General features: G+C 45.4%; 2 protein-coding genes across 2 annotated transcripts; both read left to right on the top strand.

The window, feature by feature from the left end:
* Positions 1 to 21,074: 21,074 nt before the first annotated feature.
* On the top strand, positions 21,075 to 24,319 carry NKX2-6 (NK2 homeobox 6; the record flags this gene model as incomplete). The annotated part of the gene is made up of 2 exons (XM_079140461.1): positions 21,075 to 21,351; positions 23,715 to 24,319. 2 exons carry the CDS (start codon positions 21,075 to 21,077, stop codon positions 24,317 to 24,319), a joined length of 882 nt encoding a protein of 293 aa, XP_078996587.1.
* A 20,863-nt stretch (positions 24,320 to 45,182) lies between these two features.
* Positions 45,183 to 48,687, top strand: NKX3-1 (NK3 homeobox 1). Its single transcript, XM_079142515.1, has 2 exons — positions 45,183 to 45,527; positions 46,355 to 48,687. Exons 1-2 carry the CDS (start codon positions 45,215 to 45,217, stop codon positions 46,771 to 46,773), a joined length of 732 nt encoding a protein of 243 aa, XP_078998641.1. The 5' UTR covers positions 45,183 to 45,214; the 3' UTR covers positions 46,774 to 48,687.
* The last annotated feature ends 23,402 nt before the right edge of the window (positions 48,688 to 72,089 follow it).

The following is a 72,089-nucleotide window of genomic DNA, read 5'->3' on the forward strand; positions in this document are numbered from 1 at the left end:
TCAAATGCCAGCCTTTTAAAATATAGTGTGAAGTAGGCAAAGACTTTTAGATACAACGCCAAAAACACAATCCATGAAAGAAAAAACAAAGAGGAATTTCATTAAATGAAAAACCACTCTGTGAAATTTATTGTTAAGAAAAGGAAAAGACAAGCTACAGACTGGGAGAAAATACTTGCAAGATAATTCCTGATTAAAAAAAATATATATCAAATTATTCAAAGTACTGTTCATTCTCAATAAGAAAACAAAATCTAATTCAAAAATGTAGAAAAGATCTAGACAAACACTTCACTAAAGAAGATATACAGATGACAAACAAGCAAATAAAAAGGTGCTCAAGTCATTTGCCATTAGTGAATCACACATTAAACTGATAATGAGCTACCACTAGAATGGCCAAAATCCAGAACGCCAACACCACCAAGTGCTGGCAAGACTGTGGAGCAACAGGAACTCTCACTCACAGATGGTGGGACTGCAGAAAGATACAGCCCATGCCTCTGGAAGGCAGCTGGACAGGGTCTTACAGATCTAAACACCCTCTCTCCACACAATCCGGCAATTGCACTCTTAAGCATTTATCCAGATGCACCGAAGTCCTGTTTACACATAAAACTCATATGCTCACATTTATAACCACTTTATTCATGATTGTCAAAGACTGGAAGCAACTAGGATGACCTTCAATTGGTAGGTTGACAAGCTGTCATTAGGAAAGAATCAAAAATGCACATTGCTAAGTGAACAAAGCTGATCTGAAAAGGCTACCTACCATGAACCAGCCACAGGCAAAACTAGAGGCAGAAAAAAATTGGTGGTTTCCAGGAACTCAGGGGAAGGAGGGAAGAAAGGATATATGTAGCACAGAGCATTTTTAGAACAGTGAAACTATTCTGCATGATACTGTGACTGTCAATTCATGTCATTATGCATTTGTCAAAACCCATAAAATGTACAGCTCCAAGCATGAACCCTAATAAAGTGTCAGCATAAGTGTGTCATTATAACAAGTGTGCCACACTACTGTGCGTGAGGTTGACAAGGAAATGGGTGTGTGGGACCTGTCAGTACTTTCTGCTTAATTTTTCTGTAAATCTGAAACAGCTCTAAAAAAAAAAAAAAAAAAAAAAAAGTCTATTATTAAAAAAAAAAGCCCACCCTCTCTGCAGGACCAGTCAACTCTCGTTTAAGAGAAAGGAAAAAATTATTAGCATGCACACAAGAAAAAGAAACAGAGGTAATGAGTGACAGTCTGGCAGTGAGTTAATGGATGAGTCAAGACTAGAATGTAAAGTTCCCACCCAATTCCAAGTTCTTGTCGACGAGTCTTGCTGTGACTTTAGCGTTCTCGCCCTAAGGACCGGCTCAGCTCAAACCGTCTCTGTTCTGCGTGAGCTGTATGTACAGGGGGAAAGTCCACTGAAGACCAAAATGGTCATCACTCAAGACAAGCTGGTGCAAGTCTTAAGAAAGCATCAAACGCGGCAGCCAGTATGATCAGAAAGCCTTGTGACGGCCAGATCCACAGAGTTCCCTCTGCCTGGAGCCAGCACCCCAGCAACAGTCCCCTGAAAACGGATGTAACGGATGCAGCTCACGGTGTCCAACAGAACAGTCATTTTCCCCTGTGCTTTTCCTTAAGAATCTTGGTTTAACTCTCAAAAATAAACCATATTCTGAACCATATTCTTTCAGAGAAGTTATAACTTCAGCTTTTTAATAGAATAGCTCTGTGTGAATGTGAATGTATTTAATGTCCCTTTTATTTAGTTGTTTTATTTAGGTATTTTGTTTTATTTATCAATACATCATTTGAGAAATTACTGCAAACCTATGGAGAACAGAATATTAAACCTTTGCATGTGGCTGCTGTGGTTTGGATGCTGTTTGTCCTCCAAGGGTTTATGCGCTGGAAAGTAACAGTGTGTCAATGTAGGGAAGTGGTGTGACCCTTTAAGAGGTGGGGCGGAGGAGGCTGACCAGAGGTCACTGGGGGCTCTGCCTTTGGAAGGGATTAAGGTAGTTCTCTAGGGACCCTGAGTTAGTGCTCTCCAGAGCCAGTTGTTAAGAGTGAGTCCAACCCCTGACTCTCTCTGGCTCCTGTCTGGTAATGGCATCTCTCACTCCTGCATAGACACCCACACTGTACACCATCTGCCAGGAGGTTCTCATCAGAGCCACACTGATATCCCTGAATGTCCAGAACTGTGAGCTAAATTAATATCTTTTCTTTATAAAGTTACCCAGCTCCAGCTGTTTTGTTATAGTAACAATAACAAACAAAACAACAACAAAAACAGTAATACAGTGGTTAATTCTTTACACCTTGAAAAAGTACATTCATGTGGGGTTTTCCCCATAATCTTCCCATAAATCCAGTGATAAAAGTTACTATTTTACAGATGAAGAAAGAAATTCTGAGAAGTTTTGCAACTTAGACAAATCCATGTAGTACTACTATAAACAAAACTTGATCTTCAAAACTACTGCTCTTCCTCACATAGTCACTGACTTTCCAACCAGGAGGGAGATATTGTAAACAGAGGGATGTGGACAGGAGCAACTGCCTCAAATTTTCTGCCCCTTGAGCCAGCCCAAAACTGAATTTTTTAGATCCTCCTTATTCCGTGGTGTCCTGAGGAACAGCAGCCTGTGGGAAATGCAGAACCTCAGGCCTGCACTACTAAATGAGAATATGCACTTCCATAAGGTCACATGTAATCCAAAGGCACATTAAACTCTGAGAAGTCCTGGTGTAGATGCTCTGCCCTTTGGGGTAAGACAGAGCTGCCCCTCATTGAGAATTGCCCTTCATCAAGAGGACTTGAGAAGCAGATTGAGCCAGATGGCCAATGCCATCTAATTTGCTTGTTAGGCTGCTTTGTGAAGGGTCATGTGTCAGGAAGTCTCAGTGGGGAGATAAGGCTGGGTACATCATGACGTTCCAGCAGGGTGACTCTAGGGAACACAAAGTGGGAAAGCCCCTGACTGGCTCTAGGGTTGCCCTGGGGTGACTGTCAACAGACAGGGCCTCCTAAATTTATCTACAATACTTTACATGTGGTCTTGCTTGCGCAGGATATGGCAGGCGAAGAATCCCCTCCCTCTCCCCTCCGGTCCCAGTCTGGTGGAGCAGAGTTGCTCTGTCTGAGAGCCCCTGGACTCGGAAGCCAGCTCATGTGACAAACTTCTGCAGGATCAGACTATCCCAGCGCCTAGGATGGAAGCAGGAAAAGCGCTCATGGCCTGGTGTAGGGCAGGTGCGCCCTGGCTAGGCCACGGCAATGTACCTTCCTCATCTGTAAAATGCAGGGGACCGGGACGCGGTTGAAAGAAGATAGACCAAGCTCCCCAGCGCGCTGTCGGGTCTCAGGTGGAGCGAAAGACCATGAGACAGGACGGATCGACCCTGCCTTCAGTTACGCACAGGCATCGTGGAGACAGTAAGTACGGATAACCCGCCAGGCCTGCGCTGCGAAGCACGCTGCTATACGGACTTAAATTGTCTCCTTTCCAGCAAGTGCGTCAAATCAACATGGACCATTAAGTAATAGTAGTACGGAGGGAAGTGGATCCGGGAAGAAAGCAGCAGGTCCAGGAAGAATGAACTTGACCGAGACGGGCGCCCCTTAGTTGTCCAGGGAGATCGCGCGGTAAACGCCACCTTCGCGCCTTCCTGAGTCGGAAAGGTGGCAAAGGGCACGGAGTCTCTTTGTTGGCTGAGTCTCCACTCGGAGAGGTGACGTCCTCCGGGAAGCTCGCCGCGGGCTCCACGCGTCGCCCCTCCCCGGCCGGGGCCGCCGCCTCTCGGCTCCCCGCGGGTCCCTCTGGCCCGCGCTGCCTCGGCGACCTCCCTGGCGCCGGCGGCCCGGCTCCGTCAACAGCGCGAGGTGTCAGGTTGCGGCTGTTGTTTGGGCCACACTGGGAGGCCGAGTGAATGACAATGACGGCCCGAGGCCAAAGGAAAACAACCCCACCCCCTGCGGCGCCACTGGGTGCGGAGCGGAGTGAGTGGCAGCAGAGGCCCGCGCGGCGCAGGGACCCCGACCTCGACCCCGCGGGTGCCACAGCCCCGCCCTTGTAAGAAACGCCTGCCGAGCGAAGTGGCCAAGGTTTCAAAGTCGCCCTTAAATTTGTTTTGTGCATCATTACAGGTAGTGTCGCTATCGGTAGCCCTATGACATCACGCAATGGCCACCGCCCCTCTGTAATTAATTATAAGGCCCACACCTGGGCCACCCTAAATTTCCGGTGTCTCTCACTTCTAGAAATCTGTGGCGTCCCAGATGCAGCCGGGATCCTGGTTGTTGTAAGTGGTGTCCTGTGGTGTCAAGAACAGCCTCCGAAACTTGCCGCCTGCCTTCTAATCCGCTAGGGACTTAGGTTCCAGGGGCCTTAGTTTGCGCTCTGTAACGTGGGGTTCTCAGCTTAAGCCGTTGGGGTGAGGCTGAAATGCATTCGCTTCTGCAAGGGACTCAAGAATGGCTCCTGGCACCGCGTAGACACTAAAAGTTCGCTAAAATTTGAAAGGGAAAAGGTTGTTTTTCTACGAAGTAGTTGTGCATTTTTCAATGTAAATATAAGGTGTTTATTTCAAAATGTAGACTTAAGTGTATGACCTTCCTATTAAAATAATAAACCTATCGCATGTGAAAATGCAAACTGTAAGTTTTACACAAATAACTTGAGCTGGAACAACCAGTCATTGCTTATCACCTTACACTTCAAAATGCCAGTCACCCAGCAAGTTCCGCCTTCCTCCTGAACACATCTTCTACATTTCCTAATTTCCTGTGCCTCCCTAATTTTGCTACAGGATTATTTCCCCTGCTGGTCTCTAAGTTCCCAGTAATGTGTGTAGCAGCAAGCAGCTCCCTTCTGGGAGAGGAAAGGGAAAGAGGACAGCTGGGGAACTTCCACCTCAGGGTTCCACAGCGTTCTTCTACAGGGTCAGAGCTGGAAGCCTGATTAGGGAGAGGGACTCATTTGAAGTGTCTTTTACTCCTCTGAGAAAAGTTTTGCTAAGAAAACAAACAAAGGAAATAAGTCCCTAGACACTGGGTCACCTGCAGGGATTAACCTATGAAGTCAATGAAAAGGGACTGATTAGCATACTTAATCAGTGAAGCAATTGTCATAAATCAGAGCACTGTTTCAGGCTAAGCCTTGATACTTCCACTACAGGCAAGTAAATCAAAATTCACACTCTTCTGCTGCAGAGTGAATAATCTCTCCTAGACAATAATATGATGTCCACAATTTTTAGCATAGTTCATTTTATTGTGTATAGTGAAAACTGAAAACAGCAAAGCTTTATCCTTCTACCCCTCCATCCTTTCATCAGAAAACAAATCATCCTAACACTTTTTTTAATTGGGTAGGGGTATCAAATACAGCAGACACCCCCCCCCAAATGTGTATAAAATATAAATGCTAAAAAGGGAACTGTAGTAAAACAAACATTGGGATAACACCCAAGCAGGACAGGACAACCCAGAAACTCACAAACTACTGCAGGAATATAAAGCTCTCTCCTTCTTCCTCAATACTCCATAGTAATCGTCGCTCTTATTTTTAATGTATTCATTTCTCTGATAATTTTCTTGTTTGTTGTTTAATAGTTACATTACCTAGGCACCCCTAAAATAATTACAGTAGTTCAATTTTGCCTGTTTTAAAACTCGATACAAAAGAAATCATTAGTATGTGTTCTACTGTATCTGGCTTAGTTTGTGTGACATTGTGCAATCATTAAGATTCATCCCTGCTGTATTTATCTGTATTCCTTTATTTTTACTGTTGTGCAGTATTTCATACTTCTCAGTTAATTACTGCTCCATGCGGATCTTTTTCCTACGTCATCGGACACTGTAGTGACCATACAGTTTGTTCTATCCTATTTTGCTGTTGGTGAACATTTGAATTGTTTCAGCTTCTGAGCTATTGCAAATAATGCTGCTCTGAACATTGGTGTTAGAGCATCTGTCCACACACTTCAGTCGCTTTTAGGATTCATGTGGGACTGCTGGGCCACAGAATAATTGGATCTCCAACTTTAGTAGATAGGGTCATACAGATTTCCAGTTTTCACTCTCAGGAGCAACGTATCAAGATTCCCCACCTCCTGCAACCTAGCCACACTCCTGTAGTCAGGCTTCAAAATTTCAGCCAATTTAACCTGCCAAGGTGGAGCTTCCTTTCTCACGCTTATTGTCCACTTAAATTTCTCCTGTGTAAAAAGAACCTAATTTGGGGCTGGGGTTGTAGCTCATTTGCCCATTTTTCTGTTTACCCATTTGCCCATTTTTCTATGTTTATATTGACTTAGAAAAGTTTGGCCCATGTTTTGAATACCAGCCTTTAGCCCTGATGTGCTGCAAAAAGTCTCCCACTTTAGTGAGCCTCTTTGCTTGAGAGATTGATTACCTTTGACTCTTTATAAAGATGTTTTTATTTAATTGACAGCAATCGCGTTACATATGTATGGATTACATTGTGACAATGTATAATGATCGGATGAGTGTAAGCAGCACATCTGTCACCTCAGACATTTATCATTTGTGTTGGGAACATTCACAATCCTCCCTACCAGCAATCTTGAAAAATTCAATTAATTGATGTAACCATGTTTTGATGACCAAGATATAGCCGGCTAACGGATCTTTTTCTTTATAGATGGTGCCTAGTGTAAGAAATTCCTCCCCGCCCCCAGTTCATGAAAATATATTTTTATTTTTGTAAGTGTTACGCTTTGTACCTGCTACTTTTTATTTTTGTAAGAGTTACGTTATTTTTGTAAGTGTTACGTTTTGCTTTTCACATTTAGGGATAACAGCGAGGCTCTGAGTCGGTACGAGATCTTCTGCGGTGCAAAGCAATACCACGGGATTGCGGGGCGGCCTCTCTAATGCCGCCTTCTCCAGATTGATTTCTCTAGATCAAGCCAGAGGCAGCCGGAGTGGAGGAAGCCCTAGGCAACCCAGGACAATTTCATTTTCCGAGCTGCTGCTTTGCAACCAAGCCGAGCTCTGCTCTCAAAGCCAAAAGGCGCAGGCGAGCTCCTAGTTTGCCTCTGAGGTTCCCCGAGGCAGTTAGCAAAAGGGCAGGAAGCGGGGGGCGGGTGCGCCCGCGGTCTCTGCAGCAGCTGCGGGCGGTGCCCCGCAGTCTGTCGCTGGACGGAAGTCCTTCTCAGGTTCCAGCAGACATCCCTGGCCTGGGAGCTTCTACCAGAAACGCAGTCCATCGGTGACTTTATCTCTCCCGGCAGATCTGTAAGACCAGGACAGACAGATCACTGGTGGGAAGGAGCGGCTGGTGGTCGGCCTCCTTGGCTGGGCTCCGGGCTCGGTGCGGAGGGCGCAGGCGTCTACCTGAGAATCTGGGAGTGATTTCTTCTTCTCCTCCCCACCCCCCGCTCCTTTTTTTCCTAAGCCGGTTCTGCCAGCACTCCTTTCCGCAAAAAAACCGAATGCCTTTCTCCCTCTCTTCTCCTCCCTCCACCCTTCGAGGAAACAATCTGAGAAGCAAGGGAAATATTACCTATAGGAAAGTGAACAGCAGTGTTACAAATACAAATGAAAATTGGGAAGAAATCTAAATATCTTTGATATTTAGAAAGAGAAAGTAACTTTGAAAATAATACATATGCGGGACTAGGGATATAGCCCGCAGCGCTTGCCTATTATGCATAAGGCCCTGGGCTCAATCTCCAAAATCGAAAAAAAGAAAATGTACCCATGAATAGGAGAAAATATTATGTCCAGAGCTGGGGGCGGGGGCGGGGCGCTCAGTGGAAAAACGTTTTTCAGCATGCGGTGAGACCCAGGGACTCCCAAGTAGTGTTACAGAAGAAGGATAATATGCAAAAAAAAAAAAAAAAAAAAAAAAAAAAAAAAAAAATATATATATATATATATATATATATATATATATATATATATAATAAAACCTTAGGGAGGAAAGCAGGCTAGAAAGTCATATATCCAATGTTTATTTCCTTTTCTTTTTCTAATTTTTTTTTTTTTTTTTTTTTTTTTGTACCAGGGATTGAACCCAGGTTTGCTTAAACACTGAGACACATCCCCAGCCCTTTTTATGTTTTAGTTAGAGACAGGGTCTCACTAAGTTGCTTAGGGCATCGTTACATTACTGAGGCTGACTTTGAACCTGTGATCCTCCTGCCTCAACCTCCCCAGCTGCTGAGATTACAGGTGTGTGCCACCACCCCCAGCCTCCAATAAGCCTCCATGTGCTTATTCCTTTTAAAAGATTTAATTATACATACATATAAATAAACAGACATCAAAACATTTTCTCTAGGCTGTGGAATTAGAACATTTTAAATTTTTTTGTTTTTTCTCTATTCACCCGCCCCCATGAAAATAGGATGCTTTTTAAGAATCTAGTTTACTTCTGAAGAAAGGAGAATGAGAGAAGGACCGAGATTGATTCAAGATGTTTCTCAAACTCCTGCCATTTGTTGGGTTGAGGACGGATCTGTCATCAAGGCTGGTTCCTGTGCAATCAACTCTGAGGTCAGAACTGCATCCCTAGAAAACTCAGAGCCAAGGCGCCTACAGGGATAATTCAAGCAACATACCTTCGGGGCAGGGGTGTAGGATGAGGCGGGGAAGAAAAGAAAGGAGAAAATTTCTACTACTTCCTGCTTTGGGAAGACCAGAATTTGCTTTTCTAATCCTAATTGGTGTTACTCAGAGCAGTCAAATCAAAGGGACAAAATAAATATACTCTTTATCCTAGGTATCTCTTTTCCCAGGCTCGTCCATCTCCATTTGAATAAATCCACTTTCAGCAAAATGAAAGGCAACCCATGGTGTGTACTGTATCAAAGGTTGTTGGACTACCTAGGCACTGTGAGAGACAGTCAGTGTGTGCTGGCCAGCTGCAGAGCTGGGGATGCTGGCTCCCGGTCCTCTCCTGTCCCAGTACATCCACCCAGTTCGCTTGCCATAAAACACCCCTCATGAAGATGAGCAAACACACACACACACACACACACACACACACAGTCATGCACAGCTGCACACTGTTCCTGGGTCCTGGAAGCTAATCTCTGAGCAACATGCCCATCCTCTGGGTTTAGCCAGCAAAAGGACTGTGGCACCACCATGACCAAGCCCTGCCAAGGTCACCACTGACTTCATTTCTCAGTACTGGACCTCCCAGTGGCATTTCACATCATTTTTATTCTCTCCTGCATTATATGCTTCCTTCACCTGGTTTCCAAGTCCCTCTCTGGTCTTTCTACTCCTCTCTAGTCTCCCTTATTGATTCCTCCTCCTCGCTCAAGTCTTTTGTCCCACTGATCTACTTTGAAATTTTTCAAATGGAAAAAAAAGAAATAGCAGCATGATGAATGCCCTCGTACCCTCCCTCTAACTTCACGTGGCCACTCAGCAGCTGTTGCCATTCCCACGGGCATTCTCTCTCCACACATATTTGTTGAACCATTTGAAAGTCACAAACATCATGCCCTCTGGGTCCCCAAACATATCCAACAAGACATTTACCGAAATTAACATTAATGATGCTATGTCAGCTAATACTTATTCAAACTTAGATTTCCCCAATTGTTCCAAAAATTTCTTTTGTAGCTCCTTTTTTTAAAAGCAATTAGTCAATCCAAGTTCACAAAATTAGTTTAGGGGCAATGTTCCCTTGCTTTCTTTAAATCTACAACAAACCCAGAACATTTTTTTTTGAAATGACATAGACTTTTTTGTAGAGTTCAAACCAGTTGGCCTGTGAATATCACATCCTGAATTCCTGACCTCTTAACTTTGGGGTTGCCTGAGATTCGATTTTGGACTTCTTTTCTTCCCTACTCACCAGCTTGTCCTGGGGTAGATTTTTTTCTTCCCCCCAACCCTCTGCCCTATCCCAGGCATGCCCAGGCCCCTTGGCCAGAGGCCCACTCCAACCCTGCTCCAAGTGTGCATCCAGGCCCTGGAGGGGAACACAAACAACAGCAGAGACCACAGATGTGCTGCCAGTGGAGGCTGGATGGTAGGCTCTCTGGCACTGGGAGGGCCTGTGGACCTTATTCTCCTATATAAAGTGACTCTGCTTAGCCAAGTGAGCCTTCCTTGGCTGGCCACCTCTTAAATGGCCATCCCACTCCAACACGTCTACCCAGCGTCAGACTGTCTGGGGAGTAGGTGAAAGGAGAAATGTACTTGATTATCAGGATAATTTATCTACATGGCACCAAATACCAACAGCTGTGCCTGCCTGAGCTATCTTTGTTGGTGTGGGCTGCCCACCCCCAACCTGCCATTGCTATAAGTGGCCACTGGGGGCAGAGTAATGAACTGTGTTGCAGCATCACCCTAAGCCCTGGACTCTCCCCAGTGCACTAACCCACCTGCCCTTCTCCCTGTGTTCTGAGGGAAGTGTCCACAAGTTTCTGGGGGGATCTCAGAAGGATCTCCACTTAACCTCAGGGAAGCCTGATACTGTATACAAATTAATTTCCTTATATGCAAAGCGGCCTCCAGGGATGGGTGAACCACCTATGACTGTGGACATGGTTGTTGTCTTAGGGGCAGAACATAGAAACCGAATGCCTTAGGACCTATTGAGGCTGTGTAGAGGCAAATCATTCTTCATGACGGCCTGCTACCCATTCACCTTCCGTTCTGACAGAAGCCACAGAATCTGGAATGAGTGCTGCTTAAGTAGGAAGCTCAAATTGCCCCAAACTCTTACTACACCTGCTTCCAATCCAGTACGACCCACATCACCTTAGCATGTTTCTAGTTTTTGGAAGAGCCATGCTTAAATTGTCTTTAAAAGGGCTGGGGTTGTGGCTCAGTGGTAGTGTGCTGGCCTAGCAAGGGAGAGGCCCAGGGTTGGATCCTCAGCACCACATAGAAATAAAATAAAGATATTGTGTGCACCCACAGCTAAAAACTATATTTTAAAAGTTGTCTTTAGAAAATGAAACTCACAAAGCACAATTGATTTATCTATACATTTTTAAAGTTTTAAATAAGAAAAACTGATTCAGAAGCCTGCATTTTCTCTAGCAGGCAATAGATGGCCCCTAGATGGCGAGTTCTGGAACAATCCTTAGACAATTTAAATTACTAAATCAAAGAGGTTTTTGGTGTTTTGCCCAGGTGATTTGTTTTTTGAGGGGTAGGAAGATTTTATTTAAAAAATCACCTACCCCACACACCACACAATATACAGCCATTTTAGAGATGACCCTATATTCAGTCTGTGCATAGAGAGGTGGCGACATCTTTCACATTCTCAGAGAGCCTTTACAGAAATGTGCAGGTGGGTACCCTCTTAAGGAGGTGCGACCTGGATGGATGGACTCAGTCCTGGCAGGAGAGCGCCACACCTGGCGTTCCCCTCTCACTAGGCCTGTGATTGAAACAAGTTATCGGACCCCTCTGCGCCTCCACATCTCACCCCCAGAATAGAGATAATGACGTCTACCCTGCTTATCTCCCTGGGACATCGGTGAGATCATGAAAGCGCAAAGTACGCGGTATACCAGACACTAAAAACATCCAGAAAGGATCTGTCTGACCTTGAGGGTCAGACAGTACGTGTGAAACGCCTCTCACGGGCTCTGGGGACACAGCGATGGACTTGATCGCATCCCAGGCTTTGAGGATTCTCAGGGGCTCCGCAAGACCAGGCATGGCCCGCGTCTGTCCTGCCGCAGTTCCGCGGAGCGCGGCGCTCCTCCTTGGCGACCCGACTCTACCTTACAGAGGTGGGCGAGGGTAGCGGAGCCGCCACCCTCTGCACCGCGCGGCGCCCGAGGCGGCGCTGATCATTCTATCTTGGTCTCTGCGAGACACACACACACACACACACACACACACACACACACATACACACAGCCACTGATCCTAGAGTTTGTTTTTCCAGGGGTTGGGACTCTGCAGCCGCGGGTTGGTGGCCGGGCACTGTCGTTCTCCGCGAGGCGGCGGGCGCTGGAATGTTAATTGAGGTGGAGCTGCGGAGCCTGGGCAGATAAGCGTCGCGGAGCAGCGTCCTCGCCTGCCCCAGCCTGCGGCCTTCGAATCCCCATCCGGGCAGGCCCCGCACCGGGGAGCCTGGGCCGATCACAAGCCTCTGATGACTTCCTTTTTCACGCCAGAAGTCTTGAGTATTCGCCGGAGGCGGCTGCGGGCGCCCGCGCAAGGGCCAGGGTCGCAAGTCAGGCCCCGGCCTCTGCCTAGCAGAGCAGCGCAGCCAGGAAGCGGGTGGTGGGGAGGTGACGCGGGGAAATTGGGATGCTCGCCAAGTAGTAAAGAACGAGATTAAAAAAAAAAAAAAATGTTGTGCCGCTATTTTAAATAATTAATAAAAGAATCTCCTCCCGTTCCGCTCCACCCACATCCCTCCCTAGATCCCAGATTTCACAGTGATTTTCAGGAGTTCACAGCGCCTCTGAAAGTGACTGTAGGCAAACCGTTAAAATGGTCCCAGCAAGCCATTTACAAAACGTTAATATTAAATCCTTAATTCACAGCATACACTCGAATACACTAGTGTGTAAATAACAAAACCATACATGCTGTAAAAATATAAGTGGATTCCTCTTTATTTTCGGTGTAAGGAAAGGTTTTCTCACCAAGATCCAAATCGTAGAAAATAATAATGTGACTACATTTAAAAACAGGCAAAAAACTGTATAGAAGTCAAAAGATAAACAGGAAGAAAATATTTGCAATTTATATCACAGATAGTCAAAATCACTGATTTTGAGTAAGCTTAAAAATTGATCAAATAATAGATGAAGAATACAATTTATGTGCATATACATGTCTATGTATATGCCATTCACATATATCTTACATACACATATGTTCTCTCAAATGTATATACAAAGGTGTCTACCTCAGTCATAGAGAAATGCAAGTTAAGGCACTGAGATACCATTTCTGGATCACCACATTGGTGGGAGTGAGGAGGAACGGTCATGCATTCTGTTGCCCAGGATGTCATACAATGCTGGTGGAATGCAAACCTGGTAAATTTCCCACAGGGGAAATACCCAAAAGAATTCATATATGATTTACTTTTGACCCACATCCCACTTCTAAGAGTCTCCTCTGAAGATACACTTCTTTTTTTTTTAATAATTTTTTTATTGTAAACAAATGGGATACATGTTGTTTCTCTGTTTGTACAGGGAGTAAAGGCATACCATTTGTGTAATCATAAATTTACATAGGGTAATGTTTGATTCAGTCTGGTTTTTTTTTTTCCCCCTTCCTCCCACCCCTCCCTGAAGATACACTTCTAACAATACAAAGGTACAAACAATCTCATTGTTTGTAATTTTGAAATAATGAGAATATCAAATGCTCATTCACAGGACAGTAGCTGGGCTGGGGATGTCACTCAGTGGTAGAGCACTTGCCTAGCCTGTGTAAGGCCCTGGATTTGATCTCCTTGTACCACAAAAACAAAACAAAAACACTTTGTAAGAGTATAGTTGTCTGTACTGTGGTACACTCACACAATAGAATATTTATTAGGCAATTGTAGAAAAGAATAAGGAAACTCTTTATGGTGTGATTTCCAGGATATATTGTTAAGTGAAAAAAGCAAATTGCAAAAGAATATTATATAAATGAATGGGTGCTGGGAGCAACCTGTGCTAATGGCAGAATTTCACCTGAGGACAGGTGACCTACCTGCCTTGAGGGGCAGAAAAAAGGATGCATCAATGACTAACCAGTCCATATGATAATCAGATTCACACCATAGGTTTTAATAATGAAAGTGTCACTACAGATATAAATGTTATCCTTCATTACATGAGTGAAATCCAGTGAATAAAGGTTTGCTGGCAACATGCCACAATATAAGTCCATAGATTGGATAGTCCTGGAGAGTCTTGGAATTTGTGCTATTTATTTTTCTGTCCTGAGGGCTTTGCAAAATGTTTTAAATATAGGGTAACCACATGAAAACTTATTCACCATTTTAAGCAAATTAGTCAAACTCAGCTAATTTGTAACATATATCTTGATGCATATATAAAAAAGAATTCAGATCCTTTTTGGGAACAAGATATTCATGAATGAATGAGAAACTTCTTGTATTCATACAAATTAGGTTACTAAAAGGTGTTAGTAGTCCATCACATGGATATGGCATTAGTGTTTAGGATTAAACATTGTTCTCATTTTACAGAGTAAGTAATGTGTATAATGGGTTTAAAAAAATATCCTCAGTATTCTTGGATTGTTTATTTGCAAATTTACCTACATGGTAACATTTATGTGTAACTGCAAAATCGACATTTGATAGCAATGGAGGTTATGACATATAAGAAAGAAGAGAAACAGAAGCACGATAGAACCAAAAAGAGGAGCCCCTTACTCTTTATAATGACCCTCCAAAACCTTTTATTAATAAAGTTTAACATTGCGCCAAGTAACAGAAAAAAAAAAATGTTCAGAGAGCTGAGTTTCATTATTGCACTGCAAGCAATGTCACATGGGTATAAACTTGTGATTCAACTAATTGATATCTATCACATTTCAATTACATGAAATGTCTTTTAAAAGTTATAACAAGTGTATCATTGCAAATATCTTTCCATACCTAGAACCCTGTCTTTTGCACTTTTACTTTAATATTGACTTCATCCTGATTATTGTACAGGTACCTTCAGATTCTGTTGAATTATAATATTGACCATCATATCAGAAAGATTGCTTGCCAAAACTTAGAGCCATTACAATTATATTCTGTATTTTAAATATGAGAATTTTTTTTCATAGAATACTATTTGCATTTCAGTACCAAACTTTACATGAAATTTATAATACTGTAATAGACTACAATGTATTCAATTAAGAAATAAATTTACACATTGTAGTAAGGTTAAGAAAAATATTGTAAATATCTGTGTGTGCGTTCATGTATGTAGCAGTGTCTCTCTCGTGCTGAATATGACAATAAATTCTATTGTTGCAAATTAAATTCAACTATTCCTTTAAGAAATAAATTATACAGTGCTAAAAAAATATATGGGGTGGTCATATATTCTCATTTGCCTGGATTATTTGCAGTTTATGCCCAATGTTCCGCCCAATTAGTGTTTCCTTTCCTCTTAAAAGTGTCCCAGTTCATGGGGTGTGGTGTCACAGACCTATATCCCCAGATTCTCAGCAAGAGAATTGCAAGTTCAAGACCAGCCTAGGCAACTTAGTGGTATCCTGTCTCACAATAAAAGGACTGTGGTAAGGCTCACTGCCAGACCAGAGCATTTGCCTAACATGCGATAGGCCCCGGGTTTGATCCCCAGTACTGAAAAATAAAAGAAGGAAGGAAGAAAAGAAGGAAGGTGTGTATCTCAGTTTGCACGTTGGATTATATATGATTATCTTTTCCATATAGAACAGAGTCAGGAAATATCTACTGGAAAGAATAGAATAATCTGGAACATATTGACTTACAAGTTTCATGGAAATTTAATGATATTTAGTGAATATTTGAACAAGGATACTAAGATGTACTAAGTAAAAAGGTAGGAGGAAGCAAGATGATCACTGAACAATTGCCTTAATCTCCGTCTGTGAAAGAGCACCATTCTAGAAATGAGGAGGCAGTTGTGGTCCATCCAGGTTTCCTTGATCTTTGTCTTGGTTTCCTCACTTATTAGCCACAGATCTCTCTGAGTTATTTTGAGAACTAGGAGAGATGAGATGTAAATGTGCATTAAAATTTTTAAAAGAGAGCTGGGGATGTTAGCTCAGCAGTGTGCTTGCTTCAAATGCAAGAGGCCCTGGGTTTATCACCAGCAGTGGCAGCAGCTGCATAAAACAGTCCAGATCTGCTTGCCAAATTCCAGGTACTTTTCAAATTTTTCTTTTCATCTCCAAGGGAACTGATATGGGATTGGGGACCACAAAGGTGAAGAGTGATGGCTTTGTGTTGGCAACTCAAAGGGCTGTGGTAAAAAGAGCAGGTAATGAGAAAAGCTGGTTTCTGATTTTTCTCCACTTCTGTGTTCTTTACCTACAAAATAGGATAAGCCATAGCCATCTCTCAGCCATCACCACATTGTTCTAGGATGATTTACTTGTGGATTATAATATGCACTGTGAATAACAGGATAGGCAATGAGCCCAGATTAAGATCTTTTGTTTTGTTTTTGTTTTTGTTTTACTGTAAAGGTAACTCTATGAAGTTAACATGTAGAAACATTCCAAACATTCCAACTAACCTTTGTCCTGGGATGGGGGTGGGGGTTGTGTCAGGACAGAACTGAGTGAAGGCTACAGACTCAAAGGTTAACCAATAGTTAACACTTTTCCAATACCTGTTTAGTATAGATTTTGACCAATAGCCTTGGTAATTTTCTGAAACCTGATTAGCGTTAACATTGACCAATGCCCTTACACAGTCGCTATATAAACCCTTAGACTAATACACTTAAATGGCAGCACCTATAGGATCCCCCCCTTACTCTGTAGGAGCGCCTTCTCTTTTCTTCTCACTTGGATAAATCCTGTTCTTTTACTCTCACTCTTTCTCATCCCAGGATTTCATCCTTCAAATTCAGGAGACAAGAACCAGGAAAGAAGTCACTGCAGGTAGCTGGGATCTGCTGTGGGAGTGGGGAGGGAGCAGGTAGGGCATGGTCTGCCATTGACAGCTGCAACACTCCACTAGGCAGCAGTGGAGAAGAATCCAGCTTTGCCAGCTGTGACCTTTACAGATGATACCAGCAGGCATTCCCCGGCTCTGATAAAGCTAACACCAAAACAGGCTTTCTGGGCTTCAGAGGCTGCCAACTGCCAGCAGAAGCCAAAAATCTGGATTCAACCAAACTTAAGCTTCATAAGGTTATGAAAATCTGTACCAGCAGTCACCAGGTATGGGAACTTCTCTGTGTCCTGAGTCACTTCAGACATGAGTAGTTTACTGCAAAGGAGAGGCAGGTGCAGAGCTCACAGGCATCGTGCTTCAGCTGACATCCTCTGTGTTATCAGCCAGAAGCTTGAGATCCACACAAAAACCACTATCAATGGCACTGCTTCACAACAAGAGATCCATGTTAAGTCACCCTGCCATGTAAAAAGGAGAAATAGGAACATATGCACGTATCTGTCCCTTTGTTTCTGCTTTTAACATGCATCTGTCCATTTGTTTAAAAGTAAACAAGCACAGAAAGGATAAAATAATGAGATTGGGAATGTGTACTCACCCAGGAAAAAAGGGAGATGGAAATAGGAACAGGAAGGATAAAAGCGCCAGACTCAGTGGCTCAGGCCTAAGGGGGGAGGATAGCAAGTTCAAAGCCAGCCTCAGCAACCAGCAATGGCTAGATGCTAAGCAACTCAGTCAGACCCTGTCTCCAAATAAAATACAAAATAGGGCTGGGGGTATGGCTCAGTGGCCCAGTGGCCCTGAGTTTAATCCCTGGTATCCCGCCCCCACCCCCACCCCCACCCCCCCAAAAAAAAAGAAAAGAAAAAAGAAAAGGATGTAGCTCAGTGGTAGAGTGGGTGTTAGCCCTGGCCAATCTCTGGGTTCAGTTCCCAGTCACAACCCCCCATCCCCTGACCGCACATTATAGATGGAATGCAATAGGAGATAAGGATTTTTGTTATAAGAAGGGATTCAATAAATTTCGGGTACAAATCCAATATAATTGTGTAAGGTATAACACTGCATGGGACTCCAAATTCTGTCTTCTGTGCAAGAGTGCAAGTTCAGATGAAAGACCTTCCACTTGGTCCTCGGTAGGTGCTCAAAACAGCTGTGGACCTAAACATTGGTTTAAGCATTATGTTGTGTGACCTGAGTGGTTTTGTTGTTGTTGTTTTCTTTTTTGTTTGTTTGCTTTTATAGACTGCATTTTGATTCATTGTACACGAATGGGGTACAACTTTTCCGTTTCTATTGTACACATGACCTGGATCACAGAGATGACCACGTCTCCACTCATGAGCAAGACACACACACACACACACACACTTCAAGCTGTACTACATTATCGGGGTTGCACGGGCCTGCACCTAAAAGCCCAGAACTCAATGGTTTTTCTGGTCTTGAGGCCCCATGAATTTTGCTCCTGGCCGCTGGCGTGCTGGGCAACCGCTAAAGCGACCCTAATTGACTCAGAATACGCGAGAAAAAGGTTTTGGTTTCTTGCCAGGTGCTCTCTGGGCGCACGGGTGCTGTAGGAGAAGGGCTGGACGCAAGAACCCCAGGCCACAGGAGGTGACTTCGGGAGGACAAAACCCTGAAAACCAGGAGCTCAAGAAGCTGAGCTGCAGTACCGGGGTTGCAAGCTTGCAAGCTCCTGCCCCACGCCACGACCGAGACACCGGAGACACCATCTCTCTCCCCACCAGGGTTTAGCAGGTAAGGTAGGGACAACTCTCCCGAGGTTTGCGCCAGGTGCACCTCGATCATTCCATAACAGAGTTCGTATTTGCACAGCTTGAGAAGGGCTAGAAAGCTTTTGAACGTCCCATATCTCATAGATCTGCACGGTAAACCAGGAAGGCAGGGCTGGGAACTTAAGACTAGAATTCGAACTCAGTTTTTGACGTCAAGTCCCCCCGCCCACGACGTCCTTTTTTTCTAGAACTTGACAGTTGGCAGCGAGAATTCCAAGCGATAGGGCTCTGGCAGGTTTCGGTTTTAGGTTTTTATCTGAGCTGGCCCCGCCCCCGCCCCTGGCCCCCCAGCCCTTCTTGTCTGGTGTCCAGTGGGTGAAGAGGGGTCGAGCGCCTGCGCAGAGTCTTCAACCCGGGTATTCCAAGTCCTCGGCATCTCTGTGGTGTCGGTTGGTTGGTTTATGTAAATAACCCTTCAACCAGACAGTAGCCAGCACCTCTTGGGGGAGGGTAGGAAAGCGGAATTGATCTAGGAAGCCTCGGGATAATATGTTTTAATGAGCTATAAAGTACTTGATTCATTAATGTTCTACATGTGTATCCCGAGGAAATAATTTAAAAGATGCACGGATATAAAGGGACAAAGATTAAAGGCACAAACACGAAGGCACAAAAATAAAACCTTATTTACAGCAGCAAAAAACAACCCCAAATATTGTCTAAAAGTATAAACAGTGATACATCCATAAAGTAGAATATTAGATTATTACTTTAAATAGTACTTGAAAAAACTAATGAAGTACTGGACTTGTTTATGATGTCAATTTAAACATATACAAACTCAAACATACCCTGTGAGCTTATACATGCAAATGTACTGAAAAAAAGTGTGCTAAAATGTTATCTTTGCATGGATTTTATTATATTTTCAACTTTTATCTATAAAGATCAGGCACAGTTGAAAATAATGGAAAATAACCAGAAAATACGCTAGGATTTAAAAAGCCCTGTGAGTCATCACAAAATTTCAAGATCTCTTAGGACAAAAAATATCTATTAAGAGAGAAAGAGGAAGAAAAGGAAGGAAGGAGAAGGAAGAAAAAGAAAAGGTTTACTGTTAGGTGACAGTTTCCTTCCTATAAAGAGCAGGGCATCTCAGGAGCCACCTCCCCCCCCCCCCCCCCCCCCCACACACACACACACTTCTCACTGATTTCTACTCCTCATGGGGAGAAAAAAAAATCAGGGAACATTCAGAACACAGCTTCGAGATAAATAATACATGATATCATGTAATTTTGCACACACGATCAAATTTGCTGAAATTCCGTATGAGTTTTTTTTTATGAAATTTTGCACCCAGTAGCTGGAGGGGAGGTGGTCAGTTTATCTGTATTTTAGGAAATAATATCCGAACTGCTCTTGTAACACTGAATTTGCATAAGAAGGTTTAAGAAACATCAACTCGAAATCCCGAAAAGCACTCTAGTGAGATCCCAGAGCCCTTCAGTAAACACCCCTGAGACTGCGGACCCCACGTCACGTTCACTTAGCACAGGGAAGCAGCAGGAGGACATCTCATTAAATTCTCCCAGACGTCTCCATTTTTATTTTTTAAATGAAGACGAAGCTGAAAGAGGTTCGTTCTTTGCCCAGAATCCACAGTTGTGTTCCAGATCAAGGACTGGCACTGTCCCCGTGTTCCTAACAACGGTCCCACACTGCCTACCTTAACTCAGTGCCCGCGTGTCCAAAGAGCTTTTCTGGGAAGGTAATGCCGCCACTGAGGCGGGTGCCGCCTTGATACCACACGCAGGGAGCCACCAGCCTTAGGGAGGAGAGAGAGGAGGAGGGAGAGACGAAACCCGGCCGCGAGAGGCGAGGTGAACTCCTCTTCCGAGCCTTCTCACGGGCGGGTGGGAACTACTCGCCGAGTCCTCAGAGAGGACCGGGTCTCCCCCAGTTGTAGACCCCACACTCCTTTCACGCTCCCGGAGAAAAGGCGTGTCTGAGCTCAGCTAAGCCAGACGATCCCAACTCGGTTCACGCCCGGGCGGGTCAAGGCGCACGCCCCCTCTGCGCTCTGGGGGGCAACCCGCCGCGGGCCCCCAGCCTTGCTGGGGCGAAGGCCCCATCGCGCACCTCCAATCCCGCAGGTGCCTCGCGTTCTTTACCTCACTTTTCCACTGCCATCAGAGGAAGACTGGAGGACTGAGCTAAGGCCAAGGCCGACTGGCCCGCTCCGTTGCACGGAAAGAACGCCACCTCCCACTCCTGGACCCTCCGGGGGAGGCTCCCTTCGCACCCTGGGCTGACTTCGGAAGCCTCGGCTTGGAACGTGTTGACCGAGACCTGAACTGTGCGCAGCACCGTCTCCCCGGGTTTTTTGCTTTTGAGAATCATCTAAACCCCCCAAGACGGGCGGCTGGGGTGGGGGAGGTTTAGAAGGGCGCAGAAACACTGCGCTTAAGGAGGAAAGGTGCAGGACTAACCACGTGGTTTCGGCGGGAACCAATGGGGGGCCGCAGTCTTCTCACTCGGTCCTGGTTCCCCAGCCTCCAGAGATGGCCCAGAGGCAGGCGCAGTGTGGAACACAGGGTGTGTGTCCCAGAGCGTGGGTCGGTCTCCGGGGTCTGCTGCCACAAAACGAGAAGCTTAGGGTGCAGTGCCCCGCGGGACCCGGAAATATTCGACTCCACCCCCTCGGCCTTTGGGATGCTGCTGGGCCGGGTCACCTCCACCCCCTTCTTCGTCAATGACATCCTGCGGCTGGAGCGTGAGCAGAGTGATCCCGAGACTTTGCCACAATGGGGGATGCCGAGGAGCCCAGAAAACTCTCACTACCTGGGGATGGACTCGGAACCGCGAGGGTCAGAGGTTAACAACGCTGGTGATGGGGGTGGCTGCGATAAAGAGCGAGGAGGATCGGAACCTTCTGGGGGACCGTGTGAGGCAGTCGTGCAGAAGGACACGGAACGAGTCGGGGAGCCACGTGAGTAAGCGCTCGGATCTTCTAGAACCCGGTAATACTGAGGGAGGGCTTCGTTACCCATCCGGGAAAACGCATCTCCTATCTCGTGGGTCCTAGAATCTCACCCCATTTTCCTTCATTTGAGGAGTCCAAAAGACAGGCTCCTCAGTCTCGGCTCCTACTTCCTCCGGACACCATTGTGTTTCACAAATCCTATGAAATTAGGCCCTGAGTATTAAGGATGACCACAGCCGCCCCCAATAGTTCCCACAAAGGTATCACCCACATAGCCACAGTTCCCAGAACGTTCAGCTCCTGGTCACCAGGTGAAACCCTCTACTCCACCACCACCCTCCCTGTCTGTCCTACATCGTCAGAGAAGAACAAACAAACAAAAACCCTCTAGCAGTGGGACCTCCTTAGCTCTGAGGCCAACCCTGCCCAGTTCTCAAGGCTTGCTGATGGCCTGGCCAGTTCCAGTTCTTCCACACGGAAAAGGAGAGGTGAAGACTAGGTGGTGTCTGCTGCCAACGAAATGCAAGGTCCTAAGGGCTCTGGTGCTGGGTCCTCTGCATCAGGGAGCGTGTTGAGAGCAGCGGGGTCTTTAACTGTCCTGGGAGAAGGCTCCTGCCTGCCCAGTCCTGGCGCTTGGTCCCTGAAAGTGCAGCCGCCCCGCTGGCAGAGAGGAGCGGGCGCCTGCAAACCGCTAGCAGGACCCGAAGGAGCAGGCGAATAGGGTTGCCGTGGCTTCAGCGACCCAGGAGACTTAGGCAGCAATGAAAAAGCCTCCTCGCCAAGCCTGTGTACCTCGGTCGGCTTTCCCTCCGCAGGTCTGCGAAGCGGAGTGGCGCCTGGCGGGCCGGCCACAGCTGTCACGGTGGGAAACAGCAAAACTAGCCAAATACAATAAAGAGGCTGGTGCGGAGCAGGCTGGTTATTCACTGACTACCGGATCCTGGAACACATTAGACTTTGTTGTCGAATTGGAGAATCTGGTGGTTTTTCTGCTGTGGACTCTAAATACTGAACTCCCTCTGTGCTGCTCTGCCAATTTTCACTTCCGCTTGGCTGGGAAAAGATCAAGCTACTGCGACTACCACTGTGTTCTTCCAGCTGCGGGTTCACACCATGCAGTTCCTTAACAGAAAACCTCAGTCCGAGGGCCTGGAACTGAGTCTGGGGCTCCCAGCCTATTCCTGCTAGGGAAGGGACTGTCCTGATGGGCTTCACGACCTCATGCTTCCACACTAGAGTCATCTAATCTTCAGAGAAGGAGGACAGGAGAGACTCCAGATTGCAACCAGGTGGGCTAAGGGTGTGGCATGTGCCTGGGGTGCTGGCAGCGCCTCAACTTGTGTAGTCAGCAACTTTTAAAGGGGGTCTTGTTGGCTCTATAGCATCACCGAAGGTCAATTGCGTTTGATTTGTTAAGGGAAAAAATATTCTCCATCCTATTCTTCTTTCGATGTCCTCAGTTTTTCTGAGCACAGGATCTCTGAAGGACATTTTTCTTTCCCCAAACTTTTAAGTACCAAACAACCCTATCCCCACAAGATGCAGTATATTTGGGAATTGAAAGCCGAATTCCAACCCGCCTGGCTCTGATTAGGCATGTACCACCAGCCTCCCACGAACTTAAACGCCCTCCATGACCCCTAATTTCTCCTGGCTGAGTTTCCGTGGGTGAGTTTATACCCATCCTTGGGTGAGACAGCAATTAAACCAAGACAGGAGAGAGGTGGGAAGAAGGGAAGAAAAGGCTGCATCTTGGTGGGGCTGAGCATAGAGTCACTGTCTGGAGTCGCTTCAGGAACTAGGACCTCACGGTAAGACCAGTGCCACCCACCTGCAAGGAAGACCCCAAAGGAGGAAGCTGGTGCTTCTTGAAGAAGTTAAATGTGGATCTCAGCTGCATATTTCCCTTAAAGGAAACTTCTGTTTCCAATCCAAGGGTCAGATGCTAAGATACATTTCGTTTCATTTTGTCAAATTGGATTAGAGCATTGCTTTCACCGGACGAGTCCCCTGGCGACAGCCAAATGCTTCATGACCAAAGCCAGCGCCCACTTGATCCTCGAAGCAAACGTTTCCTCAAACCCGACCACCATACGCATCTTGAGAAAATGGTCTCAATCGAGTTTACCTTCTAGAAAATGATATGTACACCAGGGACCATGGAGGGTCACATTTATTTATGTTCCAGCGGGTTAAAAAATGACAAAGCTCAGAGGAGCGGGACCTTCAGACTGGCCCGGGAGGGGATGGCGGGGAAAAAGGGATGCACAGTGAGGGCTGCCAGGGAGAGGGCGTCTCCAGAAGACGCTGTGCGAAGCGCTGGGAGGCCTGAGTCTGGCCGCTGATGGTGTCCTTCCTCTGCTTTTTAGAGCCGGGCCTGGGCGCAGCCTCATCCCTCCGAGGCGGGAAAAGAATGCTGGAGCGCGGCGTCGGGACCTGCGGTGGCGGCACGCAACAGCCCAAGGCGCGACAGCGGCGGAAGCCACGTGTCCTGTTTTCACAGGCACAGGTGCTGGCCCTGGAGCGGCGCTTCAAGCAGCAGCGGTACCTGTCGGCGCCCGAACGCGATCACCTCGCCAGCGCGCTGCAGCTCACGTCCACGCAGGTCAAGATCTGGTTCCAGAACCGGCGCTACAAGTGCAAGAGGCAGCGCCAGGACAGGTCACTGGAGCTGGCTGGCCACCCACTAGCGCCCCGCAGAGTGGCAGTACCGGTGCTGGTGCGCGATGGCAAGCCCTGCCTGGGCCAGGGCCAGCCGCCCTTCTCCGGCCCCTACGCCACGGCCACGGCGCCCTACTCCTGCTACGGCGGCTACGCTAGCGCCCCCTACAGCGCAGGCTATGGCGTCGGCTACGCCAGCGCAGGACCCGTGGCGCCCGCGCCACTGGCCAACTCGGGTTTCAGCCCGGGCGGCCCCAGCGCCACACCTCAGGGCCATCTGCCCTCCGCGATGCAGGGCGTCAGGGCCTGGTGAGGCTCCTCTGCTCCACAGTCCCCACCAGGGCCAGCTGCTCGGTCCCCTCCTCTCCCTGCTGAGGGTCGCGCCAGGTTGAGGGGCCACAGGCGTGGAGGGAAGGGGCCCTACTCCTGGGATCGACCTCTGGTATTGTGAACTGCCCCAGACGAGCCACCGCGCTGGGGCGCTGGAAAAGTTTTTCCAAAAGAGACGTAACGCCAGGCTTTCTTCGGCCGCCAGCGAAGCAGCACCGAGAGGACAGAAAACCAAGGAGGTCGGCAGTTGCAGGCGTTGAAGCAGTCCAGGCAGGTGACTTTTAGGGTCTCGATTCCTGGCAGTCCAAGATGATCTCTGATTTGTGTGCGACAGCCTGGAGGCATGGGAGACAAAGGGGACTCCATCCTCCAATTAAAGGAACCAGGTGTGTTGCGGGGTGGGGGGGGGGGGGGGACTGAGAAGAGCGCGGGAAGGGAATGTAGATCAGGTAAGAGGAGGACCCAGGAGGTTCCAGAAAACGGACTTTCGCCGCAGGTCATGTCCTCCTGAGGGTTTGAACACTCGGATCTGGGACGCTAGTAATCCAGGGGAGAGCACTCTGGCCGCGCCTGCGGTCCACAAGGAGCCTCTTCTCTCTTCGCAGTCACTACATTTTGTCTCACGTCCAGCACAGTGCCCGGAGTGACCTTACCGCATACACTTGTTGTGTTTGCATAATTGTTTGTAGACATTAGAACCCCTTGTTTTGGTCATCTTCTGAACAACTTTGAATCAAAGTAGTTCTAGGGAGACAAAAACTGATTCTGGAGGTAGGTTATCTGATGTGTTCTCTTGGGTTCCCATTTCCCTCCTGACGGAATTTCTTTTGAAATGTAATCAGTTCCTGAATTCTGAATCCAAATAGGAGGGCCCCCACAGGGGACTTACCCTCTAAAAAGGTGAAAACCTAAATTTAGGCTCCCTAAAATTATAAAAATTCTACATCCACTCCCCCTGCATATTCTGAGGTCATACAAACTGAAGACTGGAAACAAATTCTGTTTCTGAAGGAGGATCAAATAGGAAATTGTTGGGCTGGGAATGTAGCTCTGTGGCAGAACCCAGCACGAATAAGGCCTCCGCTTCAATTCCCAGAACCACAAATAAGAAATTTTCTTTGGCAGAACCAATTTAGAAGGAAATTTAGTAGATAAATCTGACTTGGATTACATTTTTAGACGATGGAAATTCTGGTTCTCTATCTCCCTTGGTTCACTAACTTAACAAAAGTTAAATTCTATAATTTAATAAATTCTCATGTTTCATTAAAGTGTACCCGCCCTGCATTTTTTCCTTAATACCAAATGGAAGTTGCTTGCTTCTATGAAAATGGTACTTGACTGTCAATGGCTTATAGCCCTTAAAGTTTATATGCTTAAACCAAAAGAAAAGACAGTGATTAATTGTTCATTATTTTTTTCTTCCTACCGCTTCATGACATTGTCTCTCCTCTTTGTTTTGATCATTCCTTGCTCTTATTTCTCCACTTTCACTGCTAATAAAAGTGTATTTGGAAACACACCACAATGTCTTTCAATTAGTATTGAGTCCCTAGGATTACAGAGTGCAGGACGTAGAAACTAAGAAAACTAAGGGAAAAAAGAGATCACACTTAAAATCTCCATAATGTGAGAATCACCTTACAGTGTTACCCCCTCCTCTTTCACCTTTGGGCTATTTCTCAGAAGAGAAGAAGTTATCCTTGGACACCAAACTTAGATCCACGACACTGGGGTCTCAGTCCAGTGTTGTCTCTGAATTGTGATCTGTCAGGTCTTCAGTTGTTAAATAAATTGTATGTGATTTTTCTAAGATCAGATTTGCAAATTCTATGTTCATTAAAAAATTTCTTTGGGTAAGGTCCATGCCCGCAAATACAGGGCATCAGGGTGTGGATCCTTGGCACAGAGCAGGAAATTAACAAATTGATCCTCTTCATCCTCCAGCTTCCTTCTAACGTAGATAAGTAACAGAACCAGTTAACAGACTGCTCTGAATAGGTCTTGGCTGCTGAATTAGGGTGACAAAAGATGTCCAAGCCCTCTCCTCGCCTTTGTCTCCTACCTGTGGGAAAACTTGAGAATAAAAACCCTGGGCAAGGCTCTGGGGGAGGAAGGAGGTCCAGGCCGGTCTCCAGTAACCGCCATCGCCGCTGAACATTCCTGCCAGGGACAGGAGAGAAAATAAGATTCTACTGACACCTTTAAGGAATGTATTCGCTAAGTCGGGTAGCAAAGACCAATGAGAGAAAGGTATTTAAAAATACAGGGTGGTACATTTTGAAAGTCAAATAGGACAGAGAGGATGAGCCTTCTCTAGAGAAAGAAAACTGGGTGGGAGCTGGCGTGCTTGGGGGGCTGTGCAGAAGAAGAGGGGCCTGAGCCTGACCAGTGGGGGTCACCCTAGCAGCACTATGCACTGGGAGAGGTTCCGGAGAGGCCCGGGACTTTGGGATGGAGACTGTAAAGGGGCCCTAGTTGTTTGAGACCCAAATCAAAGCCAGTACTGGTGAATCTGCGAACTGCACTCAGGTGACCGGAGGGCTATGGCGTGAGGGCACTGCTTACATCTACACCCCAGATCCTGACCCAAGATCCAGTGGTCTGCCTCACTTTTTTTTCACACCACTGGGGCAAAATGGCAGAGTCACAACCTGGCTCCGGGGAGACACCCCTCTCACAGTTAGTGGTGACTCAGTCCTCAGGCTCAGGGACCCCAGCATGAGCCCACATTTTCCGTTCTCCTCCCCAGATTGCTGTCACATCTGTATTTGGCTGGTCTTAAAAACAAAAACAAAACTATTAACAGAAAAACCTACTCTTCTGCAGCGGATGTGACTTTCAAACCAGGAAGTTTGAGCTTCCCGAGACCCCAGAGATTCCTGAAGGGGAGTGAAGGAAAACTCTCTTCTCCCATCTCTCCTCTCTGCCTGGCAGGATCATTTCAAAACAAGTCTCTCCCCAGCCCATCTCCTCCACCCCCAGCCGCCAGCCTTCCGTCTCTGTAATCTCTCCTCCGCACTGAAAGCTGTCCCTTTTTGTGTGCGTCTTACCGACAACTGCTTATCCTCCCAGGGCTTTTACCAGGGAGCCGCTCTGTAAGCAATCAGCCTCTTATCTGCATCTTCCTTCAGCCCTATCACTCCAGTCACCTCTTAATGTTCACAAGTTCCCCAAATGGGAAGTAATTGACCTCTAAACAAAACAAAAAAGCTCTCAGAGAGATAGCAGAGGTTCCTTTCCTGACTGTCCCAGGGCTGGGGTCTCACCTAGGCCAGGTGGATAAGTCAATAAATCTGCAGACTTCCTGGCTCCCTGTCCTTCCTCTCTGGTCCCATCCCCCTCAAATCAGGTCCTCTGATCCCATCTGCAAATCGGGTGGAGTCTACCCAGATCACAGACTTGCTTGAAGTTTGGGGTATTTCTTTTATAATGTTATCATTATTATGATGATCAACATTATGATTTAGGGAGTGTATTCAAATCTTTTAGAACTTCCATTTGAAAATAATTTATGATGCTTGGCGTTTATGCCAACTCTTTAATTTATCAGCTCCTCTAACTAGTCATTTTTCGTTTTTACAAAACAAGAGAACTCCAAGGCATAAAGGCTGTGTTCCTTCCTCCTCTTCCCCTGAAGAAGTCTTACAAAAGAGATGAGGGAGGCAGGTTCAGAGTTGTCTCATTCTGGTCCCAGTTCAACAAGAAACATGCTCTGTGACCTTTAATCAGGCTCCTAAACTCTCTGGGCTTGCCTCCACATCTACAAAATTGAGGATCTTTGAGACTATTATTCTGATTTGAGGTGGCTCCCTCTTGATGTCACATGTCTTTAATTTTTAAAATTTGGGAGATAAATCACATATGCAAAAGAGTACACAAAACCATTGATCTACAGTTTAATAACTGTAAAGTGAACACAGATGAATTTTCATGCAAAGTTAGAAACCCCTTTCCTTTTCCTTTCCCAGAGGAGGTGTCAGCTGTTCTGACTTCTGAGATGATCGTTTTCAGTCTTTATAGATGTACTCCTACCGACACATGCTTCGCTACATGCTTTAATTTTACCTGGTCTCAATGTTACATTAATAGCATCGTCCTCCTGGCTGGGGCTGTGGCTCAGTGGTGGAGCACTCGCCTAGCATGTGTGAGGCACTGGGTTCCATCCTCAGCACCGCATATAAATAAAAATAAAGGTTCATCAACTAAAAAAAAAAAAAAAAAAATTAAGGGCTGGGGAGATAGCTCAGTCGGTAGAGTGCTTGCCTTGCAAGCACAAGGCCCTGGGTTCCATCCTCAGCACTGCAAAAAAAAAAAAAAAAAAAAAAGCATCATCCTGTATGTATTCTTCTGTGATTTGCTTCCTTGATGTTTGTGGGATTTCTTCAAACTCTTGTGCCTCTTTAGTTTGCTGGTTTTCATTGCTGATTCTATGGCATGAAATACATGTACTTCCATGTATGTATTAGCTGAAAAATGCAGTCAGTACCCTTTCTCACAGGCGCAGCTGAATGCCACAGCTGGGATTTGTCCTGGTCCCTCTTGCCTTTTGTGCGGTCTTCCAGTGGTATACCTTTGCAACGACTGTCCAATTTCGCTTTGGACTCGCCACATCCATCTGGGGTACAGTAGTTGGCCTTCTGTATTGGGGATCCAGTCAACTTTGGATAAAAAAATTATTTAAAAAAATTCAGAAAGTACCTAAAAGCAAAACTTGAATTCCTTGCCTTGGGTCCTCTGCTGAATCCAGGAGAATGACGGGCTGTGTTCAGTATGTCAAGTCATCAGAGAGGAGTTCAAGCAAGTGGGAAGATGTGCATAAGTCAAGCGCTCCAGCCCCTGGGATTGAGCATCGCTGCGTCCTGTAGGAGGTGGGCAGATGTCCTGCAATCAATGCCCTGAGGATACCGGGACCCTCAAGATGCCTCCCATCCACAGAGGAAGCATTCAAGGGCCAAACTTAGACGGCTGCACTGTGAGTTAGTGGTGGAACTGGAACTAACCCCCTGACCCTCTTCTGTCCTCTAGCCCTGGGTTATGTCCCCTGAATACTTGGCAGAGTTTAAGTTCTTACACAAATCAGGCAATTATGAAGTACCTTTGTTTTCTTTATGCGTTGAGTGAAAGTACCTAAGAGGGGTAGAACGCTTTGGGAAAGATGAAGAGGGATAAATAGGGGCTGCAGTGCAGCTGGGTAGTAGGGTGCATGCTTAGCATGGGGGTTCTCTCCCAGCACCCAAACAAAAAAGAGGGGTAAACTCAGAGCAGGAGCAGGAGGGAGGAGCAGTGGCTTGCACCTGCCCCCTCCTGTGCCCTGGGCACACTGTACCTAAGGGCTCTGTCTTCCTGTCCCCGTTTCCATTTCTCTCCACATTTTCTGCTGCACTTTGAATCTCCAGGGACTGACTCAGGGTGGCCAGCCCTTGAGAGGGGGGCCCATTCAGCCCTGAGCTGTTTCTTCTCCTCAGCTCCAACCCCCCCCGCCACCCCACACACACAGTGAGAGAGCTTCCTGGAAGCCCTCTGCCTTCCTCTCAGACTGTTTAGACTCCTCCAAACCCCTGCCCCCATTTCAACCAGAGAGAAAGATGTGGTCTTAGTGACACAGTCCAGATTCCACCATAAGAAAAGCAAAGATATGCCCAACGCCCCCCACCACGAACCTCAGAGCGCTTTCTAAGTCCCCTTGGGGCCTGGCTCATAAGCTGGCTTCAGTCAAACCTGTCTCCTCCCCATCTCAGCCTCCTTGACTTCTGCCTCCCGCTGTCACCAGCCCAGCTTAATCCTCTGAAACCCATGGGCCCAGGAAATTGGAATCCTAAGTGAAGACTTGAGTGGGCCAGAGGGACCTTTCCTTTCATGGCCCCTGTCTTGCCTTCCTCTGCTGGGTCTGGACACTCTCCGTGGGAAGCCTGGTGCCCAGATTGGATGGGACCCCTGACCCTGGAGTACCTTGGTGGTCCCCATCCCATGCACTGACCCCTCAGGCCTGCTGTCCTCTCTGAACAAGCAGCCTCATGCTTTGTGTGCTTCTGACAGACCCTGTGGGCTCATGCCATTGGTCGATGGATCACATGATCAAACAAGAGAATGGTTCCTGTTTGGTTCCCCTGAACAGCTCCACAGTGTCTGAGGTAAAGACCCAGGCTCTAGGCTTGGCAGCCAGAATCTTCTGGAAGAAACCCCTTCCTTGTGTGGATAGGTACTGGCTCCTGGCAGGGGTTGTCTGAGCCTCAATAACAGGAACCACAGCCCTGGTGCTGTCCAGGTTCCCACACAAGTTGGGTAACTAGTAAGGTCCTTATGCATTTTTCACTCAAGGCATAAAGAAAACAAGAGAAAGAAATCCCCTTGCTTTTCAACTTAAATTAGCAAGTATTAAGAACATTTGACTGAGCAGAGCAGGAGAACATAAGACCAGTATCATCAAAAAATATTCACAAAGGAACTTCTACTAAGTGTAAAGCCATTTCCCCTTCACTGAGAAAGCGGGCAGAGGGTAAACCAGAGAGACACATGGATGCATAGAACAGAGCTCCCGCTATTAAGAGCATAATGTGGCCAGGAGAAAGAGGGCATCGTAACACCACGTGGGAGCATGCACAGGGAGCCAAGATTCTGAGTAAGTCCTTCATCCCAGTAGTGGAACACCTACACTGTGGCTTCTATCTGGAGATTTACAATGGGAGGACGTAACAGAGATGTCCAACTGTCACCTCACACCCCTTTCCTTAGTAATTCAACCCCAAGGCTCAGTTAAGCACAAGGCCTCCCATCAGAAGACTGTGTTTCCCAGGCTCCTTTGCAGCTGGGAGTAGTTAAGTAATGAAGTTCTGGGACATAGTCCTCAGTGGGAGGGACCCTCTTGCCACTTCCCTTCTCTTCCTGCTGCTGACTGGAAGACAGAAGAAATGGTGGGAGCAGTAGTAACTATTTTAGATGATGAAAGCAACAAGATGGAAGAAGCCTAGCTCCTCAGCACCATGAGAACATCACATGGATTTTGTTCTGCTTATATTCCAACTAGATGAAAGACAGTTAACTTTTTCTGTTTTTAAGCCACTGTTATCTTGGCCTTTGTTACAGCAGCTAAACCTGTATCTGAACTAACAAAGAACACAGGCAGGTAGTTAGAAGAGCAATGATAGATGTTGGCAAGTCAGAGTGGTCCAGGAGAGTGCCATCAAAGAAAAGGGACTTGAGACAAACCCCTTGGAAGGAATATACTTTGGATGGGTGGAGGGGAAGGACAGGAAGTGTACATAAAGGGACACAGAGGAGAACAAAGAGCACAAAGTGCATGGGAACCAACGACTTGGGGGAGGTAGCATTAGCTTCCAAATTAGCAGACGGAGGCTCCTGGTGATTAAAACAGTTAGCCCAAATCAACGCCACTAAGGGGCCAGGTAGAAGGTGAGCCTCCAAATTCCACTGCTCTCCATTACACCTGTTGCCTTTTAGTACCTGTTGCAAAGTGCTGCTTCTTACTGTTACGAAACCACCTAAACTTGCCACTGGCCTTGCCAATTTGCACCCAACACCTGCATTCTAACTAAAAGTGATGTCTTTCTGATCTTGCGGTTTTCATCCAAGGTTCACAGAGAGTAGATCAGAGTGAAAGGAACCCCTTCAGATGTTTGAGATGTATAAGATCTAAAGATGTCCCTGGGACTCAGTTTTGAAGAAGTTACCTTTGTGTTGGAGACAATGGACACTGCTTGCAGAACTTAAGCTGCCCACCAGGGGACGCCATCGCCTCCAGTTTCCTGGAGAAAGGGAATGCTCCACAATCTCTGGGCCTCCACCCAAAGCCTCTGCATTTGGCTCCAGGTAATGTTTCAGGTTTCTACTTCAGGTCAAGCCCTCTGCCTTCCTGTCTGGATACTGACAGTTGGGCATGAACGGGAGATAAGGTCTCTGTAGACGCCAGCTGTTGTGGGCAATGGTTTTAATGTGGAGGTGCTGGTGGCTATGCAATCAGTGGGGTGCTTTACAATGGACAAATGTCTTCCACAACACTGGCTCATTTAATTGCCAAATGAGAAAGTCCTCTTCTCACGCCATTGGTGAAATTGGGGAAATCAAGGGACCTATCCAAGATCCCCCAGCTTGTAAATCAGTCAGAATATAAATGCCACTAATCTTGTTCTCAGGTCCTCTGTCCAGGGTTGACCTTGTGTGTCTAAAATTTAACTGTGTTTAGAAACGAACTCTGGAGGATTCGTAAAGCAAATATTGCTAATAGCTTCTCCTTCAACAGCTGTCCAGGCTTTAAGACCTTGCAGGGAAAGTGATCTGTATGATCATTGAACTATCCTCAACTCAGAGCAGAGGTCCCTAACCTTCCTGAATTGAAGACAGCTTGCAGAATTGATGTCACTGAATCTACTGGGCTCTGGTTTAGCTCTGCTACTAACCACCTTTGTAATGGCTGGTTTTCCTCTTGGATAAAACAGAATAACGTTAAACCAGCTATGATCAAGAAGACTCTTTAAGTGACAGAGACCCAACTCACACTCGCATGAGCAAAAAACTCAAGGCAATTTGTTGGCCCACAGAGCTGAAGGGCAAGAAGGTTGAGCTGGACCTAGGGGTGACTGGCACCAGCCTTAGTCCCGAGCGCCTCCCCATCCACCTCTCACCTCCACCTCGGCACGGGCGGCTTCAGCATCACAGGCTGGCTGAACCGGCTGCCAGACACACAGCTACTGGCAGCTCAGGGCTCAGCCTTACAGCTCCAGTCCCTTGCCACCTCGAGTGGAGCATGAGTCAGCTCCCCGTCACCCTGGGGACAAAATAACAAAGGAAGGTGAGGGTGTTTTTGATAAGTCAACCTCAGTGGCTGGAAACCTCCCATCCTTCTTCCCCAGGGTTATGCTGACCAGGACAATGGACTCACTTGTAAATCTCAAATGCGTGGCCTCCACCGTTGCTTACAAAGGCAGGGTTCACATGAGGGAGGGGCGGGGCTGCAGTGCCACGTGGCCATACCTGGCCTTCCAGGGAGGGAGCAGTGCCTCCACCTGTCCAACAGTCCACAAATCCAAAGGAAGTGAGCCAGCAGCATACTCCCCTGGGATGGATGTCACTCTGCATCCTCTCTTCCTGTCTCTGAGGTTCACATTATCATCTCTGAGGCAACAAATGGAAAATGGGACCAGCCTGGTAGCCTAAGGCCCACCGGTGACGTCACCCTTGTGCATTCTTATCTATGCAAATTATTGCTTCTTGAGGGCTTTGTACCTGCGGTTGCACGTACTTCGCCTTCTGCAGCTTGAGTGATCTTGGAGACATGGGACAAAGGCTGTTCTTCCCTAACTCCTGTGCCCAGGTCGAACTGCAAGCTCCCGGAGGGCAGACAGCATGACCATCCTGACATCCCATTTCCCAAACTTAAGTCACATAAATCCAGGGACAATCCCCACTCATTTCTACTCATCCCTTCAATATGCAACATTTCCTCCTCTAGGCGTCCATGACCACTGCCTGTCAAACCTGCTACATCCCGAGCCAGAGGGTGTGCATATGGGCTCTACCTTTTATTAGCTGAGTGCCACCGAAGTTAGCCAGTTTCTTCCTGCCTCTGCTTCCAGGGGGTGTAACGGTGCTCCTGCATGGGGTGCAGTGAGGGCTGAGTTCATGTAAGCACAGGGCTTTGAACAGCAGGTTCTAAGCATTAGTTAAGAATTGCTACTATTGTTTTAGTGGCAAGCCAAAGATTTCTGTATTGCTGAATTTCACCAGTTTAGAAAGGGTTTAGAAAATGCTTTCTCATGGAGTCTGCACGCAAACCTTGGTGGCCCGCCTGTGAAATGGACCAGCCTCCCCGCCTCGCACTGAATTTTCAGGGCAGCAATGGCTGCCTTCCGTCAGCAGCAAGTGCCTACCTGGCCTTCTCCTCTCCTCTGCTCCGGGTTTTCACCTCTCCAGCTCTCTTCCAACACTTTTCCTCCTGCCCAGATCTCAGATGGCACCAAACAGCTTTTACCTCTGCGTAAGGGAGATAGCTATCAGGAAGGACTGGGGCCACCATGCCCATGAGCCATGTTTCTTGAGGCCTCAAGCAAAGCTCATCAATCAGAGTCACCAAGATTTTCTCAGTAATTAGATCCTCCCAGCCGTCTTGTCCTACCCTCTGCTCCCCTGATGCTTCCTTTAGTTGGCCTTGACTCTCTCCAGAGGCCTCTGAGGGAATGTCTGCATGACCTGGTCTGTCAGTGTTTCTATTTATCAATCAGTTACCTGCTGGCTTTGACAGGAGGACACAGGAATGGGTTCTTACTGAAAGACCTTTACTTTTCTGTTAGCATGAGTATTAGTCCATTTTCCATTTCCGTAACAAAATACCTGAGGCTAGAAACTGTATAAAGAAAAGAAGCTTATTGAGTTTACAGTTTTGTAGACTAAAAATCCAAAATCAGGGAAGCCCCATTTCTTCAGACTCACCAGAGTCTGAAGAAATGGCCACATTTCTTTGGCCACATTGGCCATGTCAGTGGCCACGTTGAACATTGACAGTGGCTGACAATGTTTGCAAAGTTGACAACCATGTTGACAATATTGATAGTGGTCACAATGGCTGACGGCATTGTGGTGGGAGTCTCTGCAAGAGGTAAAGATCACATGGCGGGACAGGAAGCCAGAGAGGGATGTGCTGCTCCATAGCAGTCCCCTCTTTAGCTCCTTCTGAGGGCACAGCCCAGTGACCTAACTGCCACTAAATGTCCTGCCTCTTAAGGGTTCACCACCTCCCATGAGCTTCCAACACGTGAACCCTCAGGGAACAAGCCCTAACTATATCCTAACGAGGGCAACTTGTCATGGAACTGCAACCCTAGCAGAGGGCTTCAGCTGTGACCGTGACAGTTCCCTTCTTTTCACAAAATTCATAAAACAAATCAAGTGATAGCAATTATCTCTGCCTTTTTTCTTTTCCCTTTCTGTTTAAAATATTTGATAGTAAAAAAAAAAAAAAAAAAAAAATCACAGGTTTCAGGAAATAGAAATAAAACCAGCCTACACATTGAGAGGCACAGATCAATTTCCACTTGGTCACTAATGTGTAATTTTGGGTGAGTCAATTAAATGCTCTGAACTTTTGAAATGATGCCTCAGGTCCCTCAGTATCTTTATCTGTGGGTTTTTGTTTTTTCTTTTTTTCCCTGTGGTGCTAGGGATGGAACCCAGGGCCTGTGTATTCCTGTGCGTTTTTAAGTACATGCCCATGACTCTGCCTGTTTCTGGACAGTCCCTTCTCTCCTGCATACCCTGTTTTCATTCCTTCTGGAATGTTCTCCATCTCCCTTCTTCTCTCTCCCTCAGAGGGGAGGGGAGCCTGGGTACATACCTGAAGGAGATAGAGGCCTTTCCCATGACCCAGGCATTCAGACATCAGGCTCAGCACAGGGTGGTCTCCAGGGCCCGCCCTTCCTCCCCCCCACACCTGGGGTGGCCATGTTCCCTGGGAGCTGTAAAAACACCAGCAGGAACTGGTCTGCCTCACCATCATCCCCGGGAACTTCAGGGGCAGGACCTGCCTCAGGCCAAACATGAACTCCTGGCTCAACAACTTAGACTTGCCCCAGGGAGCCGTGGCTGTGCAGTCTAAAGTGATTTTCAGGAATATGTCTGTCAGAGACGCTTGAGCCAGCAGCCCTGGAAGAAAACAGTTTTCTTTTAGAACAGCTTCTTTGGGTCCCTGACCCCAACAGTCCGTAGATGGCTCTGGGGAGCCAGACGGCATCCGAGTCCCCGCCCTGGCCCCACAGGGGTCCCCACCCATCCTATGCTTAGAAACCGGCTCTGTATCCTCTGTTCATCCACCCTGGGCACCATCGTGTTGGGGTGGCTATGACAAGGCTATGACAATCTGCTTCGCTTCTTGGGGGCACTGAGAACCAGAGGGATTGGGAGAGAAAGGTCTCAAATTGCCAGTGGCAGAAAGTGCAGGGGGAAGGTCAGAGCCCCCTCCTCTAGACAAACATCCCCAGTGTGTCTCCCAGGTGAGGGCCTCTGCTAAGCTGTTGAGCAGACCAGGCGAGGAAGGACTGCGGCCACCCAGTTAGAAGGCAGCTGTGAGTGAAGTGACCAGGGGCACTGTTAGCAAAATACTGTTGGGCTCCTATTGCCCAATAAATCTTCCCAGATGGCTTTTCTTGGGTGATGTGCACTGATGAGGGACACCATGAGCTATTTTCTGCTGCCGAAGTTTCGCAATCTACTCCCCCCATGTCATGTCCGTCTCTCCCTCTCTGAGCTGCTCAGTGCCCTCAGCTCCTCGCTCTTAAAGCCAGGAGTCCCCAGACCAGTAGCACTGGCATCCCTTGGTTGCTGGCTAGCCGTGCAGAATCTCAGGGACCGCCCAGACCTACGGAAGCAGAACCCGCATTCCAGCAAGGTCTCAAGGTCTGAGAAGAGCTGTCCCACCACCCCACCTCCTCTCCCCGGGTTCATGGTCTGAATGCCCCTCGAAAGTCACATGGAACTTTAGTGGCCATTGTAACCAGCTGTTATTGCAGGAGGGGATCCCCGAGAAAAGAATGAGCTTGGGCTGATTTATTCTCTCTCTCTCTCTCTGTCTCTCTGTCTCTCTCTCTGTCTCTCTCTCTCTCTCTGTCTCTCTCTCTCTCCACCTGAGGCCCTCTGTCATGTTGTGGGTAAGGAAGAAGGCCCTAGCAGACGCAATCCCTCCATCTTGGACTTCTCAACCTCTAGAACCATGAGCTAAATAAACCTCTACTGGTCATAGTTTAGCTAGCCTGCATCATTCTGTTAGAGTAAGTGAAAAGTTACAAAGACTTCAGGTTAGTTTTCCTGTGCTCTGGGCTGTTCTATGACCCCTCTCCCCTCTTGCACCTCATCTCTGTGTCTTGTGGCCTGAACTCTGTCGACCACTTGGTGGAAAATAAAGGTCAGACTAATTCATGCCATTAGGTCAATGTCTGAGGGAAATCTAATGTCACCAAGCCTACAAAGCACTTTCATATTAACACATGACAATAACCCAAATGCCACATGGAAAAAATACAGGGCACAGAGTGAGATCAGAGGGGAGGCAATGCCCTTGAACCCCTCCAGGCAGGCAGCTGCCTATGATCTGGGCCAACCTTGCAAAAGGTGGTTTTATTTACCCCTTGTCCCCATTTTTGATGGTTCTGCTATCATGCTCCTTTGGGAGTGGAGATAGGAGAGAGGGAAAATAGTTCAGCTAAGCAACGAATTCTGGAAAGCAATGGGAAACAGCTGTGATCCTAAGGGATGTGTGCACAGTCCTGTCTACTTGCCACACTCTCTGCAACTCTATTTTCTCCTTCCCCAGTGTCAACCAAGTCAACTGAACCCAGACCCTGAATGAGCCTGATTTGCTTCCAAAACCATCTCTGAACAGCCAAATCGGTAGGTGCTCATTGAACACCTGAGGTGCCTAGTGCAGGACTCAGTGGGGACAGTATGGACTTTGGAGGCAGAACAACCCCTTAGCGGTGCCAACCTGAGCATGCTGCCTTCAATCTCCAAGCCTCAGTCTCTTCATTTGTAAAGAAGGACCCCCAAAGGGTTGTAGTGTGGACCAAATGTCTATAGTGAGCCACAGACCCATGGAAGTGAGTGCAGCGTGGCCATTGGATGTGTGAGCCTTCGCTCCCCTTTCCTGGTGTGCTGCAGAAAAGGAGAAGTTGAGTCAGAACCCTGAAGCCTGACACAGGGTTCTCTGGGCTTGGCTGCCTGTCTTCTGCCATGTGAGAACCTGGCGCTCCTTCCCTCTGGAGGACACAGCCACAAGGCACAATCCTGAATGTGGAGCACCCCTTTCCAGACATCAATCTTACCAGCACCTTGATCTTGGACTTGCCAGTCTCCAGAACTGTGAGAAAATAAGTTTCTGTTCTTTATTTAAAAAAAAAAAAAAAGAACCCATTTATGACATCATCTTATAGCAGCACAAAATGGACTAAGACAACCAGTAAGTGGAAATGGTGGCTATTCTAAGGCAACATAAGATCCAGTGCCCAATGAGCAGCCGAGCCATCAAGAAGACTGGAGAGGTCTTCGAGGTCTTTTGGGTGGAAACTGAACCAGCGAAGATACACAAGAGACTGTAAATGCACACGCAGCCCGGAAAAGGGCCTGAGGTTAGGCTGGGGCAGGACTGAGTGGGGACGAGATGACCAGTCAGCAGAGGAGGGGGAATGTCAGCAGGGAAGGAAGGGGAGGCGGGAGGCTGAGGCTTGCGTGCAGGAGGCCCTGGAGCACCCTGAGAGGCTGAGTTTCCGTGGCTGGAGAGTGCAGTGAGCACCCCCACGCAGGCCAAGGCAGGCTCGCCCTGTGGCGCACTCTGTACTCTAGTTCTATCAGGGACTCCTGGGTTCAGGGTTGCTCTTTGTTTTGTCTCTTCACAAGGTCCCTGGGGATTCCAAGACACAGCAAACTCCCAGAAGCTCCTTCCAAATGATTCTTGTCTCTGCATGACTACAATGTCTTCAGCTTCCCTGGAGGGAGGGAGGGAGGGATGGGGAAAACAAATGGGACCTTTTCTGTAAGGTGCAGACCATGAACTTGAACGTTCCAGTCCAGCTCCAAAAGATAAGGAAGGGACAAGTCTGAACTCCAATATCACTGAACTTCCAAGAACACTAGGACAATGTTCTCCCAACCCACCTCCAAAGCTCGGAGTCCTGAAAGCCTGGCACTGTGCCAAGGAGAGCTGTTGCCCAGCATGGATGATAGGGTCCCTGCAGGGAGAAAGTCTCTCACTGAGGCCCGTCCAACTCCGGCTGGGACTGGGAATTGGACCAGGGCTGAGGTGAGGCATATGAAAGAGAAAGGAGTTTTCCATGCCCTGACCAGGAACCTTGAGGGCACTCAGAGGGCACCTGGATATTGATCCCTGCTGCTCTGTCCTGCATGAGGCGGGCACCTTGGGGTTGTTCCCCCACCTCTCCTGCTTCCATCTGGACACTGTGAACTGGGACCCTCGCCTCCGGGAAATCTCAGCACACTCGTGCTTGCATGTCGCAGGTAGCCTCTTTTGTTGGGTGGTGATGATCACCGATTCCTCTTCTTTTTCTTTTTGCCTTTCTGAATTAGTGACGGCAAACAAAAAGGGCCTCCGTGGAAGAGAGAGAATCAAGGCGTGCAGGCGAGGTACGAATTTGGAGTGGCTACCCCCGGAAGGCCTTGAAAAAGCACACTTTAAAGGAAGGAAAGAGATGTGTGCTATTGAAGCACATTTTAACATTTTCTGTGTTTTATGATGGTTTGACATCTTGGGACCTATGGAGTTGAGAAGGAACTGCCCCTCCTAAGATTAGCCAGTTCCTAGGAGAGCAAACCAACCCACCTGGAGTCCCTGCTCCCAAACATATCCTTTATTTAACTCTGACACACTGAGCTGACATTTCCCCTACCCCAAGTCACCCCAGATCCCAAGTCCCAGACAGCCAGGGATCATGCCATTAACCCAAACCCCACCCCCAACTCTCCACCCTAAGCGTGCCCAGCTTCCTACATGCCCCACCCCTTCCTTTCCACATGAAGATCTGTGGCCCATGCTGCCCCTCACCCCGCTGCCTGCTCCCCAGCCTGGTGCTTTGCCACATGGCCCTACATGGTGTGCTGCCTAGGGGTCTGTGAGCACACATCATCTTTCCTGTGTCTGCGTGTCTTGCCATACCTGATGAAAACCAGCACCAGGTCCGTTTAAAACAAATGTCCATGGGACAATTCTGTCAGCTCTGTTCCTGCTTCTTCCAGTGGAGGGCAGCACTGGGGGCCACAGGGGAGGGGCGGAAGGATGAAGGGACCGGGTGAAGTGTATTGGGCTAGGGGCTATGAGACTGGGCTTCCAGCTACACTTCAGCAGTCTCTGAGAACCTGACGTTCTGTCTCGGAAAAGCAAGATATTTTATTCAATGATCCTGAGGTCCCTCGTAGCTCTAAATGTTTTCTGGATTTAGATGGTTTCTAAAATGGCAGAGTGGAGCAGTGTATAAATGCTTGTTTATAATGTGAAATTGAGAGAAAGAAAAGCATACAAATTACATTTCTCCCACAATTAATATGGCAAAAGACTTGAAGGAAATATACCAAGGCGACAGCTTTAATGAAAGGATGGGATCATGGGTCTAAATGTAAATTTCAGGTTTGAACAAAAGGACCCCAGGTTCCCATTCATGCAATGAAAGCAGAGCTGGTCAGTTCTCCCTTATCTCTCTGCTACTTTTATAAGACCAATATATTAGCTTCTTGCTGCTGCTGTGACAAATTATCACAAAACCAGTGGTTTTAAATAACATGAATTCATTACCCAACAGTTCTGGAAGTCAGAAGTTCAAACTGGGCCCCATTGGGCTAATATGGAGTGTAGGCAGGACTGAGTTCCTCCTGAGACCCAGGAGGGAATCATATTTCTCCTCTTCCTGCTTCTAGGGGCCACCTCTGCAGTCCTCAGCTCGTGGCTCCCATTCAGCTGCAAAGCTAGCTGTGGCCAGCTGAGTCTTTCTCCCTAAGCTTGCCTCAGACAGCAGCTACTCTCACTCTGGATCTCTGGCCTCCTTTCACTTTAGGACCCTGGGTTGACATGAGGCCCACCTGGATAATCCAGAACAATCTTCCCACCTCAAGGTCAGTTCATGAGCAACATTAAGTCCATCTGCAACCTGAACTACCTCTCGCCATTTGCAGAGCATACTCACGGATTTGGGGGATCAGGAAGTGGGCACATTTGAGGGATTGTTATTCTGCCTCCACGGCACTGTGTATCCTCCTGATGACCCTTGGTCATTTCCATCCCATTTAAGTTGCATAAACATGGCAAGGAGACAAGGCAACCTGCCTCCCTCCGTGACTTGCCTTGGGACCCTGCAGTAACATGAATAATTCTGCTAGTCAGTGAGATACCTCCTAGTAACTGAAGTTGGACATGCAGCGAGCCAACATTTATTGTCTGCTATGTACCAAGTCCCTCTCATGAAGCTCGTAGTCTGATAAAGGAAATGACCTACTCATGTAAACCCAGTGCAATGCATGAAGGGGAAGAGATGTTAAAAAAGCTGAGGTCAAGTGTCATGAACAGTGTCCCCTTCTAAAGGGAGATCTGAGACCTGAGGAGGTCATGGTGAGGGAGGTGGCCCAGCTCGATCCTAGCTCCAGATTTGTAATTTATAAAAATTATAAATGAGTACCAGATACGCATCCTGTTCCACTCTCCTCCCTTCCCTCTCCCAACCTATCTCCATCTCAGAGATAACTTCTCTATTGAAAAAAAGAAATCTATATTCATATATCCTTCCAAATGTGTAGAATAGTATGTAGATAACTAGTAGCCACTTTACGATAAATTTATTCTATATACATTTTGCTACTTGAACCAGTCTCAGGTCAAGCTGAAGATGCTCCCCAAGTCAGTACATTTGTATATTCATGAGTTTCTGGGGCAAATCTCTAAGCATGGAATAGCTGGTCAAAGGATATGCCCCGTTTTAATGCTGACATCATCAAGTTGCCATTCAAAATGCAGAACTGGTTTTCTCTCCATCTAACTTTCCATGAGCAGCTATTCCTCCGTGTACCCACCAATGCCCGACAGCATTCATTTTTTATAAAACTTTTGCTGTTCTGAGAGGTGGACAGGGGTGTCTCCATGTGGTTTTGATTTGAGTTTCTCAAATGGTGAGTGTGGTATTTCCCCCAATGTGCCATTTGTGTTTTACACCTTTCAGCCATCTGGGATTTATTTTGTTATAAGAATAGAACTTACAACAAATAGTGTTAAAACTTCCATATAGTGGCATTAGGTTATTAAATCATTCACATTTTCCACTGATTTGAAATACCACCCACTTCTAAATTTTAAATATGAAAAGAGCCCACCTCAATCTAAACCTCACACCATACACAAAATTGATTCAGAATGGAGCACAGATTTAAGAGTAAAGTATGAAACTTTCAGAGGACATCATAGGAGACCTTCTTTATTATTAGGGCTAAGCAAAGAGTTCTTGAGCAAGACACAAAAATCAATGTGTAAGACAAAAAAATTAATTAACTGGACCTCACAAAAACTTAAAACATTTGCTCTGTAAACAATCCTGTTAAAGAAATGAAAACAGGTCTACAAATTGGAGCAAATACTTGCAAACCCCCACATCCAACAAAGGCTTGTGTATATAACGCATAGAAAATTATCAAAACTCAATAGTTGGGGATGAGGGCATATAGCTCAGTGGTAGAGCACTTGCTTAGCATGTGTGAGGCACTGGGTTTGATCCTTGGCACTACATAAATTAAATAAAATAAAGGTATAAAAGTAATCATAAAAAATAGTAAATTTAACAAAATCAGAAAATCCAATGTTAACATGGGCAAAAGACTTGAACAGATATTTTGCCATAGAAGAGATAGGGTGGGCAAATAGGCCAACCATATGAAAAGATGTTCAACATCATTAGCCATTTGTCAAGTGTAAATTGAAATTAAAACTAGGATAAACTAAGATAGTGCTCTACACCTATTAATGGCTAAAATAAAAATAGTGATAACACCAAGTGCTGAAGATGTGAAGAAACTGACACTCCCATACATAGCTTGTGGAAGTGAAAAATGACACGGCCACTCTAGAAAATAGTTTGGCACCTTCTTACAACACTAAAGAGATTCTTACACCTGATTCAGTCATATGATTCAGCCATTGTACTTCTGGACATTCATTCAAGAAAAATGAAACTTATTATATTAGTCAGCTTTCTGCCACTATAGCCAAATACCTAATGTAGACTACTTATGAAGTAAAGGAGGCTTACTTTGGCTTATGGTTCTGGAGTTCAAGTTCAAGATCAGGAGTTCAAGTTCAAGATCAGGAGGTTATATTGGTTTGGTCCTCAAGCCAGGGCAGCACATCTTGACAGGAGTGTGCGTGGAAGAAAATGCTTACATTTTGAGCCAGGGAGCGGGAACAAGAGAGAGAGAGAGCACTAGAGAGAGAGGGTGTGTGTGTGTGAGAGAGAGAGACAGACAGACAGTCAAAAAGACAGAACCAGGCCACAATCCCTTTTAAGAGCACACCCTCAATGGCCTAAGAATCTCCCATTAGGCCCCACCTCTTAAAGGTCCACACATCTCCCAATAGTGCTACTCTGGGGACTACATTTTTGTATCTAGGCCTTTGGGGGGACACTCACCCAAACCATAATAAATCCTTTGCATGAGTTCTCACAGTACTTTCATTCATGTAGCAAAAATTCATAAACAACTCAAGTGTCCTTAGATAAGAACAGAATTGAATTGAATAGATCCATACAACACAATCATTCACCAATAAAACAGAATGAACTATTAATACATGCAATAATCAAAGTGGACTTCAGGAGTATATTCTCTTGTGAAAAAAGCCAATCCCTAAAGGTAATATACCTATTATGTATGAGTCCATTTATACATCATTCTCTGAATGGTAAAATTGTTGATATGGAGCACAGAGTAGTGGTTGTCAGGGGTCAGGGCCAGAGAGAAGAGGCCAGGGATTCAAACAGAGAGGCAGCACTGTGGAGTTCTTTTGCAGTGAGGAAAGAATTCCCTGTCTTGATCGTGATGGTTACATGAACCTAAACTGTGACACAATTGTACAAAAGGACACACGCACACACACATGCACGCACACAGGCAAATGAATACAGATTTTTAATGGAGAAAATAAAATGAAGTCTGAAATCCAGTTAACCACAATGTACTTAGGTCCATTTTCTGTTTCTTGAAAATGCCATTATGGCCAACACTGCAGGTATTACTTTGCAACTTCCTGTGAATATATAACTATTTCAAAAGAAAATATTTATAAAATTTTAAAGGAAAAGGGACTTTAAAAAGATTAAGGAAGAAACCCAGTTTTGCTAAGGTCTTCCCGTTGCACGGGATAGTTCTGTTTGGCGGATGTTGTATCAATAACCTATTCCCCTTCCCTGTTCCCCAGACACACAAAGTACTCCTTTTGAAAAGATTCCAGTTGAACAGAAGGTGACTTAAACCACAAACGCACAAGTTGCATACTAGTGGTTTAAAAGAATATCAGCATACCCTTTCCCCAGGTTCTCCAATTGTTAAGATTCGAAACCACTCCTTTTCTGATGTTGGATTTATTTATCCATCTACATCATTGTTTCTGAACCACTCGAGCATAAGTTACATACGGTACCTCTGCCTCTACAACTTCAGGCTTTATTTCTTAATACTCTCTTACACAATTACAGCACAGTGCTCAACTTCAGTAAATTTAATACTGATAATACTTTCATCTTCCCTGTTTCATTGCTGGTTGCCCCAATAACGCCTAGTCCGGAATCCAGCCTGAGATCCGGCACTGCAGAGTTGTTATACCTCCTTGAGGACCTAAGATTTAGTAGATCTGGCTTTACCACCAATCTCTCCCTGGATTGGTCACGGGCACCCAGGATTCTCACTGGTAAAGAGCGTGGTAGCGACTGGCTGCCTGATCCCTGTAAGCAAAGGCGCTCTGACAGTCTAAGAGCTACCCGGTGTGTCTCATCCGATCCTCACCCCGGTAAGGCGCTCAGCCTCTACGCGAGTGGCTTGCGGCCAAGGAGACCGCTTTGGTTTTCGCGCCCAGCCTGGGAAATCGGGTTAGGGCGGAGGGAAGCGAACCCGGGGAGGAATCTTCTAGGGAAGAGCTGAGCGCAACCGTGCGAAGGACGCCCCCTCGCCGATGGTCACCTGGCGCGCCGGACAGCCAATCGGCGGCGCGGTCGGTGCCCCCGCAGCCAATGGGAAGGCGGCGCGGCGCGCTCCCCCGGGACTATAAGTGCGCGCGGGGCGGCGGAAAGCGAAAGTGGTGCGGGCTCCGTGGGCCGGGCCCCAGCCAGCCGCGGGGATGCTCCGGGCTCCCGAGCCGCGGCCCGGCGAGGTGGAGGCGGCCGGCCGCAGTCCCCGCGTCGCGCCGCCCACGCAGTCCAAGCCGCTCACCTCCTTCCTCATCCAGGACATCCTGCGGGACAGCCCCGAGCGGCGCCGCGGCCAAACCGGCCACCCGCAGCCCCCGCCCCGGCCCGACCCGAGGCGCGACCCTGAGCCCGAGCCCAAGCCCGAGGGAGGAGAAGGCCGCGCCGGGGCGCCGGAGGAGCCGCTGAGCGCCGGGCCCCGCGCAGCTCCGGGGGAGGCCGAGACGCTGGCGGAGTCCGAACCAGGTAGGACGGCGAGACCAGGGAGGCCGGGCCGGGAGCTCAGGGTGCTGGGGTGCGGCATCACCGTCCCCACTGTCCCCTAGCCCCGAGGCAGGGTGGCGCGCTATTTGGACACCCGCCTGACCCACCGAGAGTCTGCCCTAGGCTCCTTGGTCTGGAAAGCCAGCGGCACCTGCTCCGGCGATTAGAACTAATCATAGCTTATTAATATTAATTACTGTTTGATCAGCAAAAATCCCCCTTCTCGATCCCGTGGGCAAAAACACAGTACTTTGAGATGTTCCTTTAGGTCTTAAGGAGAAATAACACCGTTGGAATATTTAGAGGAGACTCGTTTTCTTTCCCATCACTTCTTATGGGCCAGCCTAACGCCTCATTTAGGGTAAAGCGGATTAAAGCCAGAGAATGAACTTGCCATTAGCCCTTGCCGCCTCTCCCATCGCACAAGCCCTCTCTTGCCCACCTGGATGCTAACTCCAGATGCCTATATGGGTGTCTTAATTCTGGGTGTTTTCCTGCCTGCTCTCACCCCTCTTTAACACACATATCCAGTATCCCCATTTAATTGTACTCAACAATATGGCAGAAAGCGCAACCACTGAACGACTGTAACTTCGTATTTTTGCTGATTATTAGAAAATGAATACATAATACACAAATTTACTCATTCTTCTCTCCCGAGAGTTCCTTAATCATGCGAAAAAAGTGAAATGTTTCCAAGATGACAGTGGGCTGTTTTGTTCACTCACTGAGGAGATAAGGGTGGATTGAATTCTGTGCTAACATGTAACTTTTTTCTTCTAATCCTCCTCCTCCTCTCTCTTTTCCAGATAGTCACTTTGAGACTTATCTCTTGGATTGTGAACACACTTCAGGCGCCTTACCAAGCCTTTCCCAGACCCCCAAGCAGCCTCAGAAGCGGTCCCGAGCTGCCTTCTCCCACACTCAGGTCATTGAGTTAGAGAGGAAGTTCAGCCATCAGAAATACCTGTCTGCCCCTGAAAGGGCTCACCTGGCCAAGAACCTCAAGCTCACTGAGACCCAAGTGAAAATATGGTTCCAGAACAGACGCTATAAGACAAAACGAAAGCAGCTATCTTCAGATCTGGGTGACTTAGAGAAGCCCTCCTCCTTGCCAGTCCTGAAGGAGGGGGGTTTCTCCAGGGCCTCCCTGATCTCCATGTATAACAGCTACCCTTACTACCCCTACCTTTACTGCCTGGGCACCTGGAGCCCTGCTCTCTGGTAACACCAGCTCAGAGGACAACTGTGTGTGATCAGAAACTGCCTTCCCTGAAGTGTCTCTGTGGAAAACGGAAGTGGCTGAGGTCAGGAAGAGCTGGGGCCCAAGAGATGTGCAGACCAAAACTGTTGGAGGTTTCTGTGGAAATCCCAGATTCTTCACTGGTGGGCCAATGAGAGATCTAGGGCAGTGACTATTTTAATATCTAAATAGTTCCCCCAGTGCCTGCCATAGATCATTGTTACTTTTAGCTTACTGTTTGAGGAGAGGAAGAGAAAAACCAAGTGCTGATTCCAGCACTTTGCTTAACTTTGGATGAGCTGTGTGCCTTGCTCCTGAGGATTCTGTTGCTGTGGCTCCATCCTCCTGGGTAACTGATATCAACTCTGAAAGAGCCAACCTAAGGAGAGAGAGACAGCCAAGAGGAGGATGTCACCTACTGAAGCAAACTTAAGTTCAAACACCTCTTGTTGGCCTTGGAATATGGCCAAGGTTTCTCTCTGTCCCTGTAAAAGTGAGGAAGGTCTCAATGAAAGAGCCCTCATGCTCTGGGCAGGTTGGCATGGGACATAGGGTGGGGAGGTGAAAATATGAGCTTCTTATTCCTTTTTCAGTAGTATGCCAATTTAAGTATTTACAGGGTGGCCTGAGTAGAACAAGATGCACTCACTGTGGTTTTTAAGACAAGCTGTATAAACAGAACTGGACTGGAAGGGGTGGGACTGTGCCAGAAGAACCTCCACATGTCCAAGCAGGGGCCTAAGGAGGGTCCTGTTGCCTTTTTTATTGGCAAAAAGTGGACAGGCCTCTGCCAACCCTTTCTGCCCTAGCTGGAAAATTTAGAATGAGAGGTTCCTGGAGTTTTCAGGGTAGAATTTGTTCTACACTATAACAGAAGTGACACAATTCTTTTTTTTTTTGTAAGGTCCTTCCTTTCCTCCTCTTATTTTTTTCCCCTTTTCTCCGGCAATTAACCACTGAAGGGCTTCTTTTCAGTCCAGGCTTTTAGGTTGGCTATACCTAACATAGGCCTTCCTTATTTAGCCCAAGACCTGGTCTGTCTTTTTCTTTTATCACACCCAGCCTTGAAAAAAAGTAGAGGGGCAGATTCTGAGTTGGCCAAAAGACATAAAGTTTTCTAAACTAGCAATGCCTATTTCTTTTCTTTAAAACTGCATTAAATCCCAAATCCTATTTAAAGACCTGACAGCTTGAGAAGGTCACTGCCGCATTTATCGGACATTGTGGCTCTGTTGTAACATTTCAGAGTCTGACACTCCTTGGAAATCCCTGTAGGCAGAGAAGGTAAGGGCTAAGGCATTTTCACATGAAATCTAGAATACAGTGCCAGGGGTCCACGGTCACTGAACTGTCCAGTAGAAATGGAGGGTCCCAGAGAGGGCAGGGAAGAAATATACTTAGGCCATAGGCAGCCCTGTCCTCTGAGCAGAAGGAGCTGATATACTTTGCAGGAAGGGGCTAAGAAAAAGGAAACCATTTTCCAAACAACATTATTGTGGCTTCCATTACCAGATAAACAGACTATCCACATGCTTTGAGAACTGTGTTCAGCGCTATAATGGATCCTGGAATGACTTCAGAAAGAACAAGCAGCAAGCAAAAGAGCAAACTGGCTGCCCCCCCTGTTTCTTTTGTATTATTTCAGGTGACCTGGTAGAGAGGAGACATCAGGGGAGAAAACCCCCCAAAATATTGCTACTGAGATCCCCTGAAACTGGGAAGTCTCTTGCTCCCACTACTTAATTCTGTGCAGTGAGAAACCTTTCAATTTCCTCCTATTAAAAGGGTAATTTACTGTTGGTGGCAAAACTCCTGAAGTGAGTTGATAGAAAGTTAGCCAGTTTCATCCCATCTTTCCATGGCTTGTGCTCCAAGTTGAAATGTTCAGTGTCGCGAGCTGCTGACCCCCTCTCAGTGCTGGGTGGCTCAGAATGCAGCGGAGCCCTGAATTGCTGTCTGCTTTTGACAGCCTCCAAAGCATGTAGTGATCCCTCTTTACTCAATACTCTTTCTCCACTCTCTGAATTCTTTCATCCTGCAGTTCCTCAAGGGTTAAACATTTTCCTGTGATGTGTATTGTGTTGCAAAAAGAAAGTTTGTTTAAAATTATTTTGTCTATTAATCCATCAGTCCCCATTGGAACTAGTCATTCACCTACACCTGAACTGGTAGAAATAGTTTATGAGCCTGCCAGGTGACTAGGACACTCTGTTTCTACCCTGTTCAATAAATTAGTTCACAAACACTGCTTCAATCTGTAACATAAAGGTCTGTGACTTGAACTTTAGTAAAGTACCCCAGTTGGACATTATTTTTCTATGTATTTTTTTGCAACATGAGTGTTTTAAAAATAAAGTCTCTATGTCTTTATTAGATGTATCTGTGTGTGATTCTCAGTCTCCTAAAAAACACATGCTGTTTAACTGAGGTATTTCTGGTTACCCTACTCTCTTGCCCTCTGACTGATAAATCTTTTGCTACAAAATCATCCAAAATAGCAGCTTAGCTGGTAGCAGATGAGCTTTTTTAAAGGGGCCAACTCCTTTTCTGGTAAATAAAAGAAAGAAGAAGATATTTCTATCTTTAATAACCATCCCACTTCAGCCCCAGGACATCTTATATTTAAATAAAGACCATCGGGTATTTACTTAGTCTTCTTTCATGTCCCCTCACCCCTCATGGTACAGCTTCCCTGGCTCTCTCACTCCTGGATCTTCCTAAAAATGTCACCTGTATCCAGTTCTGTTGGACCTCTTGCAAGCCACACCTTTGAATTGGAACCATAAGTGTTGAAAATAAGTTTTATTATCATGCTAAAAGATTTTAATAACACTCTTCATTCCTCTGTATTAAACTTCATGAAATCCCACAAGTAGAAAGTCTTATGCACCAGATTACCTGGAAGAATGGATGGTTTTCTTCCCTCCTCCTCAAGGAAATAGAAGCTTAAAAAGTGAGGTGCTTGCTTTAGGTAAAACATATCATAATTTCAAAGTATGCTCTAATCCCTTAAGTACATTGTACACACAGGTGGGGCTTCTTTAGCATGCTCACCTCATGAGCTTTAACTACACAAATCTACAGCCATCCTCTCTTCTTCTGGAAGGCCATTAGCTCTCCAATTACAAAGCTCCTGCAGTAAATTAACAGAGTGGATTTTTTTTTTTTTTTTTTTTTTGGTAAACCATTTAAAAGCAACTAATCCAGGAAATTAAACAAAAGTATCTTATCTCTCAAGTAGTCCTCTCTGCCTCTTCTTTTCTGTCCCCTTTCCAACTTTCCCTGCTATCTCTGCTAATCTCACACCCATCTCCTTTCAGCAGCTCCCCTTGGCATGTCCCATGTCCCTGCTCTTTGGAACTCCTTTTCAGTCTGCCTTTCAAGTGACTTCCCCTGTAAGTCTCTAAAGCCAGAGTTTTGTCACTTCTGGTGCTGCAGGTCCCCCCCGCCCCCCCCGCCCCGGCCTCCTTTGCAAGCTGATAGCCTCCAGTGGGGAAATCAATGTCAGAGATTTACACCTAACAAAAGTGTTTTACTTCTAGCCACAAAGCAAATCATTTTCCTTTTTAAAAATATTTTTATTAGTAAATTATACACCGTGGTAAGCTCCAATGGGATGTACTCGAATCTGCACATAGCATAATTGGGTCTAATTTGTACCCCTACTCCATGCTTTCCCCTTCCCTGCCCTCCTTCATTCCCCCAATCTCCACCCTCTACTGCTTTCCCTTCTATTTTCACGAGGTACCCCAACCTTTTCTCTCTAATTTCCACATATGAGAGAGAACACATGACCCTTGACTTTCTGAGTCTGGGTTATTTCATTCGGCATGATGTTCTCCAGTTCCATCCACTTTCCTGCAGTGACATAATTTTGTTGTTCTTTTTGTGGTATATATACCACATTTTCTTTATCCACTTATCTGTTGACGGATGCTTAGTCTGGTTCCATAACTTGGCTATTGTGAACTGCACTGGTATAAACATGGGTATGCAGGGATCATTTTTGTGTACTGACTTGAATTCTTTTTAGAGAAATACTGAAGAGCAGTATAGCTGGGTCTTAAGGTGTTTCCATTGCTAGTCTTTTGAGGAACCTCCATACTTCTTTCTATAGTGTTTGTACTAACTTACAACAGCGTATAAGTATTCTTTTCTTTCCTACATCCTCACGAGCATTTATTATTATTTGTGTTCTTGATGACTGCCATTCTACCTGGAGTGAGATGAAATCTCAGGGTAGTTTTTAGTAAATCATTTTTCTAGGGTGATGTTAATATCATGTATCTTGAAGCTGCCCTCAGAGGGAACAGTGAGCATGAAGAAAAAGTAATTTAGCTTGGGTGTCCTGAAAACAGACCCTGTGCTGGAGGGCTGCTTGCAGGACCTTTATTGAGCATGATCTCCAGAAACACACCTGAAGGGACTCGAGGGAGGTGGGTTTGAGGAAAGGGCAAATCCGATCGATGACACAGTTGCAAGAGGCCCAAAAAACCAAGATGTCCCACATTGAGGGAAGTGAGGTGAGCATTTAATCCCAGCATTAACTGCCTCCTGAAAGTGGAAGGAAGCTTGGGAACTGCAGTTTCTTTGTGTGTAGGACTGTGGCCACCAAGGGACAGAGTGACAAGTCATTGCACCAGAATTGCCACCAGCTGGTGGGATTATGCCCACCCCATTCAGGAGACTTGGTGGACACTACTATAAGACAAGGTACCCCTTCCTTGGTGGCTCTCGGGACTGTGTGAGAGTCAGACCAGGGCTGGAGCTCTGAGCTCTACACTCAGACATCCAGGCTCTGCTCCTCCCTTGGCCATCATGAACGTGTCACCAAGGCATGTTTTTCAAAGCCGGGAGTTATTTACTGCTCCAGAGAAAGGGCAGGAACGAGGCCCTGGAACACGAAGGGCTGCTAGTTTAACCATAGACTTGGCCTCCCTGCAGACTTTCCCAGGCAGAGCCGCCTGTGAAAAGGCAGATCTAAAGTCTGCAGGAAAAGGAAAAGAAACCCAGCTTGCATGTGTGTCCTCCCCTCACCTCTGCAGGGCCTCCAGATGTGGCCTTACTTATTTCCTGAGCGTCACTGGGTCGGATTTGGGGTTTAGGACAGAGATGTAGCCTCATTTCACCGGAGAGTCTCCAGTTGCCAGCCCATTCAGTCATGGGGAGAGCCCTTACCAGGAGGCAATGGGGTAGAGAAAAGGGTGACAGAGATTAGTCCCCTTTTCTCACTGAAATGACTGCTGTGATTTGGATGTGGTTGGTCCCCCAAAGGCTCACGTGCTGGAAGTTTGCCCCCCAGTGGTGCAGTATCACAGTGGTGGGGCCATTTAAAGTGGGACCTAGTGGAGGTAATTAGGTCATGGGGGCTCCACCCTTGGCATGAATCAACGTGTCTCACAGGAGCGGGTCAGGTCTCAGGGGCCTGCGTTCGCTTCTGAGGGAGGGGTGGTTATTGAAGAGCAAGCCTGGCCCCGCCTAGTCCCTTCCTTCCTGTTTTGCCATGTGACATCTCCCTTGTGCTCTTCCATGGGACTCCATCTGCCATGAGTCCCTCACCAGCAGCCAAGGTTGGTGCCATACTCTTATGCCTTCAAAACGATAAGCCAAAATAAAGTACCCAGCCACAGGTACTTTGTTATTGCAAAACAAACAAACAAAAGAAAACCCAAGACCATACTAGACTTTTTAAAGCCTAGAATGTGTGGTGATGCATCAGAGAAGAAAAATGCTGATTTTGCTTTCTTAAAGGTGGAAGTCAGCAGCACTCAGGATCAAATACCAGTAGTGCCCACATCCTCAGGAGCATTTGCAGATGACCCTTCGTCCACTGCACCTTACCATTTCATTGGAACCTTTAGAAAAAGAGGCAGACCCAGTCCTTATCACCCATTGGATGAAGATTTCTGGAAGCAGGGCTCAGACATCAGTATTTTTTAAATGCTAATTCCAAGGTTGCAACTCACTAAGCCACTTTATGAGGGGTTTGCCTCCTTAGCATCTCAGCCTCAATGGTGCCAGGGCAAGAGAGAGGCATCTGGAGGTGCTAGCCAGCAAGGGAGGCATTGGGAGTTTCCCATCATCCCCCTCCTTGGTTTGCTCTTCCTTTTACAGAGAACAGATCTTTTCTTACTTTCTTCCCAGGCATCCCCATTTAGAATTTCTGAAACCACCAAAAGACCCTCTGTGATCTGGGAAAACCCCAGTCTACCCCAGCAAATCCCTCACTCAACGCTTAAGGGTCTCAACTGCATGGGTGTTCTGCTAACCTGGCAATCCAGAAACAATTACAACCCATCTTCCACCCAGACCGCCGGGGCTGACAACACACTGTGCCCCATGGAAGAAAGAAAAGAAAATGGCATCCCGGACCTGCTGAGGAGCTTTCGCCTGCCTGGAACCACAGAGTCCTGTTTGCGCATGGCTGGGAACAGCAGGTGCCATTTAACGTCTGTCGACTATCGTCATGCTTCCCTGACAACCCATCCATCAGGATTAAATGGTGTCTTACTGCTGACATAACATTTACACTTCCTTCTGCCAAATCAGAATATTGAACTTTTTTTTTTTTTAAAGCTCCTGTGTGGAGATGGATAAGGGTGGAAGGAGGGGAAGGAATATGCCTTGCGGCAATGGGGTTTTTGACTAAAATTTGCATGCAGTAAATTCAGAGTTGGCATTAGAACTCCAGCCCGATGCCTGGAAAGCCTCAATGTGACTGAACCAATATATGAGATGGGGGGTGATGGAAGGGAGCTACCTCTGCCCAGCTCTTCCATTGACAGGAATGACCACAGCAGGAGCCTGGGGGCAGGAAGGGATGGCGTCCTCTCATGGAAAAGTTTGGAATCTCTCCCTCACTCCATGCTGGGAACTTGCTAACACTTAGATCTTTTGTGATATTTTCCCCTCTAAAGAAGAAGGTGGCCAAAGCACCAAAGGCCGTTCGGGCAGGTTCTTGCAAAGATGGACGGTGTGTGTGTGTGTGGCGGCGTGTTCCGAGGATTACCATGGGTAAGGATACAAGCCCGGTACTTATTTAGCTTTAGCAGAGCTCTGGCTAGCGCGTCTGCATCTCCTTCCAGCGATAAAATAATAACATCATGGAGACAGCACAAGACAGACTTTTGAATTGTGCTAGAGAAGCAAGACACTTACAGAGCCTGCAGATTTTCTCGACTTGCCCCTTAGTGAAATGCACCCACTGGCAGCGTGAACTGATGATGGAAGCTTGGACAAGGGCCCAGGGTTCTCAGTATGACTCCCACAAATTAAAACCTTTCTGGGTTTTTAGTTTTCCTTATCTGCTAAGTGAATAGACAAGACCCTATGTAAATGTGCAAATTGCATTAAAAATTCTGGTAGAAGGAGTTTTTAGGTTTTTTTTGTAGTAGTTATTCATTTATTTTTTTCTGGGGATTGAACCCAGGGGTGCTTAACCACTGAGCCACACCCCCAGCCTTTTTTATTTTTTTTTATTCTGAGACAGGGTCTTGCTAAGTTACTTAGGGTCTCACTAAGTGGTTGAGGCTGGCCTTGAACTTGTGATCTTCCTGCCTCAGCCTCCCAAATTGCTAGGATTACAAGCATCTGCCACTGCACCCAGCTTGGAAGGAGTTTTTAAACAGGAATTAAAAAAAAAAAAGAAAGAGGGAATGGAGCGAAGGTTAATGGCACCAGCAAGGAAAGACACATTTAAGGCAGCGGTAGTATAGATTCCAGGGCTCTGCACCCTCCTAGCTCCAGAATTCTGACTCCAGAAATGCTTTTCAGGACTGGGTTCCAGTTGAGTTCTCTGTCACGATATCTTTCTTTCCCGTGGGCCAATTCAACTGCATAGGAAGAGCAAAGGAGAAGGAAAGGAGGAACGACCGTGTTTAAAGGGGAAGAACTGGACAGGAACTGGATGGGTAGTTTTCCTCAGGCTGTGGAGGCATCCTTGAGTGGTGTGAGCTCGCGACTCCCCTCAATGGCTTCCGATTGACCCCTGAGTGAAGAGATGGCTCAATACCCTGGATATTAAGTTTTATTAGACAGAGTGGGGGCATGTCAACTTTGGCTTCAGGAAGGAACAAAAGCTGGACCAGGATCTGAGGAGAGGTGTTCACATTACAACCCAAATAGTTTTTATAAGATCCTGTTCAGGCACACATCCCGGAGGAGCAGGATGGCTTTGCACAGATAGGACACTTCACACACAGAGAAACAGCCGTGTTGGGGAACAAGGTGCAGTTTACTCCAGGAGACCATGAGAAAGAACTCAGAGGAGCTAGTTGACCATGAACCCTAAAAACCAGATCTAATTTTCTTCTGGGCAGCAATCAGAAGTGTATAATGTCCTGAGCAGCAGAGTACGCAGCCCCTCCCTCCTCTGTACTGATCAGACAGGAGTTGGACATTGAGCAGCTATGTGTCTGGTGAATGAATGAATGAATAAGTGAATGAATGAATCCTGGCTGGGCCTGGAGCCTAGGTTCAGTTCTGAGCATCGTAATTAGAGGGTCCCGATGTGGGTTCTCTATCATGGGGAAGGCTCCTTGAAACTGACAACTGTTTGGTGAAGGCACAAGAAGGATGGAGGTGCCAGCCCTCTGGTTTCACCATTCAAAACAGAAGTACTGGGCTCCATCCTGACTGACCCCAGCTAATCTGAGATGGAGGCAAATCACCCCAGCTCCTCCGAGTGTCAGCTACTCCTCTGCTAAATGGGGAATTAATCCTTTTGGTGGTAAACTGAATCAAGTCATTCCTACAGGTCTTGCCTCTGACTCATAAGAGAAACAGACCATTGTATAAGGGACAAAAAAGGAGATCTTTTGATTGATTGATACTTGATGACTGATATTTGAAAACTATCCTTAGAGATTCATTATTGAATCTTAAAAATTCATCTCCAGTTGAATATTCCTAGGAGAATTAATGAACTAAGCACAATGAATAATTCATTCCTGATATAAATAATTTTATTGATTTCAATAGAGACAGGAAATGGATCAGGTAAAACTTGTACACACACACACACACACACACACACACACACACAAGAAGGCTGGAGGCTTGAGAAGAAAGACAAACTTCTATTGCTAAATTTCATTTAAGTTTAGTCCTGCCTATAAGCCAAATGATTTTGATTGTCTTATTGCTTAGTCTTACATTCTAAGCTTAAGCTACTACCTTCTTTTCCTGGAGCCCTTTCAATTTCAGATCTCAGAACATGTGTATCATTGCCTGAAAGAATATCTAGAGAGATCACCTGCTGTAAAAGTGACAGGGCAGGCAGGTATGATACTTCTGTCTAGTGCATTATTTACACTTCTTTTCTTCCAACTCAGAAATTAAAGAATATGGAGGAGGACAAAAATGTCTTCGTATTTATTTTTATTTTTAACTGAAAAGGCCATAGTTCTAGGCCCTTTGCCTCCTAAGTCAAAAATCATGCAGAATTCTCTAAATGTAGCATGGTATCGATAATGAAGAGGATGGATTCTAGCTTTAGGTGCAACTTGTAATCCTGATTGTATTCATGTTGGTTGTGTGATCTTAGACAAATTATTTGACCAAACTAAGACTCAGGTTATTGATCTTCAAATGGAAGACTTATTCACAGAATTGTTCTAAGAATTAAATGAGAAAAATCTAGCACACTATAGGTCATCAGGAATTTCCAGTTCACTTTACTCTTTGAGTTTTTTCCAAATATTTGCATAAAACTTGCAAACTATAATTAAATATGTAAATATTTAGAACACTCATTTATATATACATGATTTTCCATGAAGCAATATCACAAGTGGTCTTTACATTAGAATTTTTTTGTGACCACTTAATATGCCAGTGAGTTAATACTCCATAATATAAACCACCATATTATTGGACACAAAAGCTGTAGGTGCGTAAACAGATTGAAAACAGACTCAAGGGGAAGTGCAGAAAAAGTTACCACAAAGAAAATTAAAGGCTTATGTCTCCAAGATACAGTAATTTCTCCTGGGCTGAGCTATACACCATAGAATACCTATGAGATGCTTCCCATGGGGGAAGGACTATGTCCTCAGAATTAAATCATTAGAGGTAGAAGACCAGAGAACAGGGCCACTTGCTTCCATGCCCAAAACTGGATTGCACAAGTACAAAGAAAATAAATCAACAAAAATAGCTAAGAGGCATTTCTAAACATGTCCAGCTGCAAAAATTTATGACGATTAGTTCTTGGAGAAAGGTCATTTCAGATAAGACAACTATTTATACAGAAAACAAAAATGAAACATATATTGATTGGTTTTTCATTGACTCTCCCAGCCCTGGGAGAGTCATGGAGTAGGAAAAAGTCTACCTAAGCAGTTTATGCTTTGCCATTGCCTCATCCATTTAAATTTGGACTAGCAGGAGGAATTTAGAAGCTGAAGTTCATTGTCTTACGACCATGTGGACCATTTATTTTTCTTTAGCAATTTTTTTTTCAGTACTAGAGTTTGAACCCAGGGATTTGCACATGCTAGACAAATGCTATACCACTGAGCTGCACCTTCAGTTATTTTTAAATTTTTATTTTGAGACAGGGTTTCACTAAGTTGCCAAGGCAGGCCTCAAACTTGTGATCCTCCTGCCTCAGCCTCCAGAGTAGCTGGGATTACAGGGGCCCTGCACCCAAGTTTCAGCATTCTTTCATTTAAAAAATAATAATAAAATAAACAAAGGATCCAAAGACATAAAAGTTGTTGAGCTGGATACTTTTCATGATCAGGTTAGATCTTTGAGTATGGAAGGAAAGAGGGAGAACCCAGAACGGAAGGCCTAGCAACTAACAGGGAAGGCTTCCCCTATGAGTATTCAGTGAGACTACTGTCCAGAGGCAGCGAAACTTCTCTATGATTTTGTGATAGTGGCTACATGATATTAGGCACTTAACAAAATCCATGGACCTAAACAACACAAAGAGTGAGCCTTACAATCTGTAAACTAAAAAATTATTTTAATGGTCAGGGTCCAGGAAGGAATGTGGACTGCAAAAAGAGAATCTTACCTACATTACACAATAATGTATAAAACAACTTCACTACGGGAGGAGGGAGGTGGTGAGCTAAGTAACTGTTGAACCGGTGGAGACTGTGAAGTTAAAATCGGGATGGAGGTAGAACCTTAGAAAGTGATCCACTGTTCTATGTCTTAGTCTCCTCATCTATAAAGTCATCTCTAGGGTCTCCTCCCGCTCCTACCAGTCTTCATTTAACAATTTCTGGTTTTGAAGCTGTCAGAACCTTTCCTTAACCATCTAAATTCAAATACATGATAATTTAAGAACAACATTTACATGTAAGATGCCCAGTTATTTATGACAACATCCAGCCCCACGTAGGTTGAGTCAAATTTGTATGATCTAAACAAAGGGTTTGTTCATATGACCGTTAGAATCAAAGGAAACAATGCCATCAGAATAACTAGGGGTGTCCTTATGGGGTGTCACAGAGGCTGACTTGGCTGAGGTTTTCAATATTATTTCAAGAAAAAAGAAATGAGCTAGCAAACCATGAAGACATGGAAGCAATCTAAATGCATGTTGCTAAGTGAAGAAACCAGAATGCAAAGAGCACACACTGTGTGATTTCAGTCACACAATATTCTGGAAAAGACATATCTAGAATAGCGTTAATTTTTTTTTTTTTTTTAATTAGTGATTGCCAGTGATTTGGGGAGGGAAGAAGAAATAGTTGGAGCACAGGGGAATTTTGAGGCAGCGACACTTCTCTATGATTTTGTGATAGTGGCTACATGATATTAGGATTTAACAAAATCCGTAGACCTATACAGCACAAAAAGTGAGCCTTACTATTTGCAAACTAAAAAAATTATTTTAATGGTCAGGGTCCAGGAAGAAATGTGACTGCAAAAAGAGAATCTTACCTACATTACACAATAATGTATAAAACAACTTCACTGAGGGAGGAGGGAGGTGGTGAGCTAAGTAACTGTTGAACCAGGTGGAGACTGTGAAGCTAAAATCGGGATGGAGGCAGAACTCTAAAGGACCTGCGTTTTTGTTTGTTATTAACATTAATCTGGTACAAATTTAAATTAGAGTGTTATAACTGTAATCCCCCAGATGACCACAAAAAATAGTTATAGAAATATACAAGAGGAAATAAGGGAATTAAAATATTTTAGTACAAAAAAAATCAACCAAACACAAAAGCAGAAAGTAATGTAAGGAATTAAGCACAAAAGGGCTATGAACATGGAAAACATAGGAAATAACAGCAAAAATACGTCATCAGTAATTATTTTTAATATAAATGGATTGAATTTTTTGACCAAAAGCAGAGATTGATACAATTAATTAAAAAAAAAAAAGACATGATCCAACAAGGTAATGTTGATATAGCTCACTCTAGATCCAGAGACACTAATAGGTTAAAAGTGAATGGATGGAAAAGATACTGCAAGCAAAGAGTAATCAAGAGAATAGAGATGGCCATACTAATACCAGACAAAACAGGCATAAATCAAAAGATTATAAGAGACAAAGGAGGACTTGTATATTAAAAAATGATTCAATATAGCAAGATGTTATAACAATTATAAGCATTTATGCACCAAGTGAGAGATAATCAAAATATATGAAGTAAAAATTGATAGAACTGAAGAAAGAAACAGACAGTTTTACAAGATATAGAGATTTTTAATACCTCATTCTCAATGGATGGAACAACCAGAGAGAAGGTAAAGAAATATAGGACTTGAACAACATAACAATTAACTAGATCAAACAGATCGATACAGAGCACCACCCAACAATTACAAAACACACCTTATTTCCAAGAGCGTGTGGGCCTTCTTTAGTATGTACCATAAGTTATGCCATGAATTATCTTCTCCAAACACAATGGTACTGAGATTTGAATGTCTCCTCCAAAATTCATGTTGACAATTTAAGGACCATTTATATTTGTGTTAATCAGCTTTTTTTTTTTTTTTTTCTCCCTGAAATGAAAATACCTGATAAGAACAACTTGAGGAAGAAATGTTTCTTTTGGTTCATGGTTTCAGAGGTCTCAGTTCATGATCCACCTACTCTGTTTCTCTGGACCCAAGGTGAGGCAGAACGTGATTGTGGAAGGGCATGACAGAGGAAAGCAGCTCACCTCACAGCAGCAGAGAAGCAGAGAGAGAGAGGGAGAAAGGGGTCAGGGACAGATATAGTCCAAGGTCACACCCTCAGAGACCTGCTTCCTCCTGCCATGCCCTACCCACCTACAGTTACCACCAGTAGTCCATTCATCTATCAATGGATTAATCCAATCCATCTAGTGGATTAATCCACTGATGAAGTCAGAATTCTAATCATTAACTTAAAGTCACACCTCTGAACCTTGCTACATTGGGGGTCATGCTTTCAAAGTGTGAGCTTTCCTGGGGACATAGCAGATCAAAATCATAACCCATCATTGTACAGTATTAAGAGGTGGGACATTTAATAGATGATGAATTAAGGCCATTACCATGGAAGTGGGTTCTTGGTAAAAAGGTTGAATTCTGCCTGATTGTCCTGTTTCACGTATGCTTGCTGGCTTTTCCTCCACAGTACCGTGGGCACAAAGGCCCTGACCAGAGGCTGTGTGCCAGTGGACTTGCCAGCCTCCACCTCCATGAGCCCAATCTACTTCTGTTGTGCACAGATCATGCCATCTGTGGTATTGTGTTGTGGCAGCAGAAAATAGAGTAAGAAGAGTGGGATGGAGAGTTTTTCAAGATGGCGGCCTAGAGGGTGGCTGCATTACGTGTTGCTCCAGAACTCAGGATTCAAGAGAGGAGATATTGAGACGCTTGGGACCAACTCAAAGTAGCCGGGTGACTCTCACCCCCTGGGGGGGGCATCCCGGATGGGACGGGGGTCCCGGAACGCAGGAAACTTTGTGAAGTAGAACTGCCGGCGAGACGCCCCTCCCCCCGCTGGAGCGCCATAGAGGAGGCCGCTGGGCACAGCGCTGGGACTCGGAGCAGCCACTGGGGCTCCGGCGGCTGCCCGGGGGAGGAGTGGCGGGGAGAACTGTGTGGACTCAGGACACCGGGGCCTGCCCTGAGGAGGAGGAGAGGAGCGTGGCCACTTGGATTCGGAGAGACTGCGCCAGAGCTGCAGGCGGTTGCCAGAGGAGAAGCCGCGCGGCGAGCTGTTTGGAATCAGAACGACGCTTCTGAACCCCGGGGCCTGCCCTGAGGACAAGGAGGAAGAGGAGCAGCCGCTTGGATTCGGGTGACTATACGGGAACTACAGGCGGTTGCCAGAGAAGGGGCTGCGTGGCGAGCTGTTTGGACCCTGACCACTTCTGAACCCCGGGGCCTGCCCGGAGGAGTAGGAGAAGGAGGAGAAGGAGCGCGGCGGGTCCTTTGGACTCGCAGTGACTACATTAGCGCTCCAGGCGGCTGCTCAGAGGAGAAGGCGAGTGGTGAGTTGTTTGGTCTTAAAGTGACAGCTCCTGAACACAGGGGGGCTGCCTGGAGGAGAAGCGTGGTGGGACGCTTGGTCTTGAGGGGCCACACCAGAGCTCCGGGCGGTTGCCCAGAGGACCCGTGCAGCGGGTCACGTGGATTCAGAGCCACTCAGAGGGACTGCTCCTGAACACCCGGGGGGTTATCTGGAGAAGGAGGAGGAACGGGCAGGGTCACTTCGACTCGGAGTGATTGATTGCCCCGGGCTACGGGTGGTTGGTGGGAGGAGGAGGCACGAAGTGAGTTTCTTGGACTCCTAGTGACCGCACCGGCATACTGGGTGGCTGTCTGGAGGAAGAGGCCTGTGGCGGGTCTCTGGGACTCAGAGCGATTGTTCGGGGCCACAGGTGGCTGCTCAGAGGAGGGGCCACGCAGCCAGGCGATTAGGTGCAGAACAGGGTCCCAGGATCTAGGAGGCTTCTGGGTGGAAGAGCCGCACAGAGACAGGCTTAGGGCGGAGCGAAGGTTCCAGGCCTATGGGCAAATTCTCTGAGGAGGGGCAGCCTAAGGAGATTCATCTGCGAAGGGTGAGGCTCCCAGGCCCAGGAGGTAGGGCCGGGCCCCTGGAAACTTTGCAGAGGAAGGCAGCCCAGCCCAGGCAGCAGCTGTAAATTGAGGGGAACCTCTAGGAGGAAACTGACCAGCGAGACCTCCCCACCGGGTGAGTCTTCCCTGCTGGGTGAGGTTTCCCACAAGGACGGTAAAACCAGAGGCTCAGGCCCAAACAGGCCTTGCCTCAGCCCACAGCCTAGGTCCCCTTTGGATGACCATTGGTCAACAAGTGGAGGCACCTCTGCCCACTAGCAGGGAATATACCCCACCTGAAGGCCACCACTCCTAGAGAGGCAGCTTCCTTGTGCAGCACCGCATTATCAACCTCCTCCAAGACTTCAGCCTACTGAAGGCTAAGAGGGGATATATATAGAAATCTTCAGGGTCATTGTAAATCAACAGAGGAAATCTGCAATATCTCAGCGGTCCACTGATATCTGAACAACATGAGAAAACAAGGAAAGAAAATGCTGCAAACAAATCTAGATGTTACATCAATAAAACCCAATGACAGCATGGCAGAAGAAATGACAGAAAAGGAGTTCAGAATGTACATAATTAAAATGATCAGAGAAGCAAACGAAGAGATGAAAGAGCAAATGCAAGCATTGAATGATGAGATGAAAGAGCAAATGCAAGCATTGATTGATCGCACCAATCGACAGTTAAAAGAGCAAATACAGGAAGCAAAAGATCATTTCAATAAAGAGTTAGAGATATTGAAAAAAAACCAAACAGAAATCCTTGACATGAAGGAAACAATAAACCAAATTAAGAACTCCATAGAAAGCATATCCAATAGGATAGAACACCTGGAAGACAGAACCTCAGACATTGAAGACAAAATATTTAACCTTGAAAACAAAGCTGAACAAACAGAGAAGATGGTAAGAAATCATGAACAGAATCTACAAGAACTATGGGATATCATGAAAAGGCCAAATTTAAGAATTATTGGGATTGAGGAAGGCCTAGAGAAACAAGCCAAAGGAATGAACAACCTATTCAATGAAATAATATCAGAAAATTTCCCAAATCTGAAGAATGAAATGGAAAATCAAGTTCAAGAGGCTTACAGGACTCCAAATACACAAAATTACAACAGACCCACACCAAGGCACATTATAATGAAAATACCTAACATACAAAATAAAGACAGAATTTTAAAGGCTGTGAGAGAAAAGAACCAAATTACATTCAGGGGGAAACCAATACGCATATCAGCAGATTTTTCAATCCAGACCCTAAAAGCTAGAAGGTCCTGGAACAACATTTTTCAAGCCCTGAAAGAAAATGGATGCCAACCAAGAATCTTATACCCAGCAAAACTTACCTTCAAATTTGACGATGAAATCAAATCCTTCCATGATAAACAAAAGCTAAAAGAATTTACAAAAAGAAAGCCAGCATTACAGAACATTCTCAACAAAATATTCCATGAGGAAGAGATGAAAAACAAAGAAGCAAATCAGCAAAGGGAGGAATTATCCTAAAGGAATTGTCAAATAAAGGAGGAAACAAGTTGTGTCAAACAAATAAATAAACAAAATTTTAAAAATGAACCAAATGACCGGGAAACCAAATCATTTCTCTATAATAACCCTGAACGTTAATGGCCTGAATTCATCAATCAAAAGACATAGACTGGCAGACTGGATTAAAAAGAAAGATCCAACAATATGTTGCCTGCAAGAGACTCACCTCATAGAAAAAGATACCCATAGATTAAAGGTGAAAGGATGGGGAAAAACATACCATGCACATGGACTCAGCAAAAAAGCTGGAGTATCCATCCTCATTTCCGATAATGTGGACTTCAAGCCAAAGTTAGTCAGAAGGGATAAAGAAGGTCATTTCATACTGCTTAAGGGAAGCATAAATCAGCAAGATATAACAATCATAAACATCTATGCCCCAAACAGTGGCTCATCTATGTATGTCAAACAAATCCTTCTCAATTTCAGAAACCAAATAGACCACAACACAATAATACTAGGTGATTTTAACACGCCGCTCTCACCACTGGACAGATCTTCCAGACAAAAATTGAGCAAAGAAACCATAGATCTCAACAACACAATCAATAATTTAGACTTAACGGACATTTATAGAATATTCCATCCAACCAAGAGTGAATACACTTTCTTCTCAGCAGCACATGGATCCTTCTCTAAAATAGACCATATATTATGCCACAAAGCTAATGTTAGCAAATACAAGAAGATAGAGACACTAGCATGTATTCTATCAGATCATAATGGATTGAAGTTAGAAATAAATGAAAGAGTAAAACACAGAAACTATTCCAACATCTGGAGATTAAACAATATGCTATTATATGATGAATGGATAACAGAAGATATTAGGAAGGAAATTAAAAAATTCTTAGAGGTAAATGAGAACAAAGAAACATCATATCAAAACCTCTGGGACACTATGAAAGCAGTACTTAGAGGGAAATTTATTTCATGGAGCGCATTTAATAAAAGAAGTAAAACTCAACAAATAAACAACCTAACACTACAGCTCAAAGCCTTAGAAAAAGAAGAACAGAACAGCACCAAAAGTAGTAGAAGACAGGAAATTGTTAAACTCAGAGCTGAAATCAATGAAATTGAAACAAAAGAAACAATACAAAAAATTGACAAAATAAATAGTTGGTTCTTCGAAAAAATAAACAAAATTGATAAACCTTTAGCCACACTAACAAAGAGAAGACGAGAGAAAACCCAAATCACTAAAATTCGGAATGAACAAGGAAATATCACTACAGACAGGATGGAGATACAAAACATAATTAGAAGCTATTTTGAAAATCTATACTCCAACAAAATAGAAAATTTCGAAGACATCAACAGGTTTCTAGAGACATATGAATTGCCTAAACTGAATGAGGAGGACATAAACAATTTAAATAGACCAATTTCAAGTACTGAAATAGAAGAAGTCATCAAAAGCCTACCAACAAAGAAAAGTCCGGGACCAGATGGGTTCTCAGCCGAGTTCTACAAAACCTTTAAGGAAGAGCTCATTCCAATACTTCTCAAAGTATTCCATAAAATAGAAGAGGAGGGAACCCTCCCAAACTCATTCTATGAAGCCAATATCACACTGATACCTAAACCAGACAGAGACTCATCAAGGAAAGAAAATTTCAGACCAATATCCTTAATGAACATTGACGCAAAAATTCTCAACAAAATTTTAGCAAATCGCATACAAAAACATATTAAAAAGATAGTGCACCATGATCAAGTGGGTTTCATCCCAGGGATGCAAGGTTGGTTCAACATCAGGAAATCAATAAACGTAATTCACCATATTAATAGACTTAAAGTCAAGAATCACATGATTATTTCAATAGATGCAGAAAAAGCATTTGATAAAATACAGCACCCCTTCATGCTCAAAACACTAGAAAAAATAGGGATAATGGGAACATTCCTTAATATTGTAAAGGCCATTTATGCTAAGCCCATGGCTAATATCATTCTAAATGGTGAAAAACTGAAAGCATTCCCCCTAAAAACTGGAACAAGGCAGGGATGCCCTCTTTCACCACTTCTATTCAACATCGTTCTTGAGACTCTGGCCAGAGCAATTAGACAAACCAAAGAAATTAAAGGGATACGAATTGGAAAAGAAGAACTCAAACTATCCCTGTTCGCTGATGACATGATTATATATTTAGAGGAACCTGGAAATTCCACCAGAAAACTCTTAGAACTCATAAGTGATTTCAGTAAAGTAGCAGGTTACAAGATCAATGCCCATAAATCCAACGCATTTTTATACATAAGTGATGAATCTTCAGAAAGAGAAATTAGGAAAACTACCCCATTCACAATAGCCTCGAAAAAAATAAAATACTTGGGAATCAATCTCACAAAAGAGGTGAAAGACCTCTACAATGAGAACTATACAACACTAAAGAAAGAAATTAAAGAACACCTTAGAAGATGGAAAGATCTTCCATGTTCTTGGATAGGAAGAATTAATATTGTCAAAATGGCCATACTACCTAAAGTGCTATACAGATTCAATGCAATTCCAATTAAAATCCCAATGACGTACCTTACAGAAATAGAGCAGGCAATTATGAAATTCATCTGGAAGAATAAGAAACCCAGAATAGCTAAAGCAATCCTTAGCAGGAAGAGTGAAACAGGGGGTATTGCAATACCAGATCTTCAACTCTACTACAAAGCAATAGTAACAAAAACGGCATGGTATTGGTACCAAAATAGAAAGGTAGATCAATGGTACAGAATAGAGGACACGCACACAAACCCAAATAAATACAATTTTCTCATACTAGACAAAGGGGCCAAAAATATGCAATGGAGAAAAGATAGCCTCTTCAACAAATGGTGCTGGGAGAATTGGAAATCCATATGCAACAGAATGAAACTAAACCCATATCTCTCACCATGCACGAAACTAAACTCAAAATGGATTAAAGACCTCGGAATCAGACCAGAGACCCTGCAGATTATAGAAGAAAAAGTAGGTCCAAATCTTCATCTTGTTGGTCTAGGATCAGACTTCCTTAACAGGACTCCCATAGCACAAGAAATAAAAGCTAGAATCAACCACTGGGATAGATTCAAACTAAAAAGCTTTCTCTCAGCAAAGGAAACTATCAGCAATGCGAAGAAAGAGCCTACAGAGTGGGAGAATATCTTTGCCAATCATACTTCAGATAGAGCACTAATCTCCAGAATCTATAAAGAACTCAAAAAACTCTACTCCAAGAATTCAAACAGTCCAGTCAACAAATGGGCTAAGGAAATGAATAGACACTTCACAGAAGAAGATCTACAAGCAATCAACAAACATATGGAAAAATGTTCAACATCTCTAGTAATAAGAGAAATGCAAATCAAAACCACCCTAAGGTTCCATCTCACCCCAATTAGAATGGCGATTATCAAGAATACGAGCAACAACAGGTGTTGGCGAGGATGTGGGGAGAAAGGTACACTCATACACTGCTGGTGGGGCTGCAAATTAGTGCAGCCGCTATGGAAAGCAGTGTGGAGATTCCTTAGAAAACTTGGAATGGAACCACCATTTGACCCAGCTATCCCACTCCTTGGCCTATACCCAAAGGACTTAAAATCTGCATACTACAGAAATACAGCCACATCAATGTTCATAGCTGCTCAATTCACAATAGCCAGACTGTGGAACCAACCTAGATGCCCTTCAATTGATGAGTGGATAAAGAAACTGTGGTATATATATACTATGGAATATTACTCAGCCATAAAGAATGATAAAATTATGACATTTGCAGGCAAATGGATGAAATTGGAGAATATCATGCTAAGTGAGATAAGCCAATCTCAAAAAGCCAAAGGACGAATGATATCGCTAATAAGTGGAGGTTGACACATAATGGGGGGGAGGGAAGGGTTAGAGTTAGGGTTAGGGAGAGGGGCAAGTATGGAGGAAGGAACTACTGTATAGAGGGTAAAGAGGGGTGGGAGGGGTGGGGGGAAGGGAAAAAATAACAGAATGAATCAAACAACATTGCTCTATGTAAATTTATGATTACACAAATGGTATGCCTTTACGCCATGTACAAACAGAGAAACAACATGTATCCCATTTGTTTACAATAAAAAAAAAAGAAATAAAAAATAAAAAAAAAATAAAAAAAAAAAAAAGAAAAAAAAAAAGAGGGGGATGGAAGGAAAGATGGAATGAAGGAAGACTAGAAAATTCATACATTTTGGGAGAGTGAAAAACAGATTCTTAAGCAACCAATGGATCAAAAAGAAGTCACAAGGAAAATCAGAAAAGACTTAGAGAGGAATGAAAATGAAAAACAAAAATACCAGGACTTACAGGATGCAGCAAAAGCAGTGCTAAAGGGCAGGTTTATAGCCACAAATGCTTGCACTGAAAACAAGAAAAATATCATAGAAACAACCTAACTTTACAACTCAAGGAGCTAGAAACAGAAAAACAGACTAAAGCCCATGTTAGAAAAAGGATCAGAGAAGAGATAAATGAAATAGAAAACCATCAAGCTAGAGAGAAAAGTTAAAAAAAAAAAAAACCCACACAACTGGGTAAAAATAACTAATGTTTAGCCATATTGACTGTGAGAAGAAGAAGACTCCATTGGTAACATAAGAAATGAAAGTAGGGACATTACTACCAATTCTGCAGAAATAAAAAGGATCATAAGAGAGCATGGTGGACAATGGTATATACACAAATTTGATGAGTTAGATGAAATGGATAACTTAAAAGAAACAAAACCTACTATGACTGACACACAAAGAAACAGAAAATCTGAACAGACCCATAACTAGTAAGGGCATTGAATCGGTGATTTTAAACCTTCAGGTGAAGAAAAGTCTTGCCAGGAGGACTCTACAAACATTCAAAGAAAAGCTAACCAGTGTTTCTCAAACTTTTCAAAAAAACATAGCTCATTCTGGGAGGTCAGCTTAGCCCTGATAACAGAGCAGGACAAAGACACTGTAAGAAAAGAAAACCCCAGATCCTACCACGGAGTCTCTTCTCTGGAGGTGGGAGATGCTTTTGTGAATTGACCCGACATGTATTGCTTGGGGACCTGCTCAGTGACTGAGTTACCGAGTTTAGACTGATTTTGTGTTTCATTCCCATGGTTTCTATTCATCTTTCTCATTAAATTCTGGGGCAGAGACAGGGCAGCAGGGCTAGCTGTGGCTGAACAAGTCTGTTAGCTTCATTCCAGCTTCCTGTCCATGCACTTCACTCTTCTTTTCCAGAACCATCTTTAAAGACGGTGATTACAGCAGCTGTATTTGCAACTGCCAAAACATGGTGGCCACCAAGACGTCCATCAGTAGGTAGAAGGATAAATACACAGAGGTATATTCAGACAGTGGAATATGATCCAGCACCAAATAGGCAGGCACCACCACACCATGCAAAGACATGGAAGAATCTTAGATGCATATTGTAAAGTGGAAGAAGTCAATGAGAAAAGTCTCCACGCCATACGAATCCAACTGATTCTGCAAGAGACAAAACTGTGGAAATGGGGGAAAGCTCAGGGGTGGCAGGGATTGGTAAGGGGGGATTGAATGGGTGAGTGCAGAGGGTTTCTAGGATAGTGAAACTACTCCGTATGAAATCATATTAGTTCATTCACATCAGTAACCATTTCTCAAAACCCATAGAATGCACAACACCAAGAGTGAACCTCAATATAAATGATGGGCTTCGGACGATACTGTTGTGTCCACGTGGATTCGTCAGTTGCAGCAGATGTACCATGCTGGGGAGATCGGATCGTGGGAGAAAGTGGAAGGAAGGGCAGGGAAACAACTGCATTTTATGCTCATGTTTTGCTGTGAATTTAAAACTATTTTAAACATAAAACCAATTTAAAAGAAAGCTCAGGAAAAAAGTTTGTATATGAGCTTGGACTTCTTCCCCCACAGCGCCCAACTCCTTTCTCCTCCTTTCCCCCCATATTCAATTCCCACACCTGCCCAGACGGTAAGATCGCACCAACCTGTTTCCTTCTAAATGAGCACGTGCTGGGGGTGAGGACTTATCAGTAACTCTGAAAGAGGAACTTCAGGCATCAGGAAAGGAGCCATTCTAAGGATGGCAGGGAAGCACTTCCCTGGGGTCCTGAAGTCACTCCCACAGGCTCGGAGGTAGGTGATCACCTCCCTGAGGGTCGCTGTCCAGCTGGGTTCTGCCGCCCATGGTTGCATGGAAAAAATACGATTGGCTGTGAAATCAAAAGATCAATGTTTGAATGATATTTCCAGTGTATTATTTCAACCCTATACTGTTCCACGGTACACAGCTCTAAATCTCCAGGGATAAGAAGTAAATCTGTGCCAAGGTATTGGTTGTTTATGGCCATTGTGAAAGGCTAAGAGACAAAACAAGTACCTTTAATACAGAAAAATAATACTTTTAATATGGCAAATTATGTGTTGATAGTAATGCTTGAACTCAAAGGAAGTGCATTCATTTCCCACATCTGCAGGAAGAACTGAGCCTTACGCATGGTCCCTAACTCAGAACACAGACCCCTCACACAATTTCAAGAAAGATAACAAACTCACCCATCCACCAATGTCTGTTTACTGGAAAACTAGGATATTCTCACCAGAGATCTAGGTTTTGTGGGGGAGAAATGACAAGCCCAAGAGTTGGTTTCTGTTTACCACTTAGAGACCAAGATGTATACTTAAGAAGATTCTAGAAGAAATAAAAAGATTCTAGAAGATAAGGTAGAATATAAGTAGTACTAAAATTAGACAGAAAATAAGTAGTATAAGGGTTCAAAGGAAATACACATCTCTTGAAATTGGAGCAATTAGGAGAATCTCCAAGGAGAAATTTGGGGGCCGATCACACAGAACTAAAAGGGAGAAGGACTCACAGAAACGAAGTCAGAGGCTATTACAGTGGTCTCAGCATGAGACAGTCAGAGAGACGGGGACAAAAGACGGAAAGCAGAATTGCCCATGAACATGACAGAGCTTATTAATGGATCAGATGTGGACGACGAGGCAAAAGCCTGTAGGCTCAGAAATAGCCACAGTTTCTCCTGAGACAAAGAAGACAGGAGATTCAGAAGTTTGAGTTGGAAGTGTCCCTGAAATGTCCTAGATGTCGGCGGACAGATAAAGGATTCTAGCTCCCTGCAGAAAGACTGGAATCAGATTAAAGGTCTTGGCAGCCTGTCCCAAGAAACACGAGAATAGATAAGGCTGCAGAGGAACCAAGTACAACCTCAACTAACATTTACAAGGTACAGTCTGTGTCCCAAGCTTTGAGATTAACACTTTAGAAGAATCACCTGAATTCATCATCACAACGTCACTAGGTAGCCAGGGTCCCCTCGAACCATTATCACTCGTGTTCTCATAGAGGAACTGAGCTTTAGAGAGTTTTAATAATTTTCCCAAAGGACTCGGTCGATAAGCAAATGGCAAAGTCAGGATTAGAAACCCATATTCTTCAGTACAACATTCCCCTGCAGAGCAGAAGTGCAGATGAGCCAGAGGGCTGCTGACGACCAAGGATGCTAAGGAGGCAGATGGGCCTCCTGCCCTCAGCTGTAACCTGATGGGAGACTGGCAAGCCAAAGCAGATGGGGAGGCCGGGAAGGGGCAGAGCCTTCCAGCACCCGGCCAGCACCTCCCTCCCAGCCCAGAACCAGCAAGCCTTCTTTTGCTAAGAACCCATTCCCAGGCTGGAGCACTGAACCTGTTGTATCGAGGTCATCTGGAGCCCTCTGTTTGTCCTCTCTCGTAGCCACTTCCTGAGCGAATCACTATCCAGCCCCTTGCTCTTTTGAACTAGTCACCTCCCTCTCCCAAATGCCTACATGCTCTTTGCCAGTCTCCCAAATAGGTTGTGCAGATGAACAGGTCTCTGACTCCTGTTTGAAACCCTGTTCTTCTGCAAGTAACTAAGGCCGTATAGTATGGCCTGAGCCTTCAGAACAAGACCCAAACCAAGCCCCGCAAAATCGTGAGGTGGGAAAACCTGCCTTTCCTCAGTTCTCCATTAATGATTTCCTCCCAAATGCTCTGCACTTCCTGCTTTTGATTCAAACTTTGGGTTTCTGATGCCACATAACCACTTCTTCCTTTACATTCCCTTAAATAAAACCATCCCTTAGGAAAAAGTATGATCAACTCAACTACTTTAACATGGAGTCATTGATTAGGGCTTTGTATGCAAGCTCTGTTAGGTCCTTAACTCAACACAAGGCCACTTGACTTATGTCCAGGGAATAAAGAAAGCTGCCATCAGAGACCTGAAAACCAGGTCAAGGAAGGTTACTTAAAAAGGAAAGTGGGTTTTAAGTTGGAGTGTCTCCATACTGTCAGTTTCTATTTCTCAGGTCCACCAGAGTGATTTCACATTTTTGCTTCAGGAAAAAAAATACAGCAACATTCAAAATCTGATCACCTATCATGTCAGTGTATAATTTCTCCATGTGGCTGACTTATATTCACTGGAAAAGAGCAAGCAGAGAATCGACTCAACAAAGACGGTGTTTGGAGATTACCCTGGCAGAAAACACGGTCCCTGACTTTAACTTACCATCTATTAGGACATAAAAAATAATTAGTCCTCAATAAGGACATTAGAGAATTTAAGTATAATAGGCAGGCAAATAAGAGAGGACTCTCAAGACTTTACAAAGGACTTTGGCTGAACAGCAGGACCTTGGCAGCATACCTCCAGGCCCTCCCCTATACACAGCTAAAACACTTTTAATA

The sequence above is a fragment of the Sciurus vulgaris genome, assembly GCF_902686455.1.
Source record: "Sciurus vulgaris genome assembly, chromosome: 5".
Classification (NCBI taxonomy): Eukaryota; Metazoa; Chordata; class Mammalia; order Rodentia; family Sciuridae; genus Sciurus; species Sciurus vulgaris.

Coding starts and splice junctions, on each gene's coding strand:
- NKX3-1 (XM_079142515.1), top strand. CDS start 45,215: ATGCTCCGGGCTCCCGAGCCGCGGCCCGGCGAGGTGGAGGCGGCCGGC. Junction 45,528..46,354: donor GCTGGCGGAGTCCGAACCAG/GTAGGACGGCGA, acceptor TCTCTTTTCCAG/ATAGTCACTTTGAGACTTAT.